The following is a 72,089-nucleotide window of genomic DNA, read 5'->3' as shown; positions in this document are numbered from 1 at the left end:
AACTAAAAAAAAGAGAGGGAGAGAGATGCCTCTAACTGACCTTAAGTAATCGAAAGGACCTCATCCTAATTCCTTTCGGTCACTCACTCCCAAAGGCCTTCCCCTCCAAGTCTTCGGGGCAAGGTTGATTTTTTTTGTTAGAATTCACCTGGAAAAAAAAATGCTGTGCTGCTGTATTGTGTCCTGCCTGTCACAGCGTGGGGCTTGGCAGGCCAGGGCTAAGCAAACACCTGGAAAGACAAGTGTATTTTGGAAGAGTTGACATCCCAAATTGTCAAGCTGTAAGCTTTTTCCTCTACCAGGCTTTGCACATCGTGAGAGTAAAGTCAGCCAATGACGCAAAATAAACTTCCAAACACTGTTTTTCTCATTACTGTCCTTGCTGGGGAGCTCTGTTTCTCAGCAACCTGACCTTCTTGTTCAAAGATTCCCATCAATTCCCCAGGTGAAGTGCTGTCTCTCTGGAACTGAGAACACTGTGGACATTTCAAAGACCTGGGTGAGAAGCTCCTGGTGAGATAAGACAGAGGAGTAATAGAGCAGGTTCATCCAATGTGCTGCAAATCTTTAGCATTCACAGGATGGCCACACAATGATTCAAAAGGAATAACAGGTTAACTCTTTGGCCATGGTTCTAGTGTCAACCCAAACATATTCCTCTTATTATGATGTGCCAGCCACCTAAGATTTTACACTCTTCCGCTTTCATAAGCAGAAATATATTGTCTTCAGTTGTGTGTTGAGATTTCTAAGTTTTAAGATTAAAAAATATTCAATGATAGACTAAATACTTTTAGAGCTTCTCTAAAGTTTATGTCACTAGTCCTGAAGGTTGCATGTCTACCTCAGGGAGAAAAATTAGGGCATGTCCTCAGGAATCCCAATTACATTGTTATCAAAGGAACCTCTTTGCAGAAATAGTGATGAAATATTGTAAGAAGCAATCCTCCCCTGGCCACATAACATGTGAAGTGCCTTATTTTGCAGGAAAGTGCTAGAAGTAAAGGAAATGAGGAGATGCTGATCAAATGGTACAAACGTTCACCTATGCAGGATGAATAAGTTCTAAGGATCTAATGTACAGTATTATAGCTAATAATACTGCATTGTATGCTTGAAATTGGCTAAGAAAGTAGATCTTAATGGTTGTCACCACACATACAAAAAAAAAAGGTAACTATGTGAGGTGATGAATATATTTATTAGCTTGAGTATGGTGATCATTTCACAATGTATACAAATATCAAAGCATCACAGTGTACACCTTAAATATGTATGATTTTTAATTTTCAAGTATATACTAATAAAGCTAGAAAAAAAAACAATTAAAATTTTAAAAATAATTTTTTTAAGATGGGACAAGGGAACTCTGAAGCAAGATCCAGGCCCCGCCCCCTCCCGCTCCCCTCCCCCTCCCCACACACACAAAAGAATTGATAAATATAAGATGAGATCATGGCTCTTAGTCAACTCTCAGGGATTCAAAATGAATCTGCATTTCCCAAAGGGAGTCATGGTGTCTGTGTAGGTAGCTAGTTACTGATATAAGGAAGATAACCAGTTATTAATATAAGAAAGAAAGCAAAAGGGAATTAAATAATCTTAATAAACTGTGTGAGAATAAACAAATCATCTTTCTGCCAAAGAACAGTTTAGACAGCAGCCATTTTGGGCTGTGTGACTTGGCAGCCGCCATGTTGGCCGCATGGCTTGCAGTTCCCCTGGGGGCCGCCATCTTGAAACAGCAAAGGCCAGCCCCTCCCTTTGAATTAGCCAATCGCAGAAGACTATGCATCTGAGCTCCAATCAAGAGCAAGGGACAGGTCACATGCATCAGGGATTATAAAGCCGAGCAGACCACCTGCTCGGTGTGTGCACGCTTCCAGACCATGTGTGTGCATCCTTCCACGTAGAAGTCAAGATATTTGCCTTGCTGCCTGGCTCCCTAGTTTTGTGTTCTACCAGGACCCCTGAATTTAGGGGCTCACCTTATTTCTAACAACTGGGAAGCAGAAGCAGGTGACAGCACAGAATTCCATCTAGTTTACTGATAAACAGACTAATTCACACACTCCAGGGAACTGCCTGGAGGAGACTTAAGAGGGAGGGGAGGAAAGGCCTGTGCAATGGGAACTAGGTGCTGTAATGAAACTTTTGGACGTGTGCAATGAGAGTGAGGGTGACAAAACAGCGGTCAGGGCCTAGCCTGGGAACAATCAGAAAGGTAACCGATTGGATAGAGGACATGAAACCCCAATAGAATTTACTGAGACGAGGGCCCACTCCAGGCCCGGGAAAGTTAGGAATTTGGATTGGATCATTTGAATGGTCATTTGTCTTTACCTGAACCAAGAAGATGTATGGAGGATTAACAGGAGCCTCGCGGCTGTGCTTTTAGAGCAAGGGTGGGCAAACTTTTTGACTCAAGGGCCACAATGGGTTCTTAAACTGGACCAGGGCCGGAACAAAAGCATGGATGGAGTGTTTGTGTGAACTAATATAAATTCAAAGTAAACATCATTACATAAAAGGGTACTATCTTTTTTTTTTTTTAGTTTTATTCATTTCAAAAGCGAGGGCCGTAGTTTGCCCACGGCTGTTTTAGAGCCTGCTCACTCTCTATGTCCCTGAGGATGTACTAATTCCCCTTAATTCACAGTAAAATCTTAATGTCACATGTAAACTTCTTCATGTGTTTGTGTTTGAAATTCTTCTCTCATGTCACAACAAAATAACCTATCACATTCACTGGCAACAGTGGGAGAGCCAGGTCCCAGGTGGCCGAGTTAAGGAGCACTCAAGCAAACTAGCCTGCCCATGGCGGGGCAGTTTCAGTGAGTTAAGTTTCAGTGTTTACTTGGCCATCAAATTCCAAACTTATCATCAGGTACATGACACTAGGAATGCTGGGAATTACTGCTGAAGAATGAAGGGAACTGGGCTAATCAGGCTAATTCTAGATAATATTTGCTGGAGAGCAGTTTATAATTGTACCATCAGGCTTGGTTCTCATTGGGCCTACTCCTGGGTAGGCCTGAATTATCAGGAGTTAGAATGCTTTAATCTTTCTCTCCATCCTGTTCTTCCCTCTTGAACCCATAACCACTGTATTACCTGGTGAAATGCTTGTTTTCAGTTTTTACAATTCAACTGAAGATATCCAGGTAAGACACCTAGAGAATTATTTATAAAATAAAGACATATTATGTACCTCACAAAAGTGTTGAGAAGATCAAATGTGATAGTTAATCACATAGCTACAATGTTTAACAATACCATATACTCATTATACAGTAGTTATTATTATTAAGCATAAGCATGGTTTTCCCTTTTAACTGATAATTAAAAACCCAGATGAATACAAAAATCTAAAAACCATAACATCAGCCATGAAAAAAAAAGAGACAAAAGCATAATCCAGTAGACAGAAGTTTCTGCAATTTGTATTGCAAACAAGTAACTCACAAAGTCCATTATGCGGAAAGCAGTACAATGCCTCAGGTAGTAAAGAAAAGATATTTGCAAACTGTCATGTATGCTTACTTATTTGAAGGAAAAGAAACTAAAGGCAGTTGGACATCCTTAGCGCTGCCGCAGAGGTGGGAGAGGCTCCCACCACCACCTCTGCACTCGCCAGCAGTGAGCCCGGCTTCTGGTTGAGCGGCACTCCCCCTGTGGGAGTGCACTGACCACAAGGGGACAGTTCCTGCGTTAAGCATCTTCCCCCTGGTGGTCAGTGCATGTCATAGCGACCAGGCATCCCCCTCCCCACCCCCCCACCCCCGTTCAGTTGATTTGCATATTAGCCTTTTATTATATAGGAAGGCAAATATGCAAATTGTCCCCTCAGGAGTTCAACCAACTGGGAGTTCAACCACTCACTATGACCACCAGGAGGTGGCGTGGAACAAAGGAAGGCCCCGGCTGGCAGCCACCAGCTGGCAGCCGGGGGAAGGAAGACCCCGAACTGCCCTGATTGCTGGCCAGGCCTAGGAACCCTACTTATGCATGAATTTTGTGCACAGTGCCTCTAGTAATATCATATTTGTCTTTCTCTGACTAGTCTATTTCACTTATCATAATACTCTCCAGGTCTATCCATGCTGTTGGAAAAGGTAAGATTTCCTTCTGACTAGAATGTGTATTGTTTATTTATAAAATAGATAAAATTAATACTTGCTCGTTCCTGCGCCACTCGTGCACTGTCAGTCAGATCAGGAGAGGCTTGTTCAGCCGCAGGGGTGCTCGCCAGCCATGAGTCCTGCATATGGCGCCCATTGGCCCACTGTGGGAGTGCACTGACCACCAGGGGGCAGCTCCCGCATTGAGTGTCTGTCCCCTGGTGGTCAGTGCACGTCATAGTGATCAGTCATTTGGTCATTCAGTCACTCAGGCATATGTATATATTATATTCAAAACATATGAAGGCCTCATACAACTCAATAGCAAAAAAATAAAATAAAATATCAGTTTAAAAACATGGACAAAAGACCTGAGAGAATTTTTTCCAAAAGAGACAAAACAACCAAGAGTTATATGAAAAGGTGCTCAACATCACTAATTAACCAGGGAAATGCAAATCAAAACCACAATGAGATATCATTTTATACTTCTTAGAATGGCTGTTATCAAACAGACAAGAAATAACTAAGTGTTGGCGAAGATGTGAATAGGGAACCCTCATGCACTGTTGTTGGAAATGTAAATTGGTGCAGCCATTATGCAAACATTATGAAGGTTCCTCAAAAATATTGAAAAATAGAACTACCATATAATTCAGTAATTCCACTTCCAGGTATTTATTCAAAGGAAACAAAAACACTCACTAGAAAAATATATATGCACCACATGTTCGTTGCAGCATTATTTGCAATAGCCACAAAACAAAAGCAATCTAAAGTGTTCACCATGGATAAATAAAGAAATGTGATATATATAATATATATGGTATTACTCAGCCATAAAAAGAGTATCTTCTCATTTTCAGCATGTGTGGACCCTGAGGTCAGCATGCTAAGTAAAATAAACCAGACAGAGTAAGACAAATACTATATTATCTCACTTATATGTGGCATCTAAAGAAGCCAAATTCATAGAAAGAGAGAATAGAATGGTGGTTGCAGGGACTAGAGAGAGGAGGAGATGGGGAGATATTGGTCAAAGATACAAACTTTCAGTTATAAGAGGAATAAACTATGGAAATCTAGTGTACAGCATGGTGACTACAGTTAACAATATTGTATTTTGTACTTGAAAGTTGCTAAGAGAGCAAATCTTAAATTGTTCTTACCACACACACAAATGGTAATTGTGTGACATAATGGAGGTGCTAACTTATTGCAATAATCATTTTGCATTATATAAGTATGTCATGTCATCATATTATACATCTTAAACTTACATAATGTTTATGTCAATAAAGAAATGAATGGCGAGATTTATAGATACATAGGCAGTTGTGACATCAACGTCATAACCAAGCCAGAGGCTTGAAAATTCTTATACACACATTCACGTCCAATTCTCCATGTAAATCCCCATGCCATCAATCTGTCTGGGATGTTTCTCACAACTTTCTTTGTTGATCCAAATCCACCCAGAAATAGTCAAAGAGTTACTTGTGGTTCCAGCATCAAGAAGCAAAATACCTGGGAAGTAAAAACAACAACAAACTCTTGAGGGCAGTGGCACATTCCACCAACACCTTCATGTATTTTCTTAAACTTTTGAATTAGTTGGTGGAGTGGAGATGGGATGGTGTTTTGAGTAGAGCAGTTATTATTTTAAATTGCTCTGGTGCCTCTATCCTGGTCTTTTGGAGGAAGAGTGGGTTATAGTTGGGGCTCTTTTGTTTGTCTGAACTTGTAGCCATTTCTGGGTTACCATTTTTTTTTCAGCCCCACGTTTGGGATATATGAAGCATAAAAGAAAACCCAGGCAACTAGCCATCATATTCCTTGGATCATGATAGCCGTCACATGCCTGCCTTTGTCTCTACGCCTTTCCAAGTCTTCTTATATGTTTTCTATTTAATGTCCAGGATCTTTAGTTGCACTTAGCTGGAGGACTAGGGAAAAGTATTACTCCATCTTCCTGGAAGCAAAAGTTTTCCTTGTGTGCATTTTATCATATCTCTTATCACTCTAAATTATCATTATTTACGTATCTTTAACTGCTATATTAGGTACATATTTCTATAACACTGCTATGGGAAAAACCACCTCAAACTCAGTGCTCAAAAAGTATGTCTTTATTTGCTCATGAGTCTATGAGTTGGTGATTTAGAATGCAGTTCTGAGCCCAGCTGAGCTCATTCCATGCCTGATGGTTGACCAGTTGTCTATTAGGATCATTTGGCTCTGTTTAACATGTACCTCCATATATCTTTAGGAGGCCAACCCTAATGCAGTTTTACATGTTAAGGAAAAGTGCAAACATGCAAGCAAAAGGGTGCAAATCCTTTTTGAAGCCTCAGGTACCTCACATCTGCCAAAAGGTCATTGGTCAAAGCCAGTCACCTGGCCAAACTCAAAATCAAGGTGTACAGAAATAGCCTATTTTTACAGTGAGATGAACTCAAAATCTCATGATGAAGCATATACAGTATATACAGATAGAATAAAGAATTGGGACCATTCATACAGCCTACCACTCTCCCATAAAAGGGAAGTTTCTTAAGAGCAAAGAAAGATATTTTCTCTTATTCATCCTTATATCCCAACACCTCAAGTGCTAAAAGGCTCAAAGTAAGTGCTCAATAAGTGTTAAGATGAATGAATGAATGAATGAATGAATGAATGAATGAATGGATGGATGAATGAATGAATGGCAGCATTTAAATTTCCTTCCAACTAGTTGGAGATGGGAAGGCATACTTCCTGGGTCTCTAGAGTTTACTTCCTGGGTCTTTAGAGTTTGTAAGTTTGGGCCTTTGGTTTCTAGAAGGATGCTAGTAATATGCCTTCTATGAGGGCCTTTTCCACTTAGGAGATCCTGGCAGCAATTTTCTTTTTCCAGAAATCTTAACTATGAACAGCCACCTTCCTTACTTTGAATTCAGTCACTATCTAAAGGATCTGGTCTGCACCAACAGTGAGCATTAGAGCTGTCCGGAAATGTCAAAACAGGCAACATTCTTCCCAAACTAATAAGAACTACCTCACTTTATATTAATCTGAATGGTTGCGTACAATGGAATGGAGTCCTGCTACATTAACTGAACTTGTCTATTTGGGATTGCAGATGGGCCTTAGCTCCTGACTCAGCTACTTCTCCAGGTATCCAACACTTTCTCCTCCCAGTCTGGTCTCTCCCGCATTGCTCACAGCATGTAGAGCATTACTATCTTACACGGACTCTCACACCTCTGGTGGGATCCTCTTTTCAAAGTTCAGCATAAATACTTAGACTTACACAATCCTTAGAGATGTCTATGGATCTTTAACTGGAATGATGCAATCTACATAAATCAGCTGTCAGCAAATAAACTTATATAGCAAATCCTAAAATGACAGCACTCGTTTCTTTTAAGTTGATTGTGCACTCTGCAATACAGTTTCTTTTGAGATGTTTGTGGACATTGCCAAATGTCAATATACAGTATAGTACCTTTCTAAGGGAAACTGTGGCATTCCAAGATGCTTCTGAAGCCAATGCCACCTTTCTCTCCTACACAATAGCTCTCAATGCCTAAACATAATAATTTGCATCACTCAGGAAACATCTCATTTTCTTTCTAAATATAATGTATGTGATAAAGAAATGCAAAACAGATTGTATCAGAGGCTATTTGAAAAAGTTACATTTTGTTTAAAAAAATCTTAACAGCTGCAGAGAGAAGTTGTCTTGTGCTTAAATTTCAAGAAATGCCTAAAATAAAATAAAGAACACCCCATTGGAGAGAAAATGTGATGGGTTTCATAATGCACAAGAAAAGTGGTGCTCTCTGCTTTCACTCCTGTAAAGGGAATAAAATTAATATTATAAATGAGGAGAACTTGGAAAGGTTTCCTTGTTTTCTCTTTCCACTTTTATGCCTCTAATCATAACTATTTCTAGTCTACTTGCACATCTGTTTTATATAATGAAAATGGTTTTAAAACAATTTGAACCAAGGGCAAAGGATTTAGTTGGAGAGTCCATAATTATTGTAAAGTAAAAAACATCAATTATGCAACAATGACCTACAATGTTTTTCATTCATTGTCTTATCAATAAATATTTAATGAATAGTTATTATAAATAATGTATGCTGGATATAGTGAGATAATACAAGGAAAAATCAGGGTATAAGAAGTTTAGAGCTACTAAAAATGATAAAATAATGAAACTAGATAAATGCTTGATGGATAGATGAATGGATGGATGTACAGATGGATAGATGATGGACAAATGGATGGATGGATGGAGAGATAACTACAGAAAGAGACAGGGGGATAACATATAATGCAAGAGAAAAGGGAAGGAAGTTGAATGATGGGAAGTAAGTGCTATGGGAAGTCACGGGAGACATTTCTATGGGCAGTGGTAGGAAGTTATCGTTTGGGATCCAGAAAAGGTAAGAAGAAAGGATTTTTACATGAGGTAATGAGAAGTGCCTTCTAGAGGGGCTAGATGGAGTTAGGAGGAGAAAAAAAATTAAGAAAGTTTACAAAGCAGTAAAGTGTGCACATTTCTAGGGGAGAAAAAGTGGTTCAGTTTAGTAGGAGCACAGAGAATATGAGGTAAACGCAAGAAACAAAATTAGCAATGCAATTCAAGGAAACTTGCATCCCAGAGGTAGAAAATTACATACAAAACCAGCATCAGAAACAAACTTTAAACAGCTATTTTATTTCTCTTGCCTATTAAATTGTTTGTGCAACTAATGCTAAACTTTATACATACACTAACTAGGATTGTGAAAACAAACACCGAGATATTTTTGAAAATAAAAATTATTCTGCTATATGCCCAATACTTTCTTGTCTATAGTTCCAAAAAAGCAACTCAAGGTTTTCCTCTGGATATTTAGATGATAAATTGAAAATTTTTCCAATCTCATAAAAAAAAACATATCTCAAGCCAAAGAAAATAACAAGGGCTAAATAGAAATATAAGCCCATATGCAACAAAAAGAGAGGGAGACAAATCAATATTGATGGACAAGCCAAAAAGCTGTAGGAAGAATTTCTGGTTTATGCTGTATTTCACTGTGTTTTAAAAATTGGAAAAAAAATAGTGCTGCAGATACATTTTTATTGCAACTTCATTTGTTTTACCACCAAAGCCAGAGCAGAGACCATAAACCTTTCTATACAACCTTGATCTCTGAGAGGGTGTGTAAATGGAACTATAAAAAAGGCACTGAAAGCTAATATTTGGCAGCCAGTCAAGATCTCTCCATTTCTGAAATTAAATGGCCTGGCTTCTCCAAGAATGGGAGATGAGGGGACAATGGAAAGGCTGCTACATTATTCCTGCAATGATAAGCCAGATGGTTTTAAAAGTCAAAGGCTCCACATATGAGTAAGTCACTATTCTAAACAAATTACTTTGGGACCTGCAAAATGGAACCTGAGCTGTCCACGCCACTGGGACATGTTCCACTGCACCATCAATCTCAGAGTAAAATACTTAACAGCTCATTCAACATTTTGCGTAAAGAAAAGTCATGGTGGCACAGTCCTTAAATGGCATCTTTAGGAAAAGCATAATGTAATGCTTGGCATGCACAGGGAATCCCAAATCCCAAATCACATGCAAAAAACCTTTTCATTCAGGGAGGTGGGTACCAAGAGACCAATAACATGTGTGTATAAAATTAATTGCTCCTCATAAAATGAAAGCAACACAGCATTAATGAAGTATAGATTCTAGAGCTAACGTTGATTTAGTGAAGACACGGGCCTCTGAAACCCAAGCAGTTCTGAACATGTCCTTAAAGGATGCTGATCGTTACCACAACTATACTCGCTGTCCCTGCATTCATTGTCGCCATAACTGCCAGTGTAGGAACTCCTGGGGTGCCAATGCCCTCCGGTCCCCAATAAGAAAAACAAGCAATGGTCTTTTCTGTCATAGTTGAAAATGGCAAGGGGCCAAGAGATCCAGCTTTTTGCATTTGTATTAGCCTGTACTAGTCAGGGTTCTCCAGAGAAACAGAACCAATAGGATATATTATAGGAACCCACTCTCCCATGATTATGAAGACTGGGATATGCCCAATGTGCTGTCAACAAGCTGGAGGACCAGGAAGCTTGGTGGTATAATTCAGTGCAGGTCTGAAGGCCTGATCTCCAAGGGCAGAAGATGGCTGTTGCGGCTCCAGCAGAAGACAGAGAATTCACATTTCCTCCACATTTTTTTTTTCTATTCAAAGCCTCAATGGATTGGATGATGCCTACCCACATTAGTGAGTGTGATCTTTATTCAGTTTAGTAGAATTCAAATGCTACACACTTCTGGAAACATCCTCACAGACAAACCAGGAATAATAATTTTACCAGCTATCTGGGCATTCCTTGGCCCAGTAGAGTTGACACAAAAATTTAACCATCACAGCATTCTATTCTTTTTTTTTTTTTTTTATTGTACTCAATTTTATTTATTTTTATTTTTTTTTTGTTTTGTTTTTTTTTTATTGCTTAAAGTATTACAAAGGGTATTACATATGTATCCATTTTATCCCCCCGCCCTAGACAGTCCCCTAGCCTCCCCTATCACCCAGTGTCTTATGTCCATTGGTTATGCTTATATGCATGCATACAAGTCCTTTAGTTGATCTCTTACCCCCCTACCTCCTGCCCCGCAACCCACCCCGGCCTTCCCCGTGCAGTTTGACAATCTGTTTGAGGCAGCTCTGCCTCTGTATCTATTATTGTTCAAAAGTTTATAATGGTCTCTATTGTCCATGAATGAGTGAGATCATGTGGTATTTTTCCTTTATTGACTGGCTTATTTCACTTAGCATAATGCTCTCCAGTTCCATCCAGACAGACAAACCAGGAATAATAATTTTACCAGCTATCTGGGCATTCCTTGGCCCAGTAGAGTTGACACAAAAATTTAACCATCACAGCATTCTATTCTTAAAACAAACACAAACACACAGGACCAGGACCATTTTCCCAAAGAGTCTGCAGATGTCAGTCCTGTTTCCTGTTTCTTGGAGTTTTCTGTAGGACTACACTGCTTCACTGATGCTTCAAAAAGATTTATTTACTACCATCATTACACTATAGTGGAGACTTGTTCTTGCTTCTCTCCGTCCTCTGGCAAAGGGTAGCAAGATCCCACCATAGACCAGCTCCAGACCTGGGAGCCAGGGTCAAGAAGATGTGGAAGAAGCTCCTTGAGTCTTATCATCCCAAGACCTACCTTATATCTTGCCCCATTTTTAGGATCATTGCCAGTTCCTTTATGGAAGAACCCATCACCTCCTAAAAGGGTAGGGTCATGTCCTCATGGCTTTAAAAATCAATCACAACATCACTCATTTGTGGAATATAATGAACAACATAAACTGATAAACAAAAACAGAACCAGAGTCATGGAAACATCAAATAGACTGTCCAAGCTATAAGGGAAGGCAGGGGGTAAGGGGTATAAGATCAACCAAAGGACTTGTATGCTTGCATATGAGCATAACCAATGGACATAGATCGGGGGGGAGTGGTGATTGCATGTGCTGGGGGTTGGGGGTGGCTGGGGGGCGGTCAATGGGGGAAAAGGGAGACTTAGGTAATACATTAAACAATAAAGTACTTAAATTTAAAAAATCAATTACAAAATAATAAGACTTGGGGATAGGTTTCTAGATACAATAAACCAAATTTGGCTTATTGTATTTTATTTTTGGTCCATTATTTATAGTCCATTAGTTACATTTTAGTTAGACATCTCTCTGAAGGCATTTGAGCTGGCTGTCATATCATCCATTAGTTTAATAAAGGTCCATCTAGTGTCCGTTATGAACAAGGCCTTCTCTGAGATGCTGAGGAATGGGGTAGAGAACTATATGCGAATTGTTCCAGCCCTCAAAGCACACATAATTTCGTAGGGAAAACAAGACCTATGTATTGAAAGACATATAATAATAAGGGTGGGAAGTAAAGAAACATATGAGCAAAAGCTAGCCTTGCAAAGAAGGAAGATCAACCCCTAAGGGCCTCATACAAAGGCCTCTAAGGTTAATCGCATCCAGAAAGCCTGCAGATCTCATAATGTTTGGGTTTTGGTGGATCAAAAAGAAATCCAGAGGCCTGATTTTTTTTTTCTTTTTGCTCAGAAGTGAAGTAGAGATAGATAATAGGAGGAAGAATAGAAGGGAAGCTGAAAAACCTTCATAAACAAGCTCTCTGTGAGCCAGTTGTTGCCTCTTCTTTAACCAAATTTGACTTTAGTATGCAGAGGGAATGCAGGTTAATTACACTGTAGAGTTTATGGAAATGACAGAGTGAAAATTATCCCTTGACTTGCTGTTAGAGTAAATTCAACCCTGTCTTTTTTGAAGAAGATCAAATAGAGAGCTCCTTCAGGATGTTTGAAAGGTCTTTCTCCACATCTCCCTTCTATCCTCTTCTTTCATCTCTATTTTCCAAGTTAACACTAAATAAACATGCTTTTAAAATTCATGATAGGAAACTTTGCAAAATCATTCCACTTCAAATATTTAAACATCTATAGTAGAAATCCTTAGCTTTCCACTTGCTTGACTGGGTTGACCTTATTATTTCAAAGTATAGCATAAACATAAGAACTAGAAAACTCCAAGATGTTAATGATGATTTTTCCTATCTCATCTATGGAGAGATAATGCTGAAAGGGATTCTTAATGATTTGCTCTTTCTATGTATGCAATACTAAGACTGCTTGGGAACTGTTTTACACAATGGGGCTCTGTGTTTTGCTTTAGCTATTGCTTGTACAACATCATGTTTCTTTAAATAGAATGGTAGCTTCTCAGAGGCTCGATAACTTGCATTAATTTTGTGTTCACACTACGTGGAACAACACTCGGAAAAATTATGTTAGATTTTACTAAACATATTTAATTGATTTGTTGAAATGTGTATTGAAAAGCTGTAGGGGTTTTTTTTTTTTTCATCAAAATAACATTTTGGAAGTTTACATATATTATTTTTTAAAGGTATTTGACCTTAACAAGTGTGATTTTTCTTAGTTCATCACATCATTTGCATATATATGAGGCATGTGCTGGGGGTCCCTTGGCCTGGCCTTCTGGATTGGGCTGAAACTGGCTTTCCAGCATCCCCTAAGGGGTCCTGGATTGCAAGAGGGCACAAGCCAAGCTGAGGGATTCCACTGGTGCATGATCGGGGCCGGGGAGGGACATGGGGAGGTTGGCCAGCTGGGGAGGGACCACCAGAGGGCTCCAGGGCATGTCCAGCCCATCTTGCTCAGTCCCAATTGGCTGAACCCACGCAACAAGCTAACCTACCAGTTGGAGCATCTGCCTCCTGGTGGTCAGTGCATGTCATAGCGACTGGTCAACCCATCAACTGTTTGCCCCCTGATGGTCAGTGCACGTCATGGCGAGTGGTTGAGCAGTCTTAGCTTATCATTAGCATATTACGCTTTGATTGGTTGAACAGAAGACCGGACAACTGGACACTTAGCATATTAGGCTTTTATTATATAGGATATCCTATATATTAAAAAGATAATATGCAAATAAACCAAACAACAGAACAACCAAACAACCGGTCACTCTGATGTGCACTGACCACCAGGGGGCACAGCAGAACATGGAGTGCATCGGCCATGGCGGGATGTTGGAGCAGGTGAGCAGGGGCACTAGACCAAGGCGGGGTGCCAGTCACTGTCATCAGGCCAAGCCTCTGGTGGTTACTAAAAATTCTGTGCTCCGTGTGCTGCAGTCCCGCCCAGCACTTGCACCTGCTGCCGGTGCCTGGCACTGGCCCCAATCACCCCACAGGGCCTCTCCACCTCCCCCTGCTCTGGAGGGACGATTGAGGCCAACAGCCGCTGCTCGCACCTGCTGACAGTGCTGGGCCCAGATGCACCCGCTACTGGTGCTGGCCTCAATCACTCCACACTGTTAGTGGCAGTGGATGCTAGTGGTGGCGGCAGGAGTGGGGCTGCAGCAGACAGGGGGCCATGGCAGGAGGGGCAGGGCGGGGGCTCAGAGGAAGGGCCGAGATTCGCCCCTATGCCCCCCACAGCTTCACGGCCCACAGTTCCTTTCAAGGTGCACAAATTCGTGCACTGGACCCCTAGTATATATATATTCACATTACCATTCTTCATCCTCTACTTGCCCTTCTATTTCTAAATATTTAATAATTTATGAATTCAAACAACTTAATTTTTGGAAAACATTGAGAAACAAGTTTCTATACAAATTTAGTCTTAAAGAATTAGTCTTTTAGAATATTAGCTTAGCCCATTCAGGGTACTATTTAAAAATACATAGATCTGGGTCAGCTTTAGCTCAAGCGGTTACTTCGGATTCTGCTTGTTGCAGACACATAAAAATACATAGATCAGGTAGCTTATAAACAACACAAATTTATTTACCACAGTTCTAGTAGCTGTGAACGCTAAGATCAAAGCACCAGAAGATTTGTTGTCTGGTTAAGACCCACTTCCTGATTCATAAGTGGCCATCTTGTTTCTGTGTCCTCACGTAGTAGAAGGGGCAGGAGAGCTCTCTGGGCCTCTTTTTATAAGGGCACTAATGCCATTCATAAGAGCTCTGCTCTCATGACCTAATAACTTCCCAAAGACCTACCACTAATATCATGATCTTGAAGGATAGGATTTCAATAAATGAATTTTGGGAAGACATAAATATTGACTCCATAGGAAATGTGAATTACCACAATCACCCCTGATTTTTTAAAATATATATTTATTGATTTCAGAGAGGAAGGGAGAGGGAGACAGAGATAGAAACATCAATGATGAAAGAGAATCATTGATTGGCTGCCTCCTGCATGCCCCCTACTGGGGATTGAGCCCACAACCCAGACATGTGCCCTGACTGAGAATCAAACCTGGGGCCTCTTGGTCCATGGGTCAATGCTCAATCCACTGAGCCACCAAAGCAGGATACCCTTAATTTATTCATTAGCCTCTTACTTGGAATTTTCTTAAAGAATGTAAGCTATAAGTTAATTAATTAATTCTACAAAGATGAGAAAATTAATATGAGAGTATTAAACCTCGCAAATAAAATGTCAGATTTGGGATCATCTCTTGAATTCTCCATGTCCATAAAACTTCCTTCTTTCCCTCAAACTTTCTAGCAGCATGACGAATTATAAGAAATAATATATTTTAAAAACCAGAAGCTTTAAAAACAACATTTTAAACTAATACCTCAATATTTCAGTTAGTACCGATGATGTCCCAATCAGAGAATGCAAGGGCACCCAGCTGGGTAGTAGAAATATTGGGAAACAGAAGAACATTCTGTTTAAACCAACTACCCAGAGTTCCATGGAAACAGAAAAGTTGTCAAGAGTATGAGCAATGACAATTATTTTTTCTACCTGGAATCCACCAGACAAAATGCCTTTTATGCTGAAAATAAGTTGGAGAATAGAAGGCTGATAAAGGTGTAGAGATACCATTAGGAAGTGAAAAAAGCCCATGGAAATCTCCTTAGGTAAACTTACTTTTGTTAAAATCTTCACTAGAAGGCAGAGCATAAAAAAGACAATACTCATAAAATTCCTCAGACCCACCTGGCTCCTCCTCGACACATTTATGACAAAGAATTAAAGCCAGAATTCAGAAAATTTGAATCTTCTACCTGGCCCTAATTCTGACAATTATTGAGGTGTTGAGTTACTGTATCCAGTTAGCCCATCCAAAAATTGAGGAATATATTGATACTCTTATCTCTATGCAAAGAGGTGACTTCTTGCATTGAAGACTCAGACTAGGGATTCGATGCACTTTGACTTAAAGATAAATGATGCCCTATGTAAAAAAAACAAACAAAAAATACAGTCTTGAATAATTAGCAGAATATCTCTGCTTAGGTCTCGATTACCAAATTCTAAAGATTCCAAGCCCAATAAAATAAGGCATTAAAAACAATAAGCACCAAAAAGGCCATTCTGGGAAATGTTATTTCTATTCATTTCCATGACTTTAAGAGCAAACTGTCAAACAAAAACTAACAGCCCAAGGAAACTTACCAAAAAAATATTTGTCACCAAAAGCTATAATATCTTAATTTTTCCTTGGCCTTCAGTTGCCAAAACCATAAGTCACAGAATATCTCCATAAAAGATTGTGCCAAATTACAGGTTTCTCCTCTGGCTGTCATCCTGGAGATGGCTCCTATTCGGGAGGAGAATTTTTTATGACAACCTAAGCAATAAAGTGTCAAGAGAAATCATTTCTGAAAGTTCCTGAGTTGATAGCTTTGATCCCAGCTCTCCTCTTTATTGGAAAAAGGTAGGTGTTCCTGTTCCTACAAATGCAGACGCATCAAAAACAATGCATTTGGGAGCAGCTAATCTGGGTCACTTAGATCATCATGAGCTAGACTCGGGCTTAGAGCTACAGAACCAGGGCTCACGGTGAGCTTTTTGGCAAGAGGGAGTGTGAATTTAAGCTTGTCACCTCGGGTCCTTTATAGATAATCCTAGGAATGTTTCCTTGAACATGGCCTTGAGATATATCATAAAATACACACCCATACTCACACACACACACACACACACACTCACACACACACACACACACACATACACACACAATTAATCACACTGTTGGATAACAAACACCTCAGAGCTAAATTCCAACTGACCTGTGCTTGAATCTCTTCTAAAACATTCTGGGAGGGAAACTATCATAGAGCTTATGTCTAAAAACCTCCATAACTTCTCATACCCTCAAAAGCCTAAAAAAAACGTTTTGTTTGTTGTGATCATGATGTAGCTTTGTAGGAAGGAGGAAACTAGAAAGTACATGGGTTTTGGTGTTTGGATGAGAAAGTTGGATTTGATTCCTAACCTTGGACTAATTATTTATCCCCATTTTTAAGTACAAAATATAAGGCTATGATCATCTTACATCTTTCAAGTTTGATAATAATTTTAAGTGGGCTGAGCATTCAGAAAACCACCATTTCTCTCCAATTTTCTCTAACTAAAGGCAGGATGGTTTTGAATGGCCAGATCATCTGTTTACTTTCAGGAGCTAATTTACATATGTCTAGGGTTTTTTAACTTTGCCCTAAGACACCATGCTGTCCTTGGCCTATTGGGGATATCAAAGTGTGAGACAAGGTCACCCAACAAGAAGTCAGAAACTCTAAGGACTATTGCAACATTTTTTCAGGAACAAACTCTTATTTCTGACAAGTTTCTTCTGTGTCATTCACTCCCACCCTTGTGTATAAATATGAATGATTATCTATTTTGTGTGTTGATGAAAGAATCAAGACAGCTTGAAAAGATACTGAAGATTTTGGAGCTTATGAAATCTTTCAGAAAAGTTGTCTCATAGTCATTACTGATTCCCAATTATGCCTATAAACTCTGCTCTGAGATCCTGCTTTCAAATGCTCTCTGTGTTCCTTACCTTAGCCTCACCATTGACATAAAAGGGTATCAGTTCTCTCAACCAGAACTCCAACCCTTAGGCTGGTTATGAAGATTTTAATGAAATAATGTGAGTAAAATTAGTTAGCACATCAATCAAATTAGGTGGCAATGACTGATAGATCTTTTCTTTCAGGTGTTAAATTCTAATGATTCTTGTTGAGTAAATTTTAAATTACAATGGATATTTATAGTTTACTAGAAGCCCGGTGCACGAAATTCATGCATGGGGCGGGGAGTGTCCCTCAGCCCTGCCTGCACCTGCTCGCAATCCAGAACCCTTCATGGGATGTCCTACAGCCAGACATCTTCCTCACAATCCGGGACCACTGGCTCCTAACCGCTTGCCTGCATGCTTGCCTGCTTGATTGCCCCTAACTAGTCTGCCTGCCTGCATCATTACCCCTAACCACTCGCCTATCTCCCTGATCACCCCTAATCACTCGCCTGCCTGACTGATCACCCCTAACCACTCTGCCTGCCTGCCTGCCTGATCGCCCTTAACCACCTCTGCCTTGGCCCCCGCAGCAGCAGCTTCATCCAGAGGGATGTCTGGAATGACATCTGGAAGGTCGTTAGGCTGTCCAGTCTAATTAGCATATTATGCTTTATTATTATAGACTAGAGGCCCGGTGCACGAAATTCGTGCACTGGGTGTGTGGGGGGGAGTGTCCCTCAGCCCAGCCTGCCCCCTCTCACATACTGGGAGCCCTCAGGCGTTGACCCCCATCACCCTCCAATCGCAGGATCGGCCCCTTGCCCAGGCCTGACGCCTCTGGCCTAGGCGTCCGGCCCGGGCAGCAGGGACCTGCAGCTGCAGCGGCCCCTTAATCGTGGGCTCCGCTTTAGGCCCAGGCAAGGGACCCCTAGCTCCTGGGACTGCCAGCTTCGACCGTGCCCAGCTCCCATCGCTGGCTCCACCCCTACTTCCTGCTATCACTGGCCAGGGCGGCAAAGGCGCCTGATTCTCCGATCATGGCTGGTGGGCAGGGCAAAGGCGGCCCTGGGGCTGCCTTTGCCCTGCCCCCCAGCTCTTAGCTCCCCCCTGGGTTTCTGATCACTGTCAGTGGCAGGGGGCTTCTTCCTGCTTTCCCTTTTGCCTCCCTACATATGCAAATTAACCACCATCTTGTTGGCAGTTAACTGCCAATCTTAGTTGGCAGTTAATTTGCATATAGCCCTGATTAGCCAATGAAAAGGGTAGCTCGTATGCCAATTACCATTTTTCTCTTTTATTAGTGTTGATTGTAAATACAGATGTTACATCGATGCTATTCTGATTTTATGGACATTTTGACATTTACACTTATTTCATCATCCGAAAAAGCAATAAATATACTCATTATGTCCCTACACCTTACATCAGCTCCAAACTTCGTAGTTCAGGAATGGGTGTAGTCGCAATAGTGTGCATCTCCTAGGTATATATAGTAGAAGGCCTTCAACAGAACTCAAATTCAAAATAGCTTAACGTAGGAAGATTATTGCACATCATAAGAAATCCTTGGAAAAAGTGGCTCCATAATTTTCAGAGAGTTGCTAAGTTGATAGATTGTGTATTCCTGCAACTTCATCAATCGCCCAAGTTTTTCTGTTTGAACATCCTTATCACCTCTGCTTTGCCCCAGCCAGCTGCTTTCAGGGCTGCTGGATGGCCTGCACAGCTTCAGGAGTCACTTCTAAGAACAGAAATACATTTTCCTCATACTTTTCAAAGGCAAAGAGCCCTTTCTCAAAAGCTGCCTGCAAATACACCTCCTATCTCTTGGGCCAGAACTAAATCACATGAAACATCTTTATCCATTTTTTAAAAAAATTTTGACAAAATGCATTCAGTTTTATGATCTAAAAAATCAAATCAAGTGGAGAGATTAAAGCTCCCTTGCCCAGTGTCTCCCAATGTCTAATTTTTTACACAGGAGTAACATTATTTAAACTTGAAAAATATTTCTAAAAATGTCATAAGTGTTTCCCTCCACGTCCTGCGTGGTTCAGGGTTCGGGTCTGGAAGAGGAGCCGCACAACAAATGAAAAAGAAAAGACAGGAGATAATTTGGGAATATTGGGGGACCAGGCGGCAAGTCCAACTCAGAGGAAGGACTTCCACTGTGCTCAGGCCTCACCAAGCTTTTTATAGTGAGGGGTAAACAAGGTAGTGGTTACCAAAGTTACACTGTTCTTGTGAGTTTCACTTGTTTACACCATGGTTATACCTCCTGCACTTCCTCAGCCCATTAGCTTCCCAGATAAGATCTAGGGAGTGTTACAAGGTCAAGCCTAATTATGCTAAGAGGACTGTGCCCTCTAAGCTGGGAATTGTTTGTGACTTTGCTAACAGATCAGTCCGAGGCTTAACCCTATATCAGCTTCCCACATAAAAACTATATTTTTGATGATTACCTTTCATCTTTAAATGATCTGCTTTTCCACTTATTGATTCAGGAATTTGAAATAACATCTATTGACTTCCTATTCTGACATGAGATTTAATTCTCTTACATCATCCCAGGCCTTCCCTTCCTCCTCCATCCAATATGATTCTTTTTTTCTTTTTTTTTTTTTTTGCCTTTTTTATAAAATGACTTTTGTGACTCTAAATGTTCATCATTATACGTCTTTTTGTAGAAACTATAGGCAACATCTCTTTCTTTTTAAACTGCCAAGGTTGGTAAATACTTTCATTCTTTTCCAAGGCCATAACTGCCTCTGTGCTTCACCTATAGTTCAATTATAAGAGCAGAAAGTCAATTAATCATGTTTTGTTTGTTATTCTTCTATAGGTACTGCTCACTGGAGTTATGATATTTGCTTTTTGTATAGCTTTGGATTTTTCTGAAGTTTCTGTCTTACTTCTCATATTGCTTGCTTTTATTACATTAAATAGTTCTACCTTTTCAAGATATCATATCTATGAAATGTCTCCTCCTCTTCTCCTCCTCCTCCTCCTCCTCCTCCTCCTCCTCCTCCTCCTTCTCCTTCTTCTTCTTCTTCTTCTTCCTAAATGCCCCCTGAAACTTGACCTCTTCCTTTTGCCTAGAATGCTATTCTTAGGCCTGCTGCAAAGCTGTCATCCTGGGACACCTGTCTCTTTCTCACCTTCCCTGAATCTGCCTTTCCTTGAATTCCATGTTTTTCTGCCTTCTTAGTTACTTTCCTCATTTGGCTAAAGCAAATCCTCAAGTAATGTCCTAAGAAAGTTTGTCTGGGAACTAAATTTCCTTAATTTCTACAAATGTCTTTATTCTTTACTCATCTAGATTAAGAATCTGACTTGGTATAAAAATAAAATCTTTGAAAAACCCTCAGAACTTTGAAAGCTCTTCTCCACTTCCTTTTTAATATCCAATATTGCAGATGTGAAATTAATATTAGTCTGACCCTCATTCCTTTTATGTGACCTGATTTTACTCTCTAAACGCTTTTAGAATCTTTTATTTACTTTGGCATTCTAAAAATTCACAGCAATTTTTCTAGGTGTAGACTTCTTTTGGAATTCATGGTGTCTTACACTCCCTTCTGGCCCATTAATATGAAGGCACTTATACTTTGGATTTTGAAATTACTCTGTTAGTATTTAATCTATAATTTTCTTCTATCTATTTTTTCTGTATCTACTGTTATCCAAACATTTGCCCCCAGTTTTCATCCTCTGTCACTCATATTTTTATTTATTCTTTCTCTCCACTTGTCTTTTTCTTCTGTAGCCACTAAAATTTCCTAAAACATATATTCCAATTGAAATTTATGTATTTTTACTAATATTTTTAATTGCAGATAATATTATTCTCTAACTTCATGACTTTTCAAGGTTTATCTGATCTTATTTGTAGAAATGATATTTTCTTAAATTTCTGAGAGCATTGAGTTATTTTACAGGTCACTTTTATACTTGAGTTTCTTGATTTCTGTTAAGATCATTTCTTCCCTCCTAATTTTTCTTTGCTTTTTTCCTGTAATGTTGTAAACTTGCCTCATGCTGATTGAATGATATGTTTATGGAATTAGAAAATCCATCAGCAGGCTTCACTTTAGAGTCCATTGGCAGGTAGCTAGAGGGCTCATAAGTGCCAGAATGTAAAAGTCTTTATTCAGCAGTGCCACGATTCAGACTGGCATCCCCAGGGTTTCTGATTCAGTATATCTGGGTAGCTCCTGAAAGTTAGCATTTCTGGAAAGTGCTCAGACGACAATGATGCTGATAATTTGAGAACCTCACTTTGAGAACCACTGCTCTCTAGCTCTGCAAAGGAGAACTACTTCTGCCTCAGTTGACCCCATCAGTTCTAGATTTTTAGAGCCTAATTCCTTCACTCCGCTTCCTCAGCCATCTTCCCTCTATATTCTGTCCACTTTCCACATAGTTTTTAAAATTTCTTCTCTAATAATGGTCCACCACCCAAATCCTTATGTTAAGGGTAATGCTCTGTTCTGTTGTTTCTGTTTACTTATTTGTTTGTTTTAATTTTTTTACTAACACTTTCATAACTTTTGTAAGCGATTATAAACATATGTTGTCAGTCTGTCTTGTTAAGCCAGTCATACTCTTTGTATTACAATACATCAGTATGTTCCTAGCATCATGTCTGTTTAGGGGATTTCCTCGGTGTCCACAGCTCTCACCACCAAACCAATTTGAAGGTAAGTTTTAAAGCATGAATTCTATTTGTAAATATTTCTAATGATATACTGAAGGAGGTATACAGGAAGTAGAAGATATTTTGAAGTAACTCAAAAATAAAATGTGGTGCCTGACCAGGGTGGCTTAGTGGTGGAGTGTCAAGCCATGAACCAAGAGGTCATGGGTTCGATTCCTGATCAGGGCATATCCCTGGTTTGCTCACTCAATCCCCAGTAGGGCACATGCAGGGGGCAGCTGATTGATATTTCTCTCTCATCGATGTTTCTCTCTATCCCTCTCGTTTCCCCTCTCTCTAAACTCAATAAAAATATATTTAAAATAATTAATAATAATAATAAAATCTGGTATAATTGAGTTAGCTGCTTGCCAAGTCCAAGTTCTCTTCTGGACACCCAGAAAGTCTGTATGTTATTGTCCTGATGATGTGCTATGAGTGGGAATGATGGTTATCGCCTCTAGGCTAATCTAGTCCAGAGGTAAATGGACCTTCTTCCCTCTCTTTCCCATGTGCAACTTAGTTCAGAGTGCCCTGAGACCACAGATGGAAGAAAACTGGGTCCTTGAATGACTAACTGAAAAAAAAGGCAGTTGATCAGGAACGATTTCATTGGACTGCTTGCTATGTGCTAAGCCACTGAAATCTGAGAGTGTACATCACAGCAAGTTACTTTACCCCAACTAATACATGAAAGGATGAGAACAGTCCCTCCTGAGTCTATTAATGTGTTTGGGGAAAATTAACTTTGCATTGGACTATTATCTATATGAACTTCTGTTTTATGAAAGCTACAGATCCACACAGAATTTCACCACAGTAATGAGTTAGATCATTTTCAGGTAATGTACTGCTAATATCTAGTCTTATAAAACTAAAAAAAATGTTCTTGTTTAATCTCCACTGTAATAAATAAAGTCTAACATCTATACTAATAAAAGCCTAGGTGATGTGTCTCCCTTGCTGCGCCCCATGTCTTCACAAGATGGCCACCGCAAGAGGACCGGCAGGAGAGGGCAGTTGTGGGTGATCAGGCTAGCAGGGGAGGGCAGTTGGGGGAGATTGGGCCAGCAGGGGAGTAGTTAGGCATCAGTCAGGTCGGCAGGGGAGCAATTAGGGCAGGGGTGGGCAAACTTTTTGACTCGAGGGCCACAATGGGTTCTTAAACTGGACCGGAGGGCCAGAACAAAAGCTTGGATGGAGTGTTTGTGTGAACTAATATAAATTCAAAGTAAACATCATTACATAAAAGGGTACGGCCTTTTTTTTTTTTTTTTAGTTTTATTCATTTCAAACTGGCCGGATCCAGCCCACGGGCCGTAGTTTGCCCATGGCTGAATTAGGGGGTGATCAGGCTGCAGGCAGAAGCGTTTAGGAGCAATCAGGCAGGCAGGCAGGCAAGCACTTAGGAGCCAGCAGTCCCAGATTGTGAGAGGGATGTCCAACTGCCAGTTTAGGCCTGATCCTTATGGGCCTAAATTTATTAACTTAACATGTAAATTTCAGATTCTTTCCCAACAAGGAACAAATTCAAGATTATTGGAGAAGTCCGACTGCCGGGTTAGGCCCGATCCCTAAACCGGCAGTCGGACATCCCTTGAGGGGTCCCAAATTGGAGATGGTGCAGGCTGGGCTGAGGCACATCGCTCCAGTGAACAAATTTTATGCACCAGGCCTCGAGTTAAATTCTAATGAGCTGAATGAGATAATGGCTGTAAAAGTACTTTCTATAAATAAAAATATTATCCAATGTCACACAATAATTTACTTTTCTTAGAAACAAGGATGAATTAGAGAAATCCTAAATTTCTGTCTATTAATTCATTAACTTAACATGTAAATTTCAGATGCTTCCCCCATAAAGAACAAATTCAAGATTATTGGAGATTTTAAATTAGCCTTTTCAGCCAAATTCTTAAATCAGGGCCACTGCATTGCTATAAGAAACTTAAGTTTTATATTATTCGATTTTTAAAATATGAGAAGTTTTAATTAAGCCTCATTAGTGCTTTTAACCTTTGGAAATTTGAGGTTCCAACTGCAGTATGTCATCAGTCATCTCAGATGACTGAGGGCCCTAAGGCCCAAATGAAGCTAATCAGCATATTTCCACTGTGGTAATTGAACCATTGGCTTCATTCCACATGCCTAGACGGGCCTCTCAAAAGAGTTGTTACCCTGCAGCCCTAAGCTTCGATACTAAGACCTGCCAACAAAAAGAGAGGAAAAGAAGGAAATAACTTTGAGAGCACTTCAGTTCCTCAGGAGATGTGACATTCACTAGGCCATTTATAAACTCTCACGTGTCTACATTTCATCTAACAAATATGTATTAAACACATATTATATTTCACATCCTGGGAAGTGGCCGTGGGATGTGGGCAGGGAGTTTATGTGTATTTGCTTGCAGAAAATTCTATTCTTGGCCCTAGGTTTTTAAGACAAATTTTCTATTTCTTGCACAACAAAGCCGAAACTCTTCATGCCTTAAATCTGCACCAGAAGATTTGCAGAGGCTCCATAAAAGTTCATCCATTCAGGCTGGGCCCTCTTGTGATTATTTTAACAGGAGCTAGCATTTACTTTAGTGCTCAATGGAAGAGAAATAAAATGTGGTGAGCAGAAAAATACTGTTAACAAAAATAGAAGGAAAAAAGATTACCCTACTTTTTAAATTGAAAATATATGGACTTTATTAATATCCATATCTAGAACAAAATTGCTGAAATAGTACAAATCAACAGTATTATGGCATTCAAGAAAAACTGGAAGAACTTCCATTTGCCAATCAGTAGATGTTGCTGTCACTACTTAAAATGACTCAACACTATGTATTAGTAGAGTCTTGGCTTCTATATATCTGGGCCAAATTAATTGTTCACTAATCATTCTCTGTTTGAGTCTGAACAATATTTAATAAATATTTACTTTGTTCCATTGTGTTTATTGTTGAGATAATATAGGCTTGGCCCTTGTCCTTAAAAACCTTGAATTAAATGGAAAAATTAAAAACTGACACAAAAAAGTAATTAACAACAGCAGGCAACAAATGACATCCAAATGATAAAACCAAGTCTACTACAATCCAGGAGAGGCAAAGATCACTAACCATTTCAGCTTTCTCAAGACTTCTCAGAGATGAAATTTCAGCTGAACCTTAAAGGCAGATGGGATCTCAAAAGGCAATAAGAAGTAGGGAGTCTATTTCAGGGGAACAGAATGTGTTCATAGAAAGACAAGAACATCCAAAGCAATTTAAGAGCCATTAAGAGGTCAATGTGAATTGAGTGTAGGAGAATGCGGAAGAAGAAAAGTAACATGGAGTATTCTGTATTCCCAGATAGTCTGAAGAAATTATGAGGTTTGATGGCAGGCAGACTTGAGTTTGGTTTCTAGTCCTGCAACATCAAGCTACAAAACTTTGGGCAATTATTTAATCATCCAGAGCCTCCCTTCTTTATTTACAAACTAGAGGCCCGAGGCACAAAAATCGTGCAAGATTAGGCCTTCCTTCCCTCAGCTGCCAGCACAGGCTTCTCTCTGGCACCTGGGACCCAGGCTTCCCTCACAGCCCCAGCTAATTAGCATATTACACTTTGATTATTATATACTAGAGGCCTGGTGCACAAAAAGTTGTGCACACGGGGGGGGGGGGTTCCCTCAGCCCGGCCTGTGCCCTCTCGCAGTCTGGGACCCCTCGGGAGATAACGACTTGCTGGCTTAGGCCTGCTCCCGGGTGGCAGAGGGCAGGCCCAATCCCTAGGTGCAGCCCCTGGCAGGGCTCAGAGCAGGGCCGATTGGGGGATTGGGGCGCCGCCCCCTGTCATGCACAGAGCAGGGCAGATTGGGAGGTTGAGATGCCACCCTCAGTCATGCTCAGGGTAGGGCTGATTGGGGGGTTGGGGCACCACCCTCTGTCACACTCAAGGCAGGGTCAATGGGGAGGTTGCGGTGCCACCCCCTGTCACGCACAGAGCAGGGCCCCTCAGGGGGGTTGGGGCTCCGTACCCTGTCACGCACAGAGCAAGGTGAATCAGGGGGTTGGGGTGCTGCCCCCTGTCATGCACAGAGCAGGGCCCATCGGGGGGTTGGGGCTCCGTACCCTGTCACGCACAGAGCAGGGTCAATCAGGGGGTTGGGGAGCTCCCCCCTGTCACTCACAGAGTAGGGCCAATAGGGAAGTTGGGGCACCACCCTCTATCATCCACAGAGCAGGGCCGATCAGGGGGTTGGGGCACCGCCACTCTCACACTCAGGGCAGGGCCAATGGGGAGCTCCCCCCTATCAGGCACAGAGCAGGGATGATCAGGGGGTTGGGGCACCTTCCCTGTCACGAACAGAGCAGGGCTGATTAGGGAGGTTGTGGCCCTGCCCTCTGTCACACACAGAGCCGCAGGGCGATCAGGGGATTTGGGCGCTGCCCCCTGTCACGCTGATCCCGGTGCTGGGAGGCCTCGTGGCTCCGCTGATCCCAGTGCTGGGAGGCATATTACCCTTTTACTATGTAGGATAGAGGCCTGGTGCATGGGTGGAGGCCGGCTGGTTTGCCCTGAAGAGTGTCCTGGATCAGGGTGGGGTCCCCACTGGGGTGCCTGGCCAGCCTGGATGAGGGGATGATGGCTGTTTGCAGCTGGTCACACACCCTTCAGGGTGGGGTTCCCCACTGGGGTGCCTGGCCAGTCTGGGTGAGGGGCTGAGTGCTCTTCTCAGGCTGGAGGGTGACTGAAGCTCCCAACCACTCCTTTTTTTCTTTTTTCTTTTTTATTCTGGGCCAGCTTTAGCTCTGGCTCCAGCTCTGAGGCCTCTGCTGCTGAAAGCAGGTATCTGGTTTGTTTGCGTTCTATAATCGAAACACTGTATCAACTCCAGCTCTGAGATCCCGGCTGGCTGAAAGCAGGTTTCTGGGGTTTTGTTTAACTTCTATATTTGTAACAATGTTTCAAACTGCAAGCTCAGAGGCCGGCAAGGCAGGCAGGGAACGTTGGAGTCCTCCGTCACTGAAGCAAGCAAGCCTCCTGTTAGCTTCAAGCTGCCTGGCTGCCGGCCGCCATCTTGGCTGGCAGTTAATTTGCATATCTCGCTGATTAGCCAATGGGAAGGGTAGTGGATGTACGGCTAATTACCATGTTTCTCTTTTGTTAGATAGGATTGTGGATAATAAACCTAAACCAGTGACTGGACTGTGAATCACTGACTATGAAAAGTAATATACAGTATATGAAACTGTTGACAGAGTAACACTTCAATATGTTAGTACCTCCTTCATGTAATAGTTCCTTAGGCATTCAATTTAAGAAGTAATGAAATGATATATATGCCTTCTAATCAAAATCATGCTCTTGTATTACTAGCTAAGAGAAATACAAAGGGCCAACCAGTCAGGTTCTTTTCACAGTGGGGATTTTTAAAAAAGATAAGAAATTTTGTATTAAGTAAAAAAGTTTATTCAACTCAAAGCATATTTTAGACAACTTCTCATCTCTCTCAAAAAAGGTGAGAAAAAAACACAAGAAAGTCTATTCCCATTTAATAATCAAGCCGTAAGAATAAGAATTCTATAATGTAATGAAAATTTCTTATACAGAAACATTATAAAAGCAGCTAACTAATTATCTGCAGAACTTTCTGGATTTCAATTTTTTCATCAATAAAATTAAATGAATACATTTTCCTTACCTAGTTGTCAGGACTGTTAGGAGAACTAAAATACATTACATACATGAAAATGCCTTGAATAGTTATGCAAACTATATTGAAAACCCACCTGGTATATTGAATCATAATCTGTGCACTGAAGATTCACTCAGAGCCATCCTATATAGCTGGGTGTTAGCATTCTTCACACTGAACTTCCAATAATTCCTGTAGACATGCTGCTCATAATCCTTTCTTGAATTTCAAAGTAGCTCCAGGCATATGTCTTTGCAACAGACATGGAATCTTTTTTCACATGTTGCTTTCTGATTAAAGCTGTTTGGCACTATCAATAGACTGTAAGATATCATTTGCAAATTTAGCTAGCCCTTCCATAGTGGGGTGATGTAAGGAGAGTGCCAGATGATTTTTGAACTCTGATTTACAGACACTTAATCAGCTATGTGTCATCAAGTAATTTAACCTCTCTGAAGAGTTTTGTGTATGGTGGGACAATGTGTTTCTTACAAGCTGTAAAATCTAGCACCTCATAAGTGCTAAGTGTTCTATTTCTTCCCTCTTCCTGAGTGTATAAACTGAAGATTCAGTTCTACTTTACCACTGCAAAGTATTGTGTTCACTCTTAATTTTATATGCCCTAGGCTGCTGCAAATACTGTATTAGGATGTATTAGGATAATGATGAAGAAGAAAGAGGAAGAGAAAACAGCTCACTACAAACACATTACTAAAGTAACTTCAAATTGGGCTCCTTGTTCAGGATCTCCATCCAATCCAAAATGAACTGGATAAAAACTCAGAACCCATAGCTTATTACAAAACTATAGTAATCAAAACAGTATCGCATTGGCATAAAAATAGACACATCAATCAATGGAACAGAATACTCCAAAAATAAACTCATGCATATATGGACAATTAATTTACAACAAAGGAGCCAAAAATACACAATGAGTTAAGGACAGTCTGTTTGACAAATGTTGGAAAAAAACTGGACAGGAACATGCAAAAGAATGAAACTGGACCACTATTTTATACTGTGTACAAAAACGAACTCAAAATACATGAAAGGTTTGAATGTAAGGCCTGAAACCATAAAACTCGTAGAAGAAAGCATAGGTCTTGACATTGGTCTTGATGATGATTTTTTATATTTTATAACAAAAACAAAGGCAACAAAATAAAAATAAACAAATGGGATTACATCAAACAAAAAAGCTCTGCTCAGCAAAGGAAAACATCAGCAAAATGGAAAAGCAGCCTACTGAATGGAAGAGATATTTGAAAGTCATATCTCTGATAAGGGGTTAATATTCAAAATACATAAGGTACTCATATAATTCAATTGCAAAAAAAAACCTTATTTAAACATAGGCAGAGGATCTGAAGATACATTTTTTTCTAAAGTAGATATAAAGATAGCCAAAAGGTACATAAAAAGATGCTCAACATCACTTATCATCAGGGAAATACAAACCAAAGCCACAATGAGATATCACCACACACCTGTTATAATCTAATCTAATAAAAGAGAAACATGCAAATTGACTGCACCTCCGCTATGGCCCAAGCCACGCCCACCAGCCAATCAGAGTGACTGTATGCAAATTAACCCAACCAAGATGGCGGCCAGCAGCCACAGAGCTGGAGCAAGCAGGAGGCTTGGTTGCCCCAGCAATGGAGGAAGCCAAGCTTCCCACCTGCCTTGGCCAGCTGTGGCCTCCACTCAAGGCAACAAAGTTTCATTTATAGAAGATAATTAAATCCCAGATACCTGCTTCCAACCAACCTCCAATGGGAGCTTGGGTGGCTGGGGGCCGTGGCCAGCCTGCAAACAGCCATCAACCCCTCACCCAGGATGGCCACATACTCATGGGGTGAGGGTCCCCGCTGGGGGCCTTGGCCAGCCTGCAAACAGCCATAAGCCCCTCACCCAGTCTGGCCAGGCACCCCAGGAGGACCCCCCACCCTGAAGGGGGTGTGGCCAGCCTTCAAATGGCCATCAGCCCCTCACCCAGTCTGGCCAGGCACCCCAGAGGGGACCCGCACCCTGAAGGGGCTGTGGCCAGCCTGCAAACAGCCATCAGCCCCTCTCCCAGGCTGATCAGGCACCTGAGCAGGGACCCCCACCCTGAAGGGGGTGTGGCCAGTTTGAAAACAGCCCTCAACCTCTCACCCAGGCTGGCCAGGCACCCCAGAAGGATCCCCACCCTGATCCAGGACACCCTTCAGGGCAAACCAGCCAGCCCCCACCCATGCACCAGGCCTCTATCCTCCTATATAATAAAAGGGTAATATGCAAATTGACCCTAACAGCAGAACGACTGGGAATGACTGGTCACTATGACACATAGGGGGCAGACCACTAGGGGGCAGACGCTCAATGCAGGAGCTGCCCCCTGGTGGTCAGTGCGCTCCCACAGGGGGAGCTCTGCTCAGCCACAAGCCAGGCTGACAGCTGACAGCACAGTGGTGGTGGTGGGAGCCTCTCCTGCCTCCTCAGCAGCGCTAAGGATGTCCGACTGCAGCTTAGGCCTGCTCCCCACTGGCAAGTGGACATCCCCTGAGGACTCCCGGGCTGCCAGAGGGAGTCTGGGTGCCAGCTTAGGCCCAATCCTCCAGGGAGCGAGCCTAAGCCAGCAGGTGGTCATCCCCTGAGGGGTCCCAGACTGCGAGAGGGCACAGGCCAGGCTGGGGGATTCCCCCTCACAAGTGCACAAATTTTTGTGCACTGAGCCTCTAGTGATTATTAAAAAAAGGCAAAAAGTACAAATGATGGTGAGGATGTGGAGGATAGGGAATCCTTGTACACTCTTGGTGGGAATGTAAATTACTGCAGTCCCTATAAAAAAAAAAACCAGTATGAATATTCCTCAAATTGTTAAAAATATGACTACCATATAATCCAGCAATTCCACCCTGGGCATTTACTTGAAAAAAGTGAAAAGCTTAAAAAGATTTATGCATTCACATTTTTGCAGCATTATTTACAAAACTAAGATATGGAAATAACCTGTGCCCACTGATTGAAGAACAGATAAAGAAAATGTGAGAATATTATCAAGCCATAAAAAGAAGAAAATCTGGCTATTTGCAACAACATGGATGGGCCTTGAGGACATTATGCTAAGTGAAATAAGACAAATATCTTATGATCTCACTTATATGTGGCATCTTAAAAGAAAAGAATTCCAAGCTCAAAGGTACAGAGAACAGATTGGTTGCCAGGTGTGGGGGGTGGTGCTGGACAACATGAATGAAGGAATCCAAAGGAACAAACTTTCAGGTATAAAATAAATAAGTCTTGGGGATGTAATGTACAGCATGGGTACTATAGTTATATTGTATTGCACATTTGAAAGTTCCTAAGAAAATAAACTCTGTAACTATGTATGGTAATGAATGCTACCTAGACGTTGTAGAAATAATGTTGCAATACATACAAATATTGAATCACTTGAAACTAATATAATATTGTATGTCCAGGATACGTCAATTAAAAACCCCACAGCCGTTGCTAGCATTATTATATCACCTTTAATTTTTATCTTACTAAGCACGCCTAAGTTGGATAAAGTAAATGCATCTGAAGTCTAAGTGTCTATGCTGAATTTTGCAATTAATTTATAAATAGGTTGAGCATAAATTTCAGTAGGACTCTATGTACTTTTGCCCTTTCTTTGCTGTTTTATAATTAAGGTTAATTTACTTCATGAATAATGAGGTAATGTTAGGAGAAAATACTTTGCCTTTTAGATGATTAAGGTGAGATATCTGGCTCATTCTCACAAAAATGACATCATCTTGTCACATATAAAAACTTAAAATTGCTTACATGATAAAGTACCATTGAGTATCTTTCCCAATAATGCAAGTTAGATTTCTCCACCTACCAAGTTTTAACCAAATTTTTAAAATGACATTTTGTCATTAGATTTATATATAAATAAAATTCACAATATGTTATATAACAAAGAATAACCCATTTTATATATTATGTATAATATATATATATATATATATATATATATATGTTATTTTTAAGTTACATTAAAAACATAAATTTAACCAGACTATGGAATCTTACTTGACTTTAATGACCAAGTCATAGTGGTCCAAGCCGACAGCCTGTTTGATGCAGTGTTTGACCAATTTTTTCCTTTCAAAGTCAATTGTTTAAGTTTGTCAGTGGAAATTCTTTTCTCTTATTTAGAATTAAAACGAACCTCTGAAGGGCACCATAATATTTTGGAAGAGTGGAGAGTTTACCGCTGGGAACTGCAGAAATGCTCCTTAAACCAGCCTTTCAGCCGGCGTCCTTCAGCAGACAACCTTTTCGCTCACACCACTGCACTTCCCCAGCTTGTGGTGATTAAACCATAAACAAAACCAGCTCAGTATTCCACAATACAGTCAGCATTATACTGAGATAATTCTAGACCCATCCTCTTCCTGAATTCTTTCTCCTAGTTTCTAATAAATTTTTTCAAGCCCTCCCCACAATCTTCTCCATCCCAGCTCTATATCACCCAAAAAGAAAGGCACTTTAAAAAAAAACGAATGGCACTAAAATCACCACAATCACAGCTCCACGTGAAGAGGAAATGATATATAAACAGAATTGGGGATACAAAACTAGGGAAAATATCCTAGCTATAAATATAGTCTAAAAAATGTGGATCACTTACAGGAGTAACCATTTTTCATTACTTTACAGAATACTTGGGTTTTTTTAGACTGAACGATCAGCATTTGAAGTATTTCACTGCATTCAGGTCTCCCACAAGAATAAGAGGTGCAAATTTGGTTTTTATTTGCCTACGTAAAAGGATTATCTCAAGGGTTAGTTTTTTCCAGTGGATCAATCCTCTGCAAAACTTTCATCTTAGAAGAAGTAGCTTATAATGTTTTAAATAGTTGGGCAATTGTTGTTTTAGCTTTAAAAAGTGGTAGATACAGATTCCATTTTCACTACCTGATCAGTCACTGTTCTAAAAATACATGGCAAGTCTCATAGTAACCACAAAGCAAAGCTCTGTAGTAAATGCACAAAAGATAAAGAGAAAGAAACAGAAGTCTACCGCTAAGGAAACTCATCAAGCTACAGATGAGGAGAGCAAGAGAAGAAGAAACAGAAGAACTAGAAAACAGCCAGGAAACAATCACATGAAGTGTCAATAAACATATGCCTATCAATAATTATTTTAAATGTAAATGGGCTAAATATTCCAATAATAAAACATACAGTGGCTGAATCAAAAAATCAAGACCCATCTATATGCTGCCAAGAAGAGACTCACTTTAGATATAAGAAAAAAATGAAGAAACTAAGACCCAGAAATGTTAAGTGATTTTTCCTACCTAATGCAAACCCTACAGATGGAAATAAAAAAAATTAAGTCTCTATCCCTTTAGTGAGTAAATACATAAGCCCTTAAGAATGGTTGACAGGGAAATTGTCAGAAAATAAATTTTATTTGCTTTTCCCCTGCACTGAAAATCCTTCTCTTTCCTTTTCTTGTTTACATAAATATATTCTCCTCTGCAAAACACCACTGAGGACCTCACACCAGCTGTATTAAGTGTGTGCCTATTCCAATGATAGCATTTATGTTATTGTGTATTATGTGTGAACTCAATGAACATAAAGATCTTATATATTTGCTTTTACCTGGTATATCTCGTTTATCACAGTGTTGAGCATAGTGTTGGTTTTATTATAGAACTAGAGGTCCAGTGCATGAAATTTGTGCATGGGGGGTGGAGGGTTCCCTCAGCCCAGCCTGCACCCTCTCTAATCCAGAACCCCTTGGGGGATGTCTGACTGCCAGTTTAGGCCCGATCCCACAGGAACATCCCTCTCACAATCCGGGAACACTGGTTCCTAACTGCTCACCTGCCTGCCTGCCTGCCTGATCACCCCTAACTGCCCCCCTGATGACCTGGTCACCCCCAACTGCCCCCCTGCTGGCCTGGTTGCCCCTAACTGCCCCCCCACCAGCCTGGTTGCCCCTAAATCTCTCCCCACTGGCCTGATCACCCCTTACTTCCCCCCTCTGCCAGCCTGGTAACTCCTCACTGCCCCCCTGCTGGCCTGGTCACTCCACACAGCCTGCTGTTCAGTCGTTTGGTCGCCCCTCACTAACCCCCCTGCCAGCCTGGTCACCCCGCTCAGCCTGTTTGGTCGTCCATTCAGTTGTTTCAGTTGTGATGGTCGCTTAGGCTTTTATATAGATAGATGGTAAAGAAGAAATAATGACTGAATAAATATGTGATGAGAGCATCTTTATGATTGCAGACGTATTGGCTACTTTAATGTCTATCAAGACATTATGTTCAATATTCTAGACTCTTGCACATTTTTACCTGTGAATAAAGAATGGGGGTTTTCCCTCACTGGTTTGGCTCAGTGGATAGAGCGTCGGCCTGTGGACTGAAGGGTCCCAGGTTCAATTCTGGTCAAGGGCATGTACCTTGGTTGCGGGCACATCCCCAGTGGGGAGTGTGCAGAAGGCAGCTGATAGATGTTTCTCTCTCTTTGATGTTTATAACTCTCTATCTCTCTCCCTTCCTCTCTGTAAAAATCAAAAAAATATATATTTTTAAAAAAAGAATGTAGGTTTATTACTTATTTCCCCAAAACAATAGCAAACGTTGTGATGACTGATCATGAAAGCTATTCAAAAGCTTAAAGCAGCAAAATTCACAGAACTAGGTGACTTTTGAAAAGGATAAATATTGTTGGATAGATGAAGGAGACAAAGTGTTGTTTATTTCTTCCTGAGAACTTGGTTTTAATTCGTTCTTTTAAATGGGTTAGAATTTACATGGAGTGTATTTCTTCACTCAATTTGGCTCTAGGTTCTAGAACCTTGTCATACTACCTTCTACTTTTTTTCAAACTCTAGATCCACCGCTAGTGGTCCTTTCTCACTGTTACATTAATAACTTAACTTTCTGAAGCAAGTGACGTCATACTCAGAGCTAGAATATCTGATCACTTTCATAGCATAAAAAAGAAAGTCAGGAAGATTTTAGAACCGCCACCACAACCAATGCCAAAACATTATCCCTCATGGAGTGAAAATGACTCAAAATTTCTCTTTAAAGATATAGTCCATGATTTTTTTAAGTCCATGGCATTATTTCTTAATATGCAAATAATCCTGGGACATATTTAGCCATTGCCAACCATTAACATTGTTAGAGGTTATATTCCTTACTAGTTATCCACAAAGGAATGGGATTTTGGAAACACTAATCACTGAGTCTTAGCTCAGAGAGAGGGAAAGAGTGATGGGAGAGAGGAGTCATGTGCAAGCAGAGACTGGGTATGATATTTCTTGGCATAAGACTTGCCTGTCACTTGCTTAGAATGGGTGCTGGGATTGCCTCTCTTAAACTTCCTACAATATTCCTTACAGACACATTCACATTAACATTGTCTTCTAGTTCTTTTATTGTATATTCTCCTCTCTCCTTAAAAAAATGCTATTATTTTAAATGGTTTATTATGTGGATTTTATCTTTTGTACACATACATATTTTTATAATTTTTTACATCATCTGTGCCATTATACATTTCCACTAAGAATGTGTGAGTGTTCCAGTTGCTCCCCATCTTCACCTACATTTCTTATTGTATTTTTAATTTTATCCATTCTAGTGAATGTGCAGTGGTACCTTATTATGGTTATAATTTGCTTTTCCCTGATGACTAGTGATTTAGAGCTTTTTATTCATCTATTTATTGACCATTCATATATATTCTGTTGTTAAGAGTATATTATTATTTAGCATTATATTATTGAATCATAAGATTTCTTTATATATTCCAGATATAAGTTCTTTGTTGGATATATTGTATACATTTTGAATATTTCCTCCCAGATTTTGGTTTTACCATTTTATTTTCTTAATGATATTGTAGGAAGAGAAAGTTTACCTTTAATAAAGTTCAATTTTTTAAATTTTCTTTATATCATTGGTGCATTTTTGTGTCCTACATAAGAAATTTTGCTCATTTGTGGTAGATTAAATGTGAGCAAAATTTTTTATATCCCTCAAATCAACAGGCAGAGCCTATGTCCCGTCCTCTTGAATCTGCAGTGTTTGCCTATGTGAATGCTTGATCAATAGCACATGGCAGAAGTTATGCTATGCCAGTTTGGGGGTTCAGGCCATAAGTGACTAATAGCATCTACTTCAGGTATCTTTGGTTACTGGCTTTTGAAACCCATGCACCATGTTCTCAGATAGCTGGCATAGCCCTGAGAGTGACCCCAGGGCGGGTCAGAGGCCCCTGGATGGCAGCTCTGGCTGAGCTCCCCACTGAGAGCATCATCTGATCAGCCATTTGGGAAGGGATACTCCAACCCCAGTTGACTAATCCCAGCCTGATGTTCAAAAGAGATTAGCCATCCTGCTCAAGTTAAAGATTTATGGGCACACTTTTAAAAAAATGTGAAGCCACTGTTTGTGGGTGGTTTGTTACAAAACAATAAATAACCAGAACACTATCTTAAGATTACAAGGTTTTATTTTTGCTTGTCCAGAAGTTAAATAGCTTTAACTCTCATATTTAGTGCTCTGATCCATTGCTAAAAATAATTCTTTTGCTTATAGGTCTGAAGTTGTTCCATCGCCATTTTTGAAAAACCCATCTGTACCTTCCCACCCACATTCATTAAATTAACTTGGCACTGCCCAGGCAGCGTGGCCCAGTGATTGAGTGTCGACCTATGAACCAGGAGGTCAGGGTTTATTTGTGGTCACAGGCACATGCCAGGGTTGTGGGCACATGCCCAGTAGTGGGCATGCAAGAGGCAGCTGATCAGTGATTCCCTCTAATCATTGATGTCTCTATCTCTCCCTCTTCCTCTTTGAAATCAATCAAAAAAATTCTAAAAAAAAAAAATTAACTTGGCACCATTAATGCAAACCAATTGACCATATATGTAGATACATTTATAGACTATTCTATTCTATTTATATATATATAAATTATCCATTTAAATATATATAAATTATTCCATATATATATATATATATAAATTATGTATATATATAAATTGTATATATACACTCATGATAATATTACACTGTCAATTACTACAATGTTATGGGAAGTATAAATATACGAAACTGTAAGTCCTTCTCTCTCAAAATGTTTGAGCTCTTTTAGATTTTTACATTTCAATATAAATTTTATTTTAAAAAATATTTTTATTGATTTTTAGAAAGAGAATAAAGAAGAGGGAGAGAGAAAGAGAAACATCTATCAGCTGCCTCCCACACATTCCCTACTGGGGACTGGGCCCACAACCAAGGCATGTGCCCTGACTGGAAATGAACCCAACAACTTTTTGGTACATGGGACCATGCCCAATTAACTGAGCCACACTCGCCAGACTCAGTATAAATTTTACAATTAATTTGTCTATGTCCACAAGTAACCTTGCTGAGATTTTTATTTGAATTGCATTGAAATCTATAGATCAATTTTGGGAGAATTGACATCTTAATTGAGTCTTCCAATTCATGATATGTCATTCCATTTATTAAGGTGAGCAATATTTAATTTCACTCAGTAATGTTATGTTGTTTGCACAGCAGTCTTAGGAATCTTATGTTCAACTTTTTCATAATTATTATTTATCTTATGCTACTGTAATATATTTCTAGTTTATTGCTAGTATGTAGAAAAACAATTGGTATTGGACTATTGTTCTTGGATTCTGCAACCTTACTAAAGTCACTTATCAGATCCAGTCTTTGTTTTAGATACAATTTTTGGTCAGGGCACATGCCTGGGTTTTAGGTTTGATCCTCCATGTGGGATGTGCAGGGGACAGCCAATCAATGATTCTCTCTAATCATTGTTTCTATCCCTCTCTCTCTCCTTTTCTCTGAAATCAATAATAAATATATTTTTAAAAAAAACACTAAATAGAGACTGTTTCACTCTTATTATCATATAGTCCTATTTCAATAAATCTGTATAATCCTTACACTATTAAATTCACACTGTACATAGTATATCTAGCTTTTTACACTAAACTACACATTTTTTCATGATATTATTTTTCATGTCCTTTGTTGCTAATGCTTTAATATATGACAACATACAAATATATGTGCCAGAACATATGTAAATTTTGGACATTTTTGGCCTCCTAAGTTCTTCCATTCCCCTCACTCGAAGTCTTCCCAAGGAAGATATACAAAACAGTAAGAGGGTTAACATCTCTTAGAGAAGGATGCATTGCTCAAGTTCAAGAACACAGATTAAGGCTGTATTTTTCCAACAGTGAAGTTAGGAAGGGATAAAATTTACTGTTCATGGCCATGGACATTTTTACTCTCGTCTTTTTTGAAGCCACATTGGTCAGGCAGAGCTTCTTCTGAAATCAATCACGTTTCCCTTGTGGCAGCTAAGGCTGTTTCTCCCAGGTGGAGCCCACGCCTGGAAAAGTTGCACACGCCTCTAATATCTGAGAGAGAAACCTCCACCAGGCCAGTCCCAGAGGCAGTAATTGAGAAGGAAACATTTACTTTTCTCCTCTTACCTTGTAACCTCATTTCCTCTGGCGTAGTAAGGTTTGTGAGTCACTCGAGTGGTAAATTCTGAGAATATCCAGGAGAAAAGGCAGAGAATACTACTCTGTCCCTCTGGGCCATTCAAGCTGATCTGGTAAAATAAAAGGCTTTTCTAGATGACCCAGACCATCTGCAGGTTCAGTCAGAGCCCCTGTTAAGGATAACCTGACCTTGCATTAACGTTTTTGTTTTGCTATGTGTGGAAATATATTCCCCTCTGGTCTTCTTGGGAAGAAGATGTAATAGAACCAAGGTGGTTGGACTCAATCCCAGTCCCTTATTTAATAACAAAGTAATATCCCCACCCCTTACAGACATTTGTTTTCAATATCTTACTATTCTAAACTACAATTAACATATTTAATATTAAAAGTTTGTATTCAACTTTATTTTGTGGGAATTGATTCCTGGAAGCTGAGTTGCATTGCTAAAAAAATATAAACTAAGCATGATTTATATTTTTAATAAAAATATCAAATTATCCTCCAAAAAAGTTGTACAAAGGTATCAGATGTATGTTTTTATCACTACCAAATGGGTTTATCTTCGCTGTCATATCCTGATAAATATTGGTCAGCATCTTTAAAAAAAAAACTTTGCCAAAAAATTATTACATTTTGTTAGTTCTATATGTATTTTTTATTAGTTTTCACAATTACTGCATAAGTATTCTTTCTATTGAGAATTGTCAATTCATGCTGATAGATTTTTCCTATTAAATTTCTGGTTTCCTTTATCTTATTTTTAATGATTATTTCTGTTTCATAATAGTTTCTTTGTTTCTTCTTATTGACTCAGAGTTTGTCATTTGCCTATTACCATTACTATGGAGTGACATCTTCCTTATGCATTAAAATTCTGCCATCAGCCTATTTTCCAACTATGATTAACTATCAAGTCTACATACTTCCCTTTCTAACACCTGGCTGGTTCAATAGCACAGGTTCATAGTGGCAAAGTTAACCTATTTTCTAGATATAGTGATCCTTCAAACCACCTTCTCTCTCCTTTCTCCTCACAACTTGACAACATCGAACTCCAAATCCAGTTCCCACTTGTGTGCAAAGCTCTGGGCCTTGGGAGGCAAGTGGGGAACCCAGTAAGCAAAGCCCATTAATTTCCACTTTTACTTGTTCTTTCCTATCGAAGCCCGTGTTCTGTTTCTTCTCCCCACCTCTGCCAAGGATAAAGCCGCACTGTGGCACCAGGCATTTCTAGCAAACACCCCGAGGGTATCTGCCTAGGACGAATTGAGTGCTTGGCTTGAAGGATTGCAGTGTGTACCCTGATGGGGTAAGGGGTAGAGAAATCTTGGGGTGGGCAGCCACAGTGCAGATGTCCTAGTCTGCCTCCAGCAGCTGCATCTAACTTGAAGGCAGAGAGTTTCCGCAGCCAGGAGAGGAGAAGGCCTGGCAGCTGAAGCAGCAGCGTGGGTGCTGAGGATGCGAGTCCTTTATTAAATTTTCTCCCGGCTCCTCAGGGACTCTCTTCCTTTTTTAATTGTATTTGTTTTACAAACAAATGGTAACATCTAAAATACCAAGCTCTCCAAATTCCCGGATTTTAAAAATTAGTTTTACAGAACAACAGGCTCTTCTCCCACTGATACCCTAGGACAGTGATGGCGAACCTATGACACGCGTGTCAGAGGTCACACGCGAACTCATTCTTTTGGTGGATTTTTCTTTGTTAAATGGCATTTAAATATATAAAATAAATATCAAAAATATAAGTCTTTGTTTTACTATGGTTGCAAATATCAAAAAATTTCTATATGTGACACGGCACCAGAGTTAAGTTAGGGTTTTTCAAAATGCTGACACGCCGAGCTCACAAGGCTTGCCATCACTGCCCTAGGAACTACCCTCAAACGAGGACCTGATACAATATTCCATCTTAAACTTATTCAACAACAATATTGTACTGATGCTTTGGAGCACATGCAAGTCCGTTTGCATGGATCTGAGATGTAAGAGTGACAAAGAGATCAGCATCAGGAGAAAGATTCATGTTCCAGGACAAGAAGAGATTCACAATAAAAAGGTTTCCAGCCGGTGGCAATTCCGCTGTCATTCAACATCACTAATCCATTGTCACTGCTTTTACAACTAAACTAGAATAATTAATAATTCAAAGCAATATTATCTTTTCTGTACAGATGGATTTTCCTCTGAAGGCCCCTTGGATGGTACGGTCTTTGAGGCATTACTGTTTTGATTAGAGAATGTTTTGATGTAGTATTTCTTGTGGGATTTTTGTTGGTTTGTTTGAGCAGAATTCTCTAAGGCTCAGTATGTGAAGGGCTGGACACGGCTCTCTCAGAGTCCAGATCATTTTAGAAGTAATTCCAGTGCAGGAAGTAAAAATGGATATTCTTATATTTCTAATGGAAAACGGGGCACATTCTTCAGGAAGGAACGTTAACTCAGTCCCTGCTGGGGGTGGGGGTGGGGACAGAGCAGGAATCTGTTCGGGCTGGAGGAGAGAAGGGGAGGGAGAGCTAAGACAGGCTGGGATGCAGGAGAGGGGCCTGTAGCCATTCTCAGGGTGTGGGGAGCCCCTTTTATCCAGGCTGGTCCTTTGGAGAACTGCTCTCCCCTGTGTTCTGTGATGACCCGGAGCCTCTGGAGAGGAGAGCGCAGGCCGGCCTGGCGCTGGTCTGTGAGAACCAGGTCTGCCCGGGCCTCAGAACGTGAGTGAGCAAAGAGCCTGGCAATGCAACCAGCCGCCCTCGGGATGGGAAACGGTGTCTCTGCGATGTCATCAAAGATGCCCCTCGGGCCCTGATGACAGTTCTCTAAGAATCCAAGGGAGGTGGACCCTTTGACTCCTGGTCGACCCTGAAGGGCATGGAGGTGCGAGCCCTCTGCACAGGCCCCTGTGGAAACGCGTGGCTCCTTCCCTCCCCTGCGAGTTGCTAGAGGCAGTGCGCTGCCCTTCAATGAAGCCGCTGCAACCCTCACCTTCCCCGGGAGGCAGCGAGGAACCGGACGCTGGGAAGGAAGGGACCGGGTACAAACTGCATTCGGAGGGGGAGGTGTCAGCTGCACGGACCTTTGCCCCTCTCCCTCCTCCGCTGCTGCCCCTGTTGGCTTGGTTCCCCTGATGCAGGAGTGTACGCTGTGTGCGGCCTGAGCTAAGTCTCCAGTGACCAGCACACAACGCCCCCAACACCCATGAGAATTCCTAAAGGGAAGAGGAGACGAGCAGGCTGGTCTTTGATCACCTCCCTAATCCCTCCTGGAAAACGCCTTCCAGGAAAAGCCAGTAAAGCCCGAGTTCACAGGAATGGACGCTTCCCGGGGGCCTGTCCACCAGCCCGTGAAGGGCAGTCGGCCCGGGCCACCCATCTGGGGGCAACAGCTGCACCTCCTCTCTGAGCGTGGCAAACCGCGCAGGGAGGCGAGCTGGCTTTCAAACCTGTTGTGTCTGTGGGCTGCGCTAGGCACACGCTGCTTAATCCCTGCATCAGGTCTCCGCTTTCAGGGAAAGCGAGGGTACAGATCTCAGTGCTGCGAGTGAAAACGCCTGTGAAAACTCCTCGTGGACTTGTTGCTGGCAGGACCCGCCCCGGCCTCTGGCCTTGGGGCCGAGGAGGGTGCTGAGGGAAGACCCACTCTGACAGCAGCAGTTCTCAGCATTGCAGATTTCATTTTCTTGAGGAGGCAAAAGGAACCTCACTGAGTACCCACCACCACCACCTTGCACATACATACAACACGGGGCCATCACCGCCATCGTCACCCAAAAAACAGCCAAGTGACCTGGAAGCTGGTGCTGCTTTTAATGAGAAAAAAAGATAAATTTCCTATACCTTTTTAAACATTAAACAAGCTTATAAATTATTCATTTTTTATTCCCCCCAAAAGCATGGATATGATTATGTTTTAGACATTATTATTTCCCCAATCGAATACTCCGTTTTTTTTTTCACACAGCTCTGCGTGATAACCTCAGCAGAAGGGAACCCCTGTGGGAATTGCCCCCAGCCCCTCCTTAGGGCCAGCCATGCTGGCGGGTGCTGCCCGGACCGCCTTACAGCTGTTTATGAGCACAAGACATTTCTGGTGGTGCCTGAGTAACGGTCCACCCAGGGGGCAGGGAAAAGAACCTGAACCCCAAACCCCATTTGTCATGGTCACACTGACTCTAGGTGACTGCTCTGTTCACCTGTCCTTGACAGCCTGGGGTGACTGAGGGACGTTGGGCCGCTCAATTCAAATCTTATCTAAAAGCATCAGGGGTTGGATGGCATTTATCTTAATCGATGCTAAACGTTAATATACAGACATGGTTAGCTCTGTAGAAAGGACACTTTCTTTTCTTCCTGGCTCTTTACTGTGAAAAAAAATCACTTTCAGACGCCAAAAGGAAGTAACTAAAAAGCAAATGTCAGTCTGCTTCCAAAGCATTTATTTTCTGTGCGCAACCGCATGCGGCTGCCCTTCCTTCAGTGTCCTTGGCCAGCGATCACCTGAGAGCCCTCAGGAGAGAGTGCTGACTCGGCGCTCCGCTCTGCAGCCTGCAGCCGGGCCTGCACTGCGGGCTCCCTCCTCCCTCGTGAATCCTCCTCCCCATTTGCTCAATCGGATGATGTCAGGTGACTCAGAGCCAACCAAAGCCTGGGTGCCTATCCCATCCCTGTCTGTTGCAACCCCAAAGGACTTAAAAAATATGCACACAAGCTTCTAGAAGGCAAATGGCAGCGGGAAAATCGAGCCATACTGATGGATGACTCTTGAGCCCAGAGCAGACCCAGCCCCTTCTCTGAGTCAAGTGCAATGAGGCGGCAGGTGGATCCGGCAGGCATCTCCATGCACGAGAACTGCACGTGTCTGCAGAAGTACTGAGGCCAAAGGGCGGATGGCTGCTCTGCAGTCCTATCCCCCAGGGGAGGGATTTTTTCTTCCTTCCTGCAGGGGACATACATCAGCGCCAACACACACAAGGCTAGGGACCGGAGGAGGTGGGCCAGCTGGTCAGAAGTGGGGCGAGCAAACAGCCCCAGCAGGGCTGTGCAGTAAGTCAGCAGTCTCCCCTGTATCCAGGCAGCAGCATCTGTGAGCCTGGCTATTTAGGTTATTGTTTCATTGTCCCATATGGAAGCGATCTCTTCAGCAGGTTTTCTTTCTTAAATTTTATTATAATGCTTACCACCATAAAACTCAGGCAAGCTCTAGCCCAACCCCTTTAATAGAGGCGGAGACCAAGACACAGGAGAGAAATCATAGTGTTGAGGGGACAGGACTTCAATTTTGCTGGCAGAACCCCAATTTTGGTGGCTAGTCAGCCTCCCCTAAACTCAAGGAAGATGACAACTTCCCGCCCCAGGGGATGAATATCAATTATGGTCCATCCATTACCCTCACTGCGATGATATAACATGGGTATGTGAAGTAACCTGGCACATGAGATCTAAGACTGCAGCCTCTGAAGACATCTTGCTCACTTGTGAGAAGGAACACCGATGGGGACTCGCCCTCCCCGTATATGGATCTTCTCCATGAGGAAGGAAGGAATATCGGAAACTGTGGCGGCCATACTGTGACCTGAGCCCAAATGCCATTCACACAGCAAGGATGGCGGGGTAAGAAAACAGAAACACCTGAGTGTTGGAGCACATGGTTATGCCACTGAGTGAACACCGGAAAAATAAAATAATTAAGCCACTCTTTGTCATGTGAAACACGCAGGAACTCTGTCAAGCAGTCCAGGTGCCTGCTGTGTCCTCACTCTGTGCTGGTGAAGAGGTGCAGGAAAAGGCCATGTAATGCTGAAATCCTTGGAAGACAAGACAAAATTGAATATGTGATATATTACCTTAAAAAAAGCTGTAAGAAATACAAAACTTTATTGAAAAGCAATTAGAGTGCCATTTAGAATATGCAGGAGACATTATTAGATACATTGACGGAAGGTCCAGCTGGGAGTATGTGGGAGGGAGAGCTTTGCATCAGCCACCACCGTGAGTGGCACCCTGACCCGTGTTAACCGGCTTGAGACAAGGAGGATGGTGTGGTAGCAAGAAAGGCTTCCAGGGATAAACAGTCCCTCTGTGTCCTACTCAAAGGGCATGTTTCTACCCAAAGAACACAAAGGCTGGACTAGTCTTTTTAGAATGACAGGATTACAAAGCAGCCGGGAACTGAAGTGGCTAGCCTCTAATTCTTTTTTTAAAATATTTTTTTTATTGATTTCAGAGAAGAAGGGAGAGGGAGAGGGAAAGAGAGATTGAAACATCAATGAGAGAGAGAATTATTGATGGGCTCCCTCCTGCATGCCCCACACTGGAAATCGTGCCCTGACCGGGAATAGAACTGTGACCTTCTGGTTCACAGGTCGATGCTCAACTACTGAGCCACACTGGCCAGGGTAGCCTCTAATTCTTAATTCCCTTACCCAGCTTCAAGTAAAGGAAGCAAATGTGCGTTTAGAAGTTGGTTTTTAAACCGTCTAGATCTCAGAGGCTCAGAATGACTTCTCCAGTGTTTACTTCCCTTAGTAACAGACTCTCCACCTGCTGAGAACAGGTGTTCCAGGCCAGACACATGTCTGGCCCCCTGCATAGTTCAGAGACTGTATTAGTTTTTGATCGCTGCATGGCAAATTTCCGAACTTAGAAGCATAAAACAGCACACACACACACACACACGCACACACACACACACGCACACACAAATATGTATAATCTAACAGTTTCTGTGGCTCGGGAACCTGGGTAGGCTCAGCTGCATCCAGTTCAGGATCTCACAGGCTGCAAGGTGTTGCCAGGGGAGTTCTCCTCTGGAGGCCCAGCCGGAGCAGCAGCCACATCCCTGCTCAGGGGTGGTTTGCAGCATTCGGGTCCTTGCAGCTGCAGAGCCCATGGCATCTTGTTCCTTCAAAGCCAGTGAGGGGAGAGAGAGATTGGGGCAAGTCTTCCAGCAAGCCAGAAACATACAGAAAGAAACTGAACCATTCGTCACCTCTCCCAGATTCTGCTGGTTAGAAGCAAGTCACAGGTCACACCCACATACAAGAAGAGGGGCTCACACACAAGCAGGAACGCCAGGAGGCAGGGATCCTGGGGACCACCACAGAGTTCACCCGCCTCAGGATCCAATCTGATAGGCTGTGTTTTCAAATCCCCCTAGAACAGTGGTCAGCAAACTGCGGCTCGTCAAACTGCGGCTCGAGAGCCACATGCGGCTCTTTGGCCCCTTGAGTGTGGCTCTTCCACAACATACAGGCTCTTCCACAAAATACCGAGTTCTGTGCATGGGCCACAAAGTTTCAATCGCACTGTGCCTGCACACCCGCACATGGTATTGTATGGAAGAGCCACGCTCAAGGGGCCAAAGAGCTGCATGTGGCTCGCGAGCCACAGTTTCCCAACCATGGCCCTAGAACATAGATTCTTCTTCATCAGCCCCAGTTTTCATTAGCCTAGGCCAGCTGTGGGCAAACTACGGCCCGCGGGCCGGATCCGGCCCGTTTGAAATGAATAAAACTATTGAAAAAAAAGACCGTACCCTTTTATGTAATGATGTTTACTTTGAATTTATATTAGTTCTCACAAATACTCCATCCATGCTTTTGTTCCGGCCCTCCGGTCCAGTTTAAGAACCCATTGTGGCCCTCGAGTCAAAAAGTTTGCCCACCCCTGGTAGATGATCAGATCTTAGCAGATGTGAGATCTTGAAGACCAAGAAGGACGTGGAGACGAAGTATTGGGAGTGATGTCGGAAACCTCACCACTGCTCTGGGTTTTGGGACAGTGGCTGCCTGGGAGTCGATCACTCACAAAGGCCATGCCACACTGGAGGCCACTGGAGAGAGAGCAAGGGGCCAGAGCGAATGGAACAACTGCAGGTTTTAAACCAATAGTTAGGGAGACGACGTTGTCCAGCTGTTTCCCCTTTCTAGAGAATCTCTCCAAAAAATGGGTAAAACGGGGCTCTTACCTAAGGTCAGTGCTGTCCTTTAGGAGGAAGGCAAGCACCACACTCACCTTTCTTCCCACTTTGAAGAGAGGAGATGAAAAGAGCTTTTCTTTTAGGCCATGTTTGGACATTTTTAGACTTTTAGCAAAGCTAAAGTTATGATTTATACCATAACTAGTTTGTATTATTAACTCTCTGGACGGTCCTCTCTCTCTGTGCACCCATCCAGCGGGACATTCTGCTCAGCCAGGGGCTGCCCTGCTTGGGTGGGTTTCCTACAAGTAGGAACCTACCAGTGGCCACTTCTATTGGCTGGGGGCCCACTCACAAAAAGAAAACAGTTCCTTTGGTAGCATTTTACTTGGGCTTAGACTTCCTTCCCTGTTGTCCCCATAGAGCAGCGGTTCTCAACCTGTGGGTCTCGACCCCTTTGGCGGTCGAACGACCCTTTCACAGGGGTCGCCTAAGACCATCCTGCATATCAGATACTTACATTACGATTCATAACAGTGGCAAAATTACAGTTATGAAGTAGCAACGAAAATAATTTTATGGTTGGGTCACAACATGAGGAACTGTATTTAAAGGGCCAGAAGGTTGAGAACCACTGCCATAGAGTGAGCCAAAACAATCTGTGGATCTGGGGAAAATGACCCAGTCTCCCCAGCCTCTCTCTGGTAAGGGCCTTGGGTGAGAGATACAAAAGAAGTGTTTATGGTTCACAAATGATTCAGTCCTGCTTAGCAGCCATAAGGGGGTCTGCGTCCAAAACTTAGCAATGCTCACTTCCCTCTCCTATCCTTCCGTGACACTGACGCTATAGGTCCTATAGTAATTCTCAACCTTCCTAATGCCACAACCCTTTAATACAGTTCCTCATGTTGTGGTGACCCCCAATTTCATTGTTACAAATTGAACATAATTAAAGCATAGTGATTAATCACAAAAACAATATATAATTGTATATGTGTTTCCGATGGTCTTAGGTGACCCCTGTGAAAGGGTCGTTCGACCCCCAAAGGGGTCTCGACCCACAGGTTGAGAACCGCTGCTATAGGAGAAGCCAAATGAACAATCAAAAATTACATCCTACAGTGGATGGAGTGGTGCTCTTTTTCCAAGGATTCCTGGCTCTTCTCCCAGGCACACAGAGAATAGCATTCCTTCACCCTTTTAGGTTGGGAGGGACATGCGGCTGAGTTGAAAGGTGAGAGTCACTTCTATTAAAAGATGTAAGAGCCAGTGCAGAATTTGCCATGCTCTGTTCGGCTGGGTCCCTGAGCTGCTACAATGAAAGGGGCCCTGCTGGTCTGCAATGGTCATGCAGCATCAACAAGAAATAAGCCCTCATTGTCTGCCACTGACCTTCCTTTTTGTTCATTTGCTTCTTGTTTTCACAACAAAACATTGCTTGTCCTGATGGCTACAGACCCCACTGCCTCTGGCCTCTAAGACTATACAAACAGGGACAGAGTCTTTGTAGGAGCTGTGATCCTGAGCTTAAATTTTTCATCTGAAACTTGGAACATTCTAAGCATCACCCCATGAAAAATAGGCTTTTGGGCAATTTGTTGAGCACTGCAGGCTTCTAGGAGCAATAACTAAAATGACTAGGATGAAAAATGTATCCCTACTTATAGATTGCTTACTGGAAAATTCCCCCAGGTTTTGATTTTTTGAGCTAACATAAAAAATGCCGGTTTAGGGACCAAAAAAAAATAAATTAAAAAGAGGACGAGAAAGGCCTGTAAGAACAAAGAAAAGGACACATAAAAAGATTTATACATAATAATTGAGATGCCAATACTCAAAAGATAATATTACTCAGAGACTTTTCAATGTGAATTAAGTAATGACAAGATAAATTTTCTTTTTCTGACTGGGAATGGAAGCTTACAAAGGAAATTAAAGATAAAGGAAAATGGTATCTCAGCTTTGTATCTATTTATTTGTAACAGTCCAATTTATAGCTGTCACAGAAAAATAAATTACTATAAGAACATTAAATAATATAATATACCCAGTAACTCATGTAGCAGCCAGGCCCACAAAGAATCCATGTGAAAATTCTGGAAACCTGCTCCTGTAAGTACAGTAGGAAGAAGTCGCTGTGCTCATTGTAGAGAGCTTTGAAACAAGAGAGAACCAGAAGCAGGGATTCTACTCCACATGAATGAAGTCCTCCCATGGTCCAATCCAAGATCACAGAAGTTCCAGGTGTTAAAGCTGAAAGTCCTCTTAGTACTCACAAAGTTCTAGACTGGATTCTATTGGGAATCAGGATAAAATAAGATCGTCAACGACAAGGTTGACAGAAGGGGCCACCTCAACATGGACTTCCCTTTTATTCTAGATAAAGGGGCTATGTTGCAAAAGGTTGAAAGGAATGCTGCTGGAGCCTGAGCCTCCAGAGGCTACTCCCATAGCCTGAAACTATAGCCTCCTGGTGTGATTAGGTTCTGCAAGAATTATTTTATACACAACCTGTTAGAAGTACTGATATGTAAAAGTTGTCCCAGAAAAAAAGAGCAACTTATAGACAGGCTGCTTTATTAGCACTCCAAGAGGAACTGGAGTACAATGGGCAAAAGCATAAACTTTAGTATCAGACAGACTGAAATCCAGTCCTAGTTCTGCCATCTTCTCACTGTGTGACTTTGTGCAATAGTGTCTCTTACTCTCAACTTTCTTATCTATGAAGTGGAGATAATAATAGGATCTACCTCATAGGGGTGACTAAAGATTAATCAATATAATGCTTGCTTGTAAAATGTTCTGTTCTGGCATTCCCATACAAATCAATATATATTTGCTATTGTTAGAGTTTATAATATTTTGAGACTGAGGAATGCCCCAATGTCTTTCCAGTATTAGATCAACAATTTCAATGCATTTTGGATCTTTTAACCTGTCTACATCATTGACACTCTGCCCAGAACATGGAATCCTACTCAGAACATCTTTAATAATTAATAAAGTATTTATTATTAGATAACTTAGAATATCTACTGAAATATTAAGAATTACAAGAGGCAATGTCACTAGGACACATAGAATAAATAATTCCCTTCGGACAAAGTGGAATTTGCCAAGATCTGAACTTCTTCAAACCTAGACCAAAGTTAAAGGCCACTTGAAATTGGCCTAATACTATTGCACTTTGATTCTTTGGGACCTGCCTTCCCTTTTGCCTGAGGCCCTGGAGAAGAAGAAATAAGACAAGCACATCATACCTTTTGATTGTCCCAGATTATTGATAAAGTGACCATATCAGAGTCCTGGCAAGAGACCCGGAAGTGCTGGGTGGCTTCCTGGAACAGGGTGTCACTCTATGAACCCACATCTGGTAACAGTACAGAAGTGCTGTCATCACTTGTGCTTTGGGGATGATAAGTCTTTGCTCAAAGGACATCAGGCCTTTGAAATGGGTAGGAACTATGAGGAATTTTAATCTCAAATTTTAGAGCTCAATACTGAATCCACACTAGTTTGGTTTCTGATGAAATGACTTAGCATATTTAAGAATGCAATAAATGATGACATCTTCAGGACACAGTGAGTTAAAAATTAAGAAAGATAGAGGAACTGTGCTCAAATAAAGTGCTCCCAGGAGGGGAAGAACAGAAAGAGCGGAGTGGCGTTGACCATAGATAAATAAGCCCCTTACATCCTCTTTCCTTTTAATCCCATTAGGAGAAAATATAGCAAGCCATATCTTAGGAGTCAAATTATGTATTTTTGTAACTTTTTGAATTCAGTCATCCTTTATCTCATTATTTCCTGGCAAGTCATTTATAACTGATATAATTAACTTCATTAGCTTGGGATATAAAAATGATGTACATCTCTTTTAGTTTTCCAAGTTGAGTCTCTAGCCATAAGGTGGCTGCATTAATATGAAGTTCAATGTTGAACACTTGGCCTGAATAGTCCAAGGGAGATTTCTATTCTTCTGAAATTATGACCAAGGCACAAGGCCAAGAAAAATAATGTGCTAAGGACTTCACATATTAGGGCCACGGTCTCAGCAGCTGGCCCTAGCCACTTCTTACCAAGGTTACTGAGAGGGACCAGAACATTATGTGCTCTCCACCACTAGCCAGTACAAGAGGATTTAGGGGAGGGGAGTAAGTTGTCAACTTTTGGGGGAAAACATTATCTCTTGAAAGAAGCTATTCTTTCTCTCTCCATGAGAAGCCAAGAAAAGGAACATCCTGGGAAATTATTTTTTAAAAGTAGGTGTTCCTAAAGAATGGGGACTTGAATTTTGTTTCTTCTTAAATATTTAATTATCCAATGGGAGTTAAGTAGAAATTGGGGAAAAACACTTTCAGTCAAAGGAAACAATATGTGCAAAGGCCCTGTGGTAGAAGTAGGATCAAGTGGCTATTTAGTAGATAAAACCAACAGGAGTTGGAGATAACTTAAATATAGAGGGAGAGGAAAAAAGAGTGTGTGGCTTTGGCTGGCATAGAGATAATGCTTTCTCTTGTCCTGTGGGCATTGACGTAAAATGATTTGAAAAGAAAATCATGAGTTTGATTTAGATATATTGGAGTTTACAAAGCTTTTTTCCACTTTGATTACAAAATAGATTCAAATCTATTCATATTTCACTTATATAATTAATGTGTTTACTTCTATGCTAAAGATAGCATGAAAGAAATTAAGCACGGTTGAAGACTCAAATGGAATGTACTTAATGGCATCTTCTCTGAAACTTCAATTACTTAGAACTTAATAGCCTTTTAATGTCACAAACTCACTCTCCTCTCTCTCTCTTTCAAAAATATAGTTTTTAATTCATTGATTTTTTTTTTTAGAGAGAGAAAGAGATGGAAGGAGAGAGAGAAACATCAACTTTTTTCTCCACTTATTTATGCATTTATGGATTGCTTCTTGTATGTGACCTGAATAGAGGCTGAACCCACAACCTTGGCATGTGGGAAGGACGCTCTAACCAACTGAGCTACCCGGCCAGGACCAGAAATATTTTCTGATCACCTACTATGTACCTGATACTGTTTTAGGTGATGCAAGTATAGTGGCAACAGCATGTTTGTTCAAGGAATTCATAGCTTTGGGAGAGGTGTAAATTTAAATAGACAGTTACTACGTAGTGTTATAAATGCTTCAAAAGGAGAAGCAGAGAATTCCATAGGAGCACATAGTAAGGACCCATAATCCAGCCTTGGACGGAGGGATCAAGAGTGCTTATCAGGAGGCACTAAAATCCAAGCTAGGCAGAAAGTATAGATGGGTTTTAGTAACAGGGAGGTATCAATGAGTCCCACACAGTGTTCTGAATGAATGAGTGAAATGCCTTATTGGGGATTTCAGAAATCTTAATACCTGATTTGAGAGGAGGTGGGGGGCACTGTCAAGCATTCAGAAACATGTATCAAGTAAAGGACCACCTCTGCTACATCAGAAGGAGGTTTGCCCCAATCCCACCGGCCTGGATACTTCACAACAGCCATGTTTCCACTAACTCATATTTTCTAAGGAAACACTTTTTTATTTTTATCAACCTCAGCAGTGACTTTATAATCTTCATCGTTCCCAGAGACCCTGCGAATATAAGACATTCAAATGCCCAAGATAACTTTCTGAGAAAAGTCATTCCTGTGTTTGGGGGTACGCATTCAGGAAGAGGGGCGGAAGTGCTCTTCGTTTTCTTCTGCGGTGTTGGTTGTTTTGTAGGCAGAAGGGGAGACTTGATTTACCTGCTCTCCCTCCAGATGGGTCTGCAAAGATAAAAGTGTTTACCACGCTTCCAAAAATAGTGCCGATGGTTTGCATTCCACAGAGGCACAACCTGCAGACTGTAATGCCCAGACAAACAGGGGTGTCAACACTTCAACACAGCTGCAACCTACTCACCTCCCTTTCAAAGATCTCATCAGCCCTTAGGCCCTCATGTCACGCTTGGCAGCAGCACATTTATGATGGAAAGTTAAATGCAAAATAAAATACCAGATTGACTAGATGGGAGGGGTATGGAGGTTTGGGTGAAAAAGGTGAAGGGATTAAAAAGTACAAGTTGGTAGCTAGAAAATAATCAGAGACATAAATACAGCATAGAGAATATAGTCAATAAAATTGTAGTAAGTACGTATGGTGTCAGATGGGCACTAGACTTATCATGAGGATTACTTCATAAATTATGTAAATATCAAACCACTATAAAATAATATTGAATGCCAACAGTAATTGAGAAATTAAAAAACACACACATCGGATTGGCTCAGTTCTCATTGTCCAGTATAAGGAAATTCAAAGGAAACTGCCTCATAAGTGGCCCTTCAGTCTTTATCCCTGCGACTCATTGGCAGTGTTACCAGAGTTGTTGCTTAAAATCCTTCAGTGGCTCCTTTAACCTACAGGATAAGGCCACAGCTCCTCATGGGGTAATAAAACAATGACAGCAACAGTAAACAATAATAGTAAATAATACATGCCAAGGAGCATTCTGAACTTGTTAAATATGTTACCCTCTTCAACGTTTTAAAGAACCTATGATATGGGGATTATTAGTAACTGCATTTTAGGAATCATCAGTAACCCATCTCAGAGGCAAGAGGAGCTAAGCAACGTCTTCCATGAAAGATAAATACTAGATGGCAAAGACAGGATTTGAAGCCTCAGGGTGGCTTCATGTCTAGGGCTCTGAGCCACTATACTCACTCCCAACACAGCTGTCTCTCCGGCGTTTTCTCCCACCACTCCACTTGGTGTGTTCCAACTAACCAACACTATGGCACTGCTGTTTGCACCCTAAAAATTAATAATAAAAAAGAAAAGAGCAACAGATATGACCCCGCTTTTCCATGCCTTTCATATACTATCTTTTCTTACACTAAGGAAAATTATTCCTTCCTCCTCATGTTCATAGAATAATCCTAAGTGTCCTTTAGGCCTCAAGTCCTCTAATGACCTTTTCTTCAACTTACACCATCTGCCCACCCAGAGTTCTCTCATGCACCCTTACAGCAAACCGCTTGGCAGGGTGAAGACATGTATTAATCTCATCTGACAGGCAGGACAACTGAGGCTTAAAAAAGTTAACTACCCATGTCAAAGTAGAAAATTTGTGGTTGAGTCAAAATTCTATGCCTGCATTTCTTAACCCAAGACCAGAACTTCTCTATAATTATGTTTGGTGTGCGCTTTCTACCAATGGCTGAGACAAGTGTGTTAAAATCCGCAGCTACTCTCTTCTGCAGTTTGGTTTCTTAACATATTTCTGTGCAGAAAGAATTTGCTTCATATATAGTTTGATGATATATTACCTGAAACTCAAACGATCAAGACAATTTTGAAACATTTGTGAACTTTATAAATAAAAAGATTCTCGCCCTAACCAGTTTGGCTCAGTGGATAGAGAGTCAGCCTGCGGACTGAAGGGTCCCAGATTGATTCCGGTCAAGGGCATGTACCTTGGTTGCGGGCACATCCCCAGTAGGGAGTGTGCAGGAGGCTGCTGAATCGATGTTTCTAACTCTCTATCCCTCTCCCTTCCTCTCTGTAAAAAAATCAATAAAATATATTTTTAAAAAGATTCTCTATATTACTTTCTTTGAAAATTATATTGATATGGCAACCACTGCACTTATTATTACATTCTATTTACATGTCTTTTTATAACTTCTTTCTTTCATTCCCTCTGGGTCAATAAATTTTGGCTGTTTTATAAATAATGTGTTTATAAATAATATTTTGACCCAATTTAAGAATCTATGAGTTACCTCTCCTTTTTCCGCATATGCATCATATATATTTGTGTCAAAGTAAAGGAAATGCATGTTTTTTGTAGAAAAGTTAGAAAATATAAAAAGGTATAAAGAAATACATACACTCATAATTAATTATACTCATATGTGACCAACAAGGAATAACCATTATGTATATGTTCTATACATTTGTGTGAAACATATAATTTAAAATTAATATTTAATATGCATTTATAGTACCCAGCTACTCTGTTAATTATTTTACATGAATTAAACCATTTATGCTTCTCAACAGTCATAGGACATAGATATTATTTATATTTCCATGTTAAAATGGGACCAAAAAAAAACAAAGAGAGGTTAAGAAATTTCTCCAAATAGACCTTGACTATGGGAACCCTGAGAAAAAAAGACACCTACTAAGAAGGTCTCCTGATTGCAAACTGGGCTCAAGGACAAAGAGCAGAAGCCTAGCAGCCATTGCTGAACAGGGACCTCTCACAGGAACTGCACTTTGTAGAGACACACTAACCTGCCTGCCTCTGGGCCAGACTTCTTCACCCCACACTCACACATGCATACTCACCTCTCTTCTGCACTTCTGCCTTCTGAGCCAGCCCTTATAAAGGCTTCCCGGAATCCTATTTCAACCAATTGGGTTGAGGCTTTCCCCATGCAATCAGAATTATGAACCTCTGACCAATCAGAGAAGCTCTTTTCTGACTACTCAGTTCAGTGCCTTTGGACCAATCAAACTGTGAGGATTCAGAACAATCAGCGACCAGGGTGGAGACTTCTGTCCATACAAACCAGCTCCCCTCTGGCTCAGAAAGGCACTTTCCACTAAAGACTGACACTGCATTTCCCTGGCTGAGTTGAGACACCCACCATTGTCTTGCCAGAGTAGAGTGAAGCAGACCAGTGCAAGGTGGAGCAAAACACGAAGGAGACCATTGCAGAGCTGAGCAGACCATTGCAGAGCTGAGCAGACCATTGCAGAGCTGAGCAGACCAGCACAGCGCAGAGCAGACCAGCAAGGAGCAGAGCAGACTAGCTGGAGAGGGGCCTGGCCCCAGGGCCTCATTACAGCCTTGCTGTTTTCACAGTGGCATTGTAGCACTACTGAGCTGTTTGCACAGAATAAAGTTTTCTTTTTCACTGCATCCCAAATTGGGGGTTCCTGATGGCATTTGAATAGATACCAACAACCACTCATTGGCAGCTATAAGCTAAGGAGATCTGATTTCATGTGGCCTATTAGAGGTATGCTCTAATACCTCTCCTGAAAGACAAATTAGAAAAGAGGTGGGTAGGTATGTGTGAGTGAGGGGTGAGGAAATACAGATTCCATACACAAACTGCATAATGTTCAGTACAATGCTTTTTTACTGAAAATATGTTAAACTATCCCTTCTTAAATATTCTTTACTATGACTGCATTGTATTGTATTGTACAAACATACTATCATTTATTAATCAATTTCCTGTAATTTAACATTTTAACCAAGGTATTTTCTTTCTTTATTTTTTTCTCTTTTTTTTAAATATATCTTATTGATTCTTTACAGAGAGGAAGGGAGAGAGACAGAGAGCCAGAAACATCGATCAGCTGCCTCCTGCACATCTCCTACTGGGGATGTTCCTGCAACCAAGGTACATGCCCTTGACCGGAATTGAACCTGGGACCTCCCAGTCCGCAGGCTGACGCTCTATCCACTGAACCAAACCGGTTTTGGCTCTTTCTTTCTTTTCTAAATACAATGAGTTGTTCTAACAAAGAAGATTCATAGCTTGGTGCAACCACATCAAATAATTGTTTAATCAGGGTATTTCCTCAGCAGGTTGATATTCCAAAACTACAGTTGCTTTTGTTTCTTTTGTTTGTTTTAGTCCTTCATAATTTAATCACAAACTGTTTTACAAATCCATCATTTTTCGTCATTTGTTTGTTTGCTTTATGAGTTTTTGTTTGTTTTTTAGGTTGATGGGTCTTTGTTTTAGGTTGATGGGTCGTTGTCTTCCACCCAGCCTGGAATCACTGTCACGCTCTGTCCGCCCCCAGCTTCCATCCCCAATCCTAGGACCGGTCATTTGTCTTAAGGATACACACCCCAGATTCAATAGGCAAGCTTCACAATAAAGCCTCTTAACAGCCTGAGAGGCAATCACCTCCCACTGCAAGCTGAAGAGTGACCACGTTAGTCTCCATCCGTGAAGAATCCAAAAGGGATTCCCGACACCCTCCCTACCTCTCCCAAAATGCCTACCAACAAATGCCACTTACTCCAAAACATATTTTCATGCTGTTGGTGATGCTATTATCTTTTTCACATCATGTCTACTTCCATTGGCAATTCGCAGGAAAAAGCTCCAACATGTGATTATTAGCTCACCCAATTTCTTTCCTCTTACCTCGATTACAATTCCCATCCCCTTACTTTATTCTTTCACTTTTTGCTATTTTCAAACTCTGCCCCTTTCTCCCACCATACACACAGACATATTTTTAAATCTAGAATTATTGAACCATGTATTTTTAAAGTAAAAACATCAACTCTTCATGTTTGAATAGGACTAGGCCTACCCTGTCCTCTCATTTATCTCAGAGGAATGCCGGGGGTTTCTCTCGGCCTCTCCATATCATGCCTCCAATTTGTATCAGCGCTTTCCTGTGTCTTTGTCAGGAGATTGGATAATGTCAGCTTGCTTACATTTCTGATCCATGACCTAGTAGCATGAGAAAGACAGAGAGGAGCTGATACTAAGGATAGTCCAGCTGGTAAATTTTGTCTCTGTGTAGCTTCTTTGTGTTTAATGAAAATATTATACCAGGGAGCTTTTCTGTATCCAGTTTCTCTTCAATCAAGATTCCATCTTAGCTAAGAACACTCTGTAACTTGTCCCACCAGGGGAGAGCACTATAGTGTCCCAGAACTATCCTTATAGCACGAGGATAAGCCCTGGAACATTCTGGGAGAAACTGAGTCAGGAGAAATTTTCCAGTTCTGTTTAGTATGTCAACCTCACCTGGAACCTCCAAGTGTAGCCATCCTTGTTTATGAAAATGGTTTTATGTGGTCTCTCTCTCTCTCTCTCTCTCTCTCTCTCTCTCTCTCCCCCTTGCTTCTCTTTCTCCAGCACCCTAGCCACAATTCCATGCCTTAAGTCTATTTCAGCTCCTTGTGGCTTCCCAGCTTTTTTCAGGACGAGAACTGTGTTTTGGGCTTCAGACTGCTCTCACTCTGGTTCCATCTGCCTGAGAACCAGCGGGCTCTTTACCTCTGTAACCAAAAATGACACACCTTCATTGACATCACTGGTCCTGGTTTTCTTCTAGCTTTGTATTTCTTTGTTCATTTCAGCCAGTTCTGATGGGAAGGGAGAGAGTGGGCTGAGTGTTTGTGCTCCGCTGCCATCCTCCCCAGAACTCTGGCCCTGTCTGTCCCTTTTGATTAAGATAATCAATGTCATATTGAATGCATCCAACGTGGCCATTCTGCTGACAGAGACACTCTGCTTCGACCCATTGTGAGGAAGGCCCTATTTTTAAAGACGATGCTACTGACATGTATTATTACTCAATAAGTGCACTTGAATTTAACTCAATTGCCCACAACTCCACCACGTTGGACAGGAAAAAGTCGGGATCCTCTAAGACAGAACATTTGTCCACAGACAAGGAAGATTTGATTAGATTGGATGTTTTGGATGTTTTCTAAGAAATTGTCCTGAAACTCTTTTCTTACTGCCTTGGGGTAAAACATTGTCAGTCTCCCTCAAAAGGCGTGGTTCAGACCCAGCCACCATTATCACTAAATACTCTCCAGTGGGAACTTGTTCCTTTTGGACAGTCTCACGAAACACAAACTGTAGTTACCTCTAAGTGCTAACCATCTGCTGGCCATTCACTGATCCTGACTTTTACTCTGGGAGGAGGGCCTTCTAGAAATCAGATGATTATCTATAAAAAAAGAGAAGGAGATGGTGATTTTTGCCTAATAACAAATCTCAGTAAGTGACTAATGGTTATAAATCCATTCGGTGGAAAATAGTGGACTCATTATTTGGTGTTATGCTGCCCAGGACTCATTCTTTGGTGTTATGCTGTCCAGCCATCTTCTTTCCATTCCATCATTTAAATGTGCACAACATACACACATGAACTGAAGGAGGTATGTATGCACAGTAGGTGTATAATGCACACAAAAAAGAAAAGGTATCATGAGCTCTCATGTATCCAGGAGAATTTTTAGTTTCCATCTGCAAGAAATCCAGTACTTCCCTTCTATAATACAGAGCGAGTTAGCAAGATTCTGTTATCTTCTTCCTCTCTGCTGAGACACTTAGAAACCGGTGAAGAAGAGAAAGGTATTTCATCCTTAATAAGCCAAAGGTCTTGCTGACCAAAAAAGTTAAGGTTCTTTTGAGCACAGAACATGAAAGTAACCCAAGTCCTGCCCGGCCCATGTGGCTCAGTGGCTGAGCATCAATCTATGAACCAGGAGGTCATGGTTCAATTCCCGGTCAGGGCACATGCCTGGGTTGTGGGCTAGATCCCCATTAGGGGCTGTGCAGGAGGCAGCTGATTGATGATTCTCTCTCATCATTGATGTTCCTATCTCTCTCTCCCTCTCCTTCCTCTCTGAAATCAATAAAAATATATTGAAAAAAATTTTTTAAGAAAGTAACACCAGTCCTGCAGCTGTGGCACCACACTGGGAAGGTTCTCTATGAAAACTGTAGCAGGAACTCAGCTCCCTGCCTGGCCAATTCTATGTGTTAGAGGAGTGGGGGGTTTTCACCTTTCTCCTCATCAGTAAAAGGAACCATGTAGCTGCCAGGCGCCAACATCCATCTGGAGGACTCCCTTTTTTGTCTGATCCTGCTGGTGCTTTGCCGCCTTCCGCTGCCACCCTGACTAGCCACCACTGAGCACTTTTCAATTCTGTAAATTCCTAGATCCACTAACTTAACTGTGTCACAACTGTTATACTCCATCCTAATCTTACACCTCTAGCTCAGTGCTTCTCACACAGGGAACGTGCATATGGGTCCCTGAGGGATCTCGCTAAAACACAGATTCTGACTCAGTAAGTTGGGGTGGAGGGGCAGGCCTGAGATTCTGCATTTCTATCAATTTCCAGATTACGCCAATGCTGTTCAGATCACATTTTTAGTAGCAAGTTTTCACTTATGTGCCTTAATTTTCATTCTCACTGGTTTTCAATGTTTTATTTTAAACACTTTTATCCATTATTTTTAAGTGTTTTTATGCTCATCTCTGGTTCAGAACCATTTGCCATTAGGAACAGGGGGCAGGGTAGATGAAACCATCTTCTGAGAAGTGCTGATGAAGGACTATTTCCCACAATCTATCTCACGTGGATATTTTATAAGATATGAGAAAAACAAATTATTATAAAAATAAAATAGCAGTCATACAAAATACAAGCCCAACTTTTCTTATATTACATCAGTAGAAATAATGTTGCCTTGCCAAGTGCTATTAAGCTTTCTGAATGCTTACCCTCAGTTTTGGTGGTTATCTCCTTGCATACTGGTCATGAACAGTTCATAAACCACACTTTAAGAAAAAGTGATCTAGATGCAGTGAATTCTTTCTTTCAAATCTGTGTAAATTATGGGGCAATGGAATTTTTAAAAGTAAAAATATACTGATGACTCCCAATCTAGCCTTAAAAGCAGGGGCACTCAAACTTTTTAAACAGGGGGCCAGTTCACTGTCCCTCAGACCGTTGGAGGGCCGGACTATAGTTTAAAAAAATCTATGAACAAATTCCTATGCACACTGCACATATCTTATTTTGAAGTAAAAAATCAAAACGGGAACAGATACAATATTTAAAATGAAGAACAAGTAAAGTTAAATCAGCAAACTTACCAGTATTTCAATGGGAACTATGGGCCTGCTTTTGGCTAATGGGATGGTCAATGTCCAGTTCCATATTTGTCACTGCTAGTCGTAACAAGTGATGCAAGTGTGCATCAGTTAGTCTAGATCTGGTTGGAGATTTCAGATGTTTCATTCTGGAAAAAGGCTCTCCTAACTTCAAAAAAAAGACTCTCCTAACTTCAAAAATAAAGCCCTACTAACTGCAAAATAAAAAGAAAACATAGACCTCCTAACTTCAAAAAAAATTAAATCCTAACTTGTTCTTACCTCCGCCCTCAGGGAGCAGCAGGCTCTGCACAGGCAAGCTCGTGACTCATCTGATCACACCGGAGACTGAGAGGAGGAGTCGAGAGACAGAGAGGAGGGGAGTCGGAGAGTGCAGCACACATTCCACATATGCCCACTGTGGGCCCAGGACGAGTCAGCTGCTAAGCAACAGGCAGAGGCGGCAAAAACACCTGGCGGGCCGAATAAATGTTTTCGGCAGGCCGCATGTGGCCCGTGGTCCATAGTTTGAGGACCCCTGCTTAAAAGCATCCTTAACTTCAGAATATGGATATAAATATAAATATGTATAGATAGATAGATAGATAGATAGATAGATAGATAGATACAAATATGTAAAGTTTTTCATATAGAAAATAATACAATAATTAATAAATAATAATACCAGAATAAACTGTGTCTATGTGTTCACAACTATAAATCTTCTTTTGCCCCTTTATATATAGCTGATTCTCATAATATAGGTAGTTAATGTCCTATAAAGTCACCACGACCACTGAGTTAGCAAATACTGAATCACTGCTGTAGGGAAAATACAGGGGTAGGTTCCTGTGAGCCTCTAGGTACAAATTTTAATCAACTCATCTATACATAACCTTGTTTTGTGTGTGTATATGTTTAAAGACACTTATTTAACCTATATTGTTGGTTCATTAACATTGAACTCATGGCCAATGCACGACGACTCGGGCCTGAATGAAGTTATCTAACACATATTATTCTCTCCAGGAGGCACATCACAGGCTTCTTGCACTTGGGAATACTAGACAGCGCTTCCACAGTACACTTGGCCATGTTAAAACAGCAACATCACCAACCAGAAGTACAGACGTGCACAAGCTGCAGCGCTAAGTAGACCACAAAAGGACTATCGCTACAGTAGGAGAGCTGAAACAAGAGGCAGAGTGTTGTCTTGTTTAACTACTCCCGGGGACGCACACATGGCGTGCCTCATGATTTCACCATTCCACACATGTCTATGTATCGACCATGAAAACAAATGCACTGAGAGTAATAATTTTGGGCTTATAAAATAAATTTTAATGAACAAGTGAATTCACAAATACAGAATACACAAGTATTGACTGTGTGTTTGTTTGTGTGTGTGTGTGTGTGTGTGTGTGTGTGTGTGTGTGTGTGTGTGTTAGAACTGCCTGCTCAATATCTCCCTTTGGATGTTTAAAAGGACTCAACTTTTCTAGGTCTGAAACAAAGTTCTGATTGTCCCCACCAAATCTGTCTCCCATAGCTTTCCCTTCTCAGTAAATGACAACTTGCTGTTGCAATTACTGAAAACCATACAGTTTCTTCCTTTCTCACTACCAATAAATCCAAAGTCTGACCATTTCTCACACACCCATGTAGTCCAAACACCATTCTTTCTTGCCTGTTTTGTTGTGATAATTTCTCCTATAGCCCATTCTCGATGAAGCAGACAGAATAATTTTTTTTAAAATGCTTTGCATTTTGTATTTCTAAAACCCTTCTTTTTGCATTTTAACATTTCTGAAATCAGGATGAGAATTATCTCTCTCTATATATAAAGCTAAGTGACCATCTGACTGGTAGCTATGATGCACACTGACCAACAGGGGGCAGACGCTCAATGCAGGAGCTGCTGAGCTGTGGTAACTTGCAGCTGTGGTTCTCAGTTGATCCACTTGGAACCAGAGAGGAGGGAGCCCAATTCCGGGGTGCATCACCTAAGAACCGCCCTCTCGCAATCCAGGACCCCTTGGGGGATGTCAGAGAGCGGTTTGGCCCAATCCCCACAGGCAAGGCCAAGGGACCCCATCAGTGTGCAAATTTCATGCACTAGGCCTCTAGTTTATAAAAATAATATACATGTTTATGGCTTTTCTCCTCCCACTACAATACAAACTTTCTAAATCTGCACCATGATTTCTAGAGTATTAAGAAAAGGTAGAACTCAATGACTTAAAACTATATTATTGGCTAATTTTGCAAGCTGTCTGCCTCCCCCTTTAGGCCCTGGGATCCTGGTATTTAAGAAATTTGGGAAAATCTAGTGTTGTAATAAAGAATTGTCTCTAAACCTGAAGAGTTCCATTTTGGACGTTCCATTTTGACAATGTTTCCTTCACTACCATGAGCTTTTCAGTTGTTTCTATGGCCAGACAAAAACCATGATTACTCCCTGCTTTCCTTCTCTTCTCACTGCCTATTAAGACTTCAGTGCTGCTGCCTGTTCATACTTCTTAACCTGATATTTGGAGCCCCAAATAACCTAGCTATAAGCTTTCTTTCTGTTTCTCCATTTCGTAGCCTTCGTTAAAGCTATGTGCCTCTCAAGCTGCCCTTTGTCCTTCCCTCTGTCTACACTTTTATTCACAGTGGTACACCCACCAGTAAGGTCTTCCCCGTCTCCTCTATTCATGCTGAGCTCATCATAGCCCTCTCAGTGAACATCTCAGCCCATTCCCACTTGAAGTCAGAGCCAGTCTGTACCTGATCTTTGACAGAAAGGATGACCTGAGCAATCCATTGACTATTATGCATTGTGACATTGCTTCCATTGTTGTCTTAAATTATTCAAACATTTTACCATTACTTAACTTGCACTATATTTTTACTTTTAAATGTCCACACCACTTAGACAAGCCTTATGTGTAGTAGCCTCTGATCAAATGTGCAATGATATAAAGGCCATGATAGTTATTTGAAATATTAGTTTATTGATTAGAATACTAAGCAGCATTAGTATCACTTAAATGCATTTGTATTGTCCGAGTTTTTACTACTTATGTTCTTTGACATCTTCAATTGTTAACTGGAAGAGTTCAAGTAAGAAAATTTGATGTCAAGGCTAGACCTTCTCAAAAACTAGTGAAGATAGATGGCATTTTTCTCAAATTTATACTATAGTTTTCACCTCTTCACCAGTTTGGCATGGAGTAGGAAAATAGAAATCGGTACCTGTACTATGTTATAAAGGTTTAAAGGCTTTTTTTGGAGGCTAGATGGCACAAGAGCTGATTTCAGAAATCAAAGAACAAATAAGTTAAAGTAGATGCCCCCCAAATCCACAGATATATATTTATGTTTATAGTTTTTGAGTACTTACAAGAGAGAACAGCTTTCCTTAAGAATCATTGTGAGTTAATTAAATGCTTTTTTATTTAAATTCTTATTGTTTAAAGTATTACATAACTCTCCTTTTTCCCCCCATTGACCTCTACCCAGCGGCTCCCACCCCCAGCACATGCCCTCACCCCCCTACTGTCTGTGTCCGTTGGTTATGCTCATATGCATGCATACAAGTCCTTTGGTTGATCTCTTACCACCTGCCGCCTTCCTCTTAGGTTGAATAGTCTGTCCAATGCTTCTATGACTCTGGCTCTATAAGTTATGTAAAATTAATTGCATTTTCTATTTATTGGACCTCAAAACTGAAAAATCAGAAAAAAATTTAATATGTATAGCAGAAAATTATTTTTTGAAAAGCATTGACATATTCCCTTATGATATCTTTGTGGGGAAAAAACGGAAACATATGCATCACATATCATATGCATAATCAACTTATTGAAATTCAACACTAAGCAAAAGAGAAAAATGAATTTAATGTGACAGATGGAGAGAAATACCAATTATCAGAGTGTGTTCAGCATTCTTCCTCGTGGTCTCACCCTTCATCATATATTTGGCATACACGTTCCTAAGGGATTTAATATACAATGTCCTAGATCTGATTACCTGAGCAATTCACTGACTATTATGCATCATTTAGGCAATATTCTAGAATAATTTTTGAATATATATGAATATCACATGAGTATAAAGTGTAGTTAACAGAAGATTTATATGCTTTTATTAGGAGACATTCTCTCTGCATCTCTGTCATTTCTACAAGTCCCTCCTCCTCTTCCTAGTATAGGTTTATTTATATTCCAGGGTAACAAAGACCATGTCTCTGTGAGAACGATGGGCACATGTGTCAGAAGCCCCTTATAGCACTGGGAATTTCCTGACCTGGGCGTTCCTGGGTATGATACAGATCCACCCTGAAGAGCTTTCCACCTTGGTTCACTCCCCATCACCCCCAGTGAGAAGAGAGGCGAGGAACTGGTGTGAATACAAAGCTCATGACACCTGGTGTGGTTTATAATAAACCACCTAAGTCCATTGGGGGTCATTGTCTCCTGCCCAATGGAATCTATGCAAACCTAACAGATGCCTGCTTCTTAAGGACAACTTCACCATTTGACAATTTGTAATTAAACCAGGTGCAAAATATTTTATTAATATATTACAGTTTACCAAAATGCTAGTCTTTAGTGCTCTTCAGTTGCCCAACAATATTTAGAAGCTACTTGAATTATTTTAGGAAGGTACATTGAAGAGTTTGATAATGACAAGAACTGAAAAGGAGAACTAAATTATGGATAAAAAAAATACATAGAAGAACCCAGCAAGGTAGAATGGTTTAAAATCAGCAAAATGAACATTCATAGACATGTATGTAAAGTCCTAAGTTTTATCTTAAAATATAGCTGCCAAGAAGAAAATACAAGAAGTTCAAATAAGTAATTCATATAAACACACACACAAAAAAGAAAAATACCCCAGAGACTTGCATTTCCAAACATAAAAAATTAAAATAACCAAAACTTTCTCTCCTGCTAGAAACAATTAGAAAACAGGACAAAACATAGAAAAATGACTATTTTCAGACCCTGAACAACAGGCAGGACAGAACTGCGATCTTAAAAAAGCAGAAAAACACTTTCTGCCTATGGTAACCCTGAATGTGGGGCAAGGAGCGGGAACACAGTGCCAACAATCTTGCTTGAGAGAGAAGCTGGAGTTTGGTGAGGCTGAAGCAGCTATAGCTGCAGGGGAAAATGCCCCCAATGAGGAACTTACACAGAGAAATAGCTCCAGAAAGGTACGTGGGTGTCCCCTTGGCTCTTGGGTTGAAGATTATTCTACACGTGTATCAGGTAAAACCCAACAACGATGAACCAGAACAACTTTCAAGGAAAGGACTATTACCAGGAAGCTGTAAGACTGACAATTTGGAGCGGGCACCCAGAACTGACAATTAGTCGAGCTCTCTCTAGGAGGAATGGAGAGATTTTGTTGAACATGTAGGCCATTAAGTAGAGACCCCTGAGGCCCAAACCTAAAAAGAAAAAAAATGGAGTTAAATTAGCTCTACAATACCAGTTATTCAAAACCTACCTAAAAGATTTCAAAAGATTCAAATCAACCTTTTAATGCATATGTAATTTAACTGCCTGCCTCAAAATGAAAGGCCAGTATTCCTTAAAGAAGCACAAGAGAATCCAGCACTTAACACTGTAAAATATAGAACAGTCAAATGTTCCACAGCCAACAGAAACAGACCCAGAACTAACAGGAACGATGAAAGAAGACATTAAATCACCAATTACAAATGTGTTCCATATACTCAAGGGCATAAAGAAAAACATAAATATAATTGTTAAGACAAATATGGACATCATAGAAAATACCCATGTCAAATTTATTGATGAAAAAAATAAGCCCTAAAATAAAAATACACTAGGAAAGATTAACAACCAATTAAACACTATATAGGGGGAAAAAATCAAAGAATTTAAAGACATAGCAATAGAAACTGTACAAATGAAAGCTGTACAATTAGGAGAAATACTTTTAACAATAAACTATAGTGATCTGTGGGCAATAAAGTGGCTACATACATATGGAATTAGTCATAGAAAAGGGAACACAAAAATACTTTAAGAAGTAATGATCAAAATTTTTCCAAATTTGATAAAAATTGAAAGCCTACATTTCCAAGAAGCTTAACAGACCCTAAGCAGAGTAAACTCTAAAAATAAATATATCAATAAACATTATAACAAAATTTCTACAACCCAGCAGTAAAGAGAAAAACTTAAGAGAAGATAAAAAGAAAAGGCATGTTATGCACACAAAAAATATTATAAGGAAGAATGACAGCAGTTATATCAGAAATTACATACCAGAAGATAACAAAATAGTATATTTAAAGTACTAAAAAGTGTCAACATAGAACCCAACAAAATGCCTGTTAGAATGAATATACAGCAAGATATGAGATTAAACAATGCTGACACACTTGGTCTAACCATAGAGAAACTCTCAACATACTTTAAAACATTAAAATCACGTGCATTGATCAAAGTCTCATTAAAGTATGTATCTAGACAACCACAATATTTGAAAATTAAGAAATAGACTTCTACCTGCTGTACAACATTGTGTATATACTCAACTATACTGTATTGCACATTTATACATTTATTCAGTGCAAATCTCATGTTAAGTATTCTTACCACAATTTTTAAAAGAAACACAATTCTAAATAACCTCTGAATCAAAGGAGAGATTTAAAAAAAAATAGAAAACACAGAACTAGGAAAACTTCCTCTTCTGGCCAATATCAACACTAATAAAAGAGAAAAATGGTAATTGGCATACGAGCTACCCTTTTCATTGGCTAATCAGGGCTATATGCAAATTAACTGCCAACTAAGATTGGCAGTTAACTGCCAACAAGATGGCGGTTAATTTGCATATGTAGGCACAATGCAGGGAGGCGAAAGGGAAAGCAGGAAGAAGCCCCCTGCCACTGACAGTGATTGGAAACCCAGGGGGGAGCTAAGAGCTGGGGGGCAGGGCAAAGGTGGCCCTGGGGCCGCCTTTGCCCTGCCCCCCCCCGCCATGATCGGAGAATCAGGTGCCTTTTCCGCCCTGGCCAGTGATAGCAGGAAGTAGGGGTGGAGCCAGCGATGGGAGCTGGGCAGGGTCGAAGCTGGCAGTCCCAGGAGCTAGGGGTCCCTTGCCTGGGCCTAAAGCGGAGCCCACGATTGCGGGGCCGCTGCAGCTGCAGGTCCCCGCTGCCCCGGGCCGGACGCCTAGGCCAGAGGCGTCAGGCCTGGGCAAGGGGCTGATCCTGCGATTGGAGGGTGATGGGGGTCAACGGCTGAGGGCTCCCAGTATGTGAGAGGGGGCAGGCTGGGCTGAGGGACACTCCCCCGCCACACACACACACACACACACACACACACAGTGCACGAATTTCGTGCACCGGGCCCCTAGTATGGAATAATGGCTTAAAAGAATTGGAAAGCAGTCAGTGCAGGACTCTACCCCTAAGAGAAAGGGAGAACTAACCAGGTGAGCTGATGGTTGTACCAACTTAAAGCCATAGTACACAGAGCGGGAGACAAGCAACCCAGCATTCTTACCAAGTGCAGGGGACAGTCTGCAGTCTGAGCAGTTGTAAAGCAGAAGTTGTAACGCAGAAGAGCAGCAAAGAGAACGGGCTGTGCAGAGGGAGAGGACGCTGGAAATCAACAAAGGTCTTTGCTGTGTACTGACCTGTACATGCATGAGAGGCAGCAACCTGCTGCTGTGGGAAGAACCGCCAGAAAGGAGGAAGCAGGACAATTGCAGGATTTCACACGGTGTGGAAAACAGTTTGTTTTTCATCAGCCAGCGTGGAAACACTACATAATATGGAGGGTGGGGCAAAAGTAGGTTCACAGGTATGAGTATGCAAAACACGGAGCTTATTCTTGTATTATTATCTATTAATTATCATGTTCTTTTCCATACAGACAATTGTAAACCTCCTTTTGCCCCACCCTGTATGGGACATCAGGGAGAATCCTCAGTAGGACTAAATACCCCTCCACTACGGGCGGCTCTGGACCTGCCCTGACAATGTTTAAAAGCCGCCTCCAAAGGTTCCAATGGTTTCTAAGTAACTTCACTCTGCTACAGAGGAAAATGAAACACTTAAATGAAACAATAAAAATATAGCAACTAACAATGTAAAATTCACAAGGATCAACAATCAAAAAACTATCGCATGTGAAAAGATAGAAAAATAGCACCCATAAATCCATAGAAAATTCCCAAAATGACTCAAATGATGGAACAAAAGAAAAGTTTTATTATTTTAAGCTGAACTGTGGCTTTGAAGTTGAAGTTTTGTTTATGTCTTCATTTTGGTTGAGGGCGAGGATAAAGAAGGGATTTTGTACTATGATAATCCAGGCAGAATGATTTGTGGTTTAAAACAAATGTCCCACTGAAAGCAATTAGAATATATTTTAGGCTAAAACAGAAAAAAAAATCATATTGAAATCTTAAAAATTCACATGGAATCTCAAGGGTCTTTGAATAAACAAAACAATCTTGAAACAGAACAAAGTTGGAGAACTCACGCTTCCTGATTTCATTGTGATAACGTGGTACAGACATAGAGGCAGAATGTGGTCCAGTAGGAAAGGGACAGTCTGTTAAAAAATGGTATTGGGAAAACTGCATGTCCACATGCAAAAGAATAAAGTTGGAACCTCCCTGTGCAACATTTACAAAAACAGACTCAAAATGGATTAAATACAAACATTAGAGCAAAAACTATAAAACACTTAGAATAAATCATAGAAGAAATCTTATGTAACTGGATTTTTAAAAATACTCTGGTTTTTCTTCAAATTATATAAATCTTTTGCCTTTTACAACTGGTTCTGTTTGGAATGGGACTATGCCGTTTCTATCATTATATTTTGGAAGTCTGTAAGGCGCTGTCTGGTTTCACAGTTTCACAGCTGGTGAGAGCGTTTTCCTCAGAATGCATCACACCTCACGTCTCACCTATGCCTGATGTAGATGATACTTAGGTGAGATTTTGCACTCAGAGTTGCTGCAGGAATGGTTAAGACCTTTGGGGCTGGGGCTCACTCATTTGTGGAATATAATGAACAACATAAGCTGATAAACAAAAATAGAACCAGGGTCATAGAAGCATTAAACAGACTGTCCAACCTATGAGGAAAGGCAGGGGGTAAGGGGATAAGAGATCAACCAAAGGGCTTTTATGCATGCATATTAGCATAACCAATGGACACAGATGGGGGGGGGTGTGCTGGGAGGGGCGCGGGAGGGGAGAGGTCAAGGGGGGGGAGGAGACAAATGTAATACTTTAAATAATAAAGAATTTAAACTTTAAAAACGATATTTGGGGCTGTTGAAATGGGGCTATTATGAATATATTTTGCATGCAAGAAGAACATGAATTTTGGGGAACCAAAGGACAGGATTATGGGCTGAATTTGTGCCCCCAAATTCATACATTGAATTCCAAGTCCCCATCCCTCAGAATGTGCCTATTTTTTTGAAGTAGGGTTTTTAAAGAGGTAATTGAGTTAAAATGAGGTATTAGGATTGACTCTAACCCAATGTGACTGGTGTCCTTATATGAAGAGGAAATTTGGCCACAGAAAGGCACAGAGGGAAGACACAAGGGGAAGACTGCCATCAACCAGTCTTCCATCAACCAGAGAGAGGCCTCAGAAGACACCAGCCCTGCTGACACCTTCGTCTTAGACTCCTAGGCTCCAGAACTGTGGAAAAATGAATGTCTGCTTTTAAGCCACCCAGTCTCTAGTACTTCGTTATGGGAGCCCTAGAAAACTAATATCCCATATGACCTAGCAGTTCTATTTCTGAGCATATACCCCAAAAAAGTACAAACAGGAACTTCAATAAATATTTGTTCTTGAAAATGCATGTGATATATACATATAATGGTATATTATTCAGCCTTAAAAAAGAAAGTTTGACACATGCTACCACATGGATGAACATAAAAGACATTATGCTAAGTGAAATAAGCCAGTCACTCAAAGACAAATATTGTATAATTCCATTTACATGAGGTTCTTGGAGTGAATTCATAGAGATAGGAAGTAGAATGGTGGTTGCCAGGGACTGGGGGAGGGAGAGAATGGGGAGTTAGTGTTGATGGGCACAGAGTTGTAGTTGGGGAAGACAAAACATTTTCTGGAGATGGTTGGTGGTGAAGGGTGCACAACAGCATGAATGCACTTAATGCCATAGAACTGACGCTTACAAATGGTGAAAATAGTAAATTTTACATTATATTATCCCACAGTAACAAAATCAAGGAGAAATAAACACTTTTTTAGACTAACAAAATACGAGAAAATTTGGCAGCAGCATACCCGCAACCATAAGAGATGTTAAAGAAAGATGGAAATGTTACCAGTTCAGTATTGGCTCTACATTAACTAATGAGCACAGAAAAGGATAAATATAAAGGTAAGTACAAAAGACATTTTTATCAGTTTTACCTTTGATCATAGATATTTGTTTAAAGTAAAAATAATGACAATGTTTTGGGGCATTTATAGTGTATGCAGAAGTGAAATGTTTGAAAATAACTCAAAGGACAGAAGGGGGAAAGTGAGTATATTCTGCTGTACATTTTACACCATATGGGAAGTGGTATAGCATCACTTGAGAGTTAAACCCCAACTTTCAAATGATGCTAAAGTTAAATGCTGAAAAATGAAACAAGGTATAGATAATAAAATAATTATTTTTTAAAAGTTCGGTTCAGCAGAAGGAGGGAAAAGGAACAAAGATTAAGTAAGAGAAGTAAACAAGAAAGGGCAAACTGGTAGATTTAAACTAAACCATTTTGATATTTATAGTAAACATACCTTACTTCAGCTCAGGTCTTCCTAAAAACAGATGCCAAAATGGGATAGTTGTTAAGAGACTTACGGGGGAACATGCTTGTGAAAGATCAAGGGGAGGTAGCTGAGGTAGTCTGGCAAAGACTTCAGACCACAATATGACTCTGATATCTGTGGAAGAAGAGAAAGAAGGAAGGAGAATTGGGAAAGACAAGCCTCAGGCCATTGCACAGTTCTGAGAATGTCACAGCAGGCTAATGGAAGCTCACCAAGCAACAGTTTCCCATTAGAAGCAGGAATGTCCCAATACTTAGCAATCCCATTGTGCTGGGAACAGCCCAGGGGAAGCATGGTCCAGTGTGGACATCATGTCATATCTGATGTATAAGTGGAGGTGTTTGTCTAACTATGCTTCCCACAGAAGGTTTGCTTGCAGGGAGATTGAGCAGCAACTCCCCCAGAGCTCCATAGTCCATCTTTGCTGTGTACAGATCCACAGCCTAGACATTTTCACGGGTCCACTGACCTCTCCTCCTGAGGGGAAACTTAGTGAGATGGACACAGCTCCCATTGCTGCAGCTGGTCTCGGGACCACAGCAGGTATGATCATCTCCCTCCTCTATCATCCACTCTATGTTTCCCTCCCCTCAGCTAACACTGAGGCAGGTCTCAGTGTCTTATCTGGTTGTGTAAACCAAACTCTCACTTCTGAAGGATCTAAGTCCATGAACATGATGTCATTCTCAAGGTTTACTGCACATGTGCGTATGTTCATTCACAGTTACAGCTGGGTAAGGGAGCAACAGGGGATCACCTGGGTACCATAAATGTTCCTTTCTACCCCCACTTTCTACTCTCAGGTCATTACTCCTACCAATATGATTACTCTTATTCTCACTTGTTGGCCCCTAAAGGACTCTAAAATGCCCTGGCAGCATGGATGGTACATCTACACTAATAAAAGAGAAACATGGTAATTGGCGTACAACCGCTACCCTTTTCATTGGCTAATCAGCGAGATATGCAAATTAACTGTCAGCCAAGATGGCGGCCGGCAGCCAGGCAGCTTGAAACTAAAATGAGCCTTGGTTGCCTCAGTGACGGAGAAAACCAATGTTCCCCGCCTGCGGCTGCAGGCCTCTGAGCGGGCAGTTTCAAACATTGTAACAGATACCGCGGGACTTCAGCCAGCAGATTTGCAACATTGTATGCAAATGCCAGAAACCTACTTTCAGGAGCGGAGGCCTAAGAGCTGGAG

The sequence above is a fragment of the Myotis daubentonii genome, chromosome 5 (assembly GCF_963259705.1).
Source record: "Myotis daubentonii chromosome 5, mMyoDau2.1, whole genome shotgun sequence".
Taxonomy (NCBI): Eukaryota; Metazoa; Chordata; class Mammalia; order Chiroptera; family Vespertilionidae; genus Myotis; species Myotis daubentonii.
Note: the sequence above shows the minus strand (reverse complement) of the source record.